At 45.3% G+C, this 72089-nt stretch overlaps 1 long non-coding RNA gene and 2 pseudogenes across 3 annotated transcripts; 2 read left to right on the top strand and 1 right to left on the bottom strand.

Moving 5' to 3' along the window:
* The first annotated feature begins 22295 nt into the window (after nucleotides 1-22295).
* LOC310823995 (SID1 transmembrane family member 2-like) lies at nucleotides 22296-50633 on the top strand (annotated as a pseudogene). The gene is made up of 15 exons: nucleotides 22296-22535; nucleotides 22638-22759; nucleotides 27510-27656; nucleotides 28062-28107; nucleotides 28410-28511; nucleotides 28838-28921; nucleotides 30208-30373; nucleotides 30568-30661; nucleotides 47018-47073; nucleotides 47328-47405; nucleotides 47896-47940; nucleotides 49683-49798; nucleotides 50056-50129; nucleotides 50377-50443; nucleotides 50573-50633. The product of its transcript is annotated as an SID1 transmembrane family member 2-like (transcript).
* LOC310823866 lies at nucleotides 40792-42442 on the bottom strand. Its single transcript, XR_014554981.1, has 3 exons — nucleotides 41569-42442; nucleotides 41156-41458; nucleotides 40792-40927 (listed from the first exon to the last, which is right to left on the bottom strand). It is a non-coding gene; the product is annotated as an uncharacterized lncRNA (long non-coding RNA).
* Nucleotides 50634-59546: 8913 nt separating the features above from the next.
* Nucleotides 59547-61392, top strand: LOC310823994 (inositol polyphosphate 5-phosphatase K-like; annotated as a pseudogene). The gene is made up of 3 exons: nucleotides 59547-59552; nucleotides 59657-60467; nucleotides 60991-61392. The product of its transcript is annotated as an inositol polyphosphate 5-phosphatase K-like (transcript).
* Nucleotides 61393-72089: the final 10697 nt, after the last annotated feature.

The raw sequence follows: 72089 nt of genomic DNA, 5'->3' as shown, positions 1-72089 counted from the left end.
TGGTAGATATGCACACTCTGTTGGTGCATCAGGCGAGTCTGTAAAAGAACATTACACAACTCCACTGACATGTCAGGACACAGTTCAGGGTCACTTTAAACACTCATTTCTACTATCACACTGTTGTCCCATTAATCTTATGGGAAGAGAGCTGATGTGTAGATTAGGGATCACCCTCGTTTCCACACCTGAAGGGGTAGTTGTGACCAGAACAAACGGTAACCACACACCAGACTGCCACACTTTTGTACAACACAGCCACGACTCACTGCTGTATGTGTATGAATGGAAGCTGGGTAGGACAGGAAATGACACGCTAGTGCAGCAAGCAAAAACATTCACACAAGAGAAGGACACACAGTACATGCAACCAGAAGACTTACACTGCACAGCATATGTAAGCAGAGGACAAGACACAGCATATGAGAAACAATGGTATCGAACAGGTTATGAGCATGAAAAGCTAATGTTAACTTGTATGCAGCTCTTGGTGACCTGTCTGCACCATGGCGCCCCCCGTGGCAGACGTGTTTGTTTGTCCCGCTCTCGAATGCCGGCGTTTTCTTTTGTTTTGTGTGTTTTTTGTTTTATCTACAGTGCACACATGCCATGCACTTCTGACATACAACAGACAGGCATTGCTGGACATCGACAACTAACACAGTCTTCCTGTTTTTACTGGTTTTATACCACCGGAGCTACAACTCATTGTACGTTCCCGCAGCAACCACCACCACCCCCGGGAAGGCCCCGGAGCACCGAGCTGGAGTGAGCTAGCTGACCCCAGGAGAGCGCTTCGGAGACGGCGACGCAAGCGGGGCAAGAGAGGAGGCCTCCATGCTAGGCTAAAGGCTCGCGCTAGCCGACCACCGCTACCCAGCCTCTTGCTAGCTAACGTGCGGTCTCTGGAAAACAAGCTGGACGAACTAAGAGCCAGGACTACAACACAGCGGGAAATAAGAGAGTGCAGTGCTCTAATTTTCACCGAGACCTGGCTTTCAGACAAAGTCCCAGAATGCGCCGTTCAGCTACAGACTCACCAACTCGTGGTGTGGCGACATACAGACCGTTCACAAGCACTGTTCGCCAGATGTGGAGTTTTTGCTGCTGAAATGCCGTCCCTACTATCTACCGAGGGAATTTACTGCTGTGTTTTTGGCCGCTGTTTACATCCCCCCGCGAGCTAACTCCACGGCAGCGCTCAGCAAACTCCACGAAGCTATCAGCGCGTTAGAAACTGCTCATCCTGATGCTGTTTTTATCGCCGCCGGCGACTTTAACCAGTGCAATTTACGGACTGTATTTCCCAAATACTACCAACATGTGGATATTCCCACCCGTGAGAAGAATACACTGGATCATGTTTACAGCAGTATACGCAGTGCATACAAGGCTGCACCCCGCCCCCACTTTGGACACTCTGACCACATCTCGTTGTTCCTGTATCCAGCCTACAGACAAAGACTGAAACAGACAAACCCTGTCACTAAACAAATCAAACTCTGGACCCCAGAGACTGAGAGCACCCTGCAGGACTGTTTTGCTCAGACAGACTGGGATGTGTTTAAAGCTGCAGCCACGCTGGAGGACTCTTCTGTCAGCATACAGGACTATGCTGAGTATGTGACTGGGTACATTAGCACTTGTGTTGACAACATCGTGCCCACCATACAAGTCAAGAAGTTTCCCAACCAGAAGCCCTGGATAAACAGTCAGGTACGCCACATGCTGCGTGCTCGCTCTCTTGCATTTAGATCAGGCAATGAGACGGAGTACAAAGCTGCGAAGTATGGACTGAAAAAAGCCATTACAGCGGCCAAGAGGCAGTACAGAGAGAAGCTGGACGGCTTCTACTCCACTGCTGACTCCGGGCGGATGTGGCAAGGCCTGCAGCACATCACAGACTACAGGACCACCACCAACACCATCAGCTCCACAGACAGCCTGCCGGACGACCTTAACATCTTCTACACCCGCTTTGAGACCTCCAGCCACAGCACAGAGAGGAGGCACACACACCGGGACCACCCGACCCCCCTCCCCTCCACTAACCATCTCATCAGGCCAGGTAAACAAAGCCCTGAGGAAGATCAACCCCCGCAAGGCAGCAGGACCAGACAACATCCCTGGGCGGGCTCTCAGAGCATGTGCTAACGAGCTGGCTGATGTTCTCACCTCCATCTTCAACCTTTCCCTCAGTCACAGCACTGTTCCCTCCTGCTTCAAGACCACAACCATCGTCCCCCTTCCCAAGAAGAGCCAACCTGCCTGCCTGAATGATTACAGGCCAGTAGCACTCACTCCAATCATTATGAAGTGTTTTGAGAGAGTGGTACTGGCACACATTAAGAGCAGCATGCCGGACACCCTAGACCCCCTGCAGTATGCCTACCGGCCCAACAGGTCCACCTCAGACGCTATCGCTGCTGTCCTCCACTATTCCCTCTCCCACCTGGAAAACAAAGACTCCTACATCAGGACGCTCTTTGTAGACTACAGCTCCGCTTTTAATACAGTCATCCCCCACAGACTCATCCACAAAATGTCCACACTTGGCCTGCACCCCACCCTCTGTGACTGGCTCCTAGACTTTTTGACTGGCAGGCCCCAGTCTGTCAGGATTGGCAATAGGACTTCAGCCAGCATTATTACAAATGTTGGCACCCCACAGGGATGCGTCCTCAGCCCCATTCTCTACACCCTGTTCACCCACGACTGTGTCGCCTCCCACAAGGACAACATCATCCTAAAGTTTGCAGACGACACCGCAGTGATAGGATGCATCACTGGCGGGGACGAAGCAGCTTACAGGAGGGAGGTGGCCAGTCTGGTAACATGGTGCGAGGACAACAACCTCACCCTCAATACGGACAAGACGAAGGAGATGATAGTGGACATGAGGAAGAAGAGGGGACCTCATCGGCCACTGTACATCCGGGAACTTGAAGTAGAGAGGGTGAGCAGTTTCAAATACCTGGGCGTCCACATCAGCGAGGACCTCACCTGGACACTTAACACCACTCAGCTGGTTAAGAAGGCCCAACAGCGGCTGTACTTTCTGAGGAGGCTGAGGAAGTTTGGCATGTCGCCCAAGATCCTCAGCAACTTCTACAGCTGCATTGTTGAGAGCATCCTAACTAGCTGTATCACTGTGTGGTATGGCAGCACTACTGCTATGGACCGCAGACGCCTGCAGAGAGTGGTGAAGACTGCTGAGAAAATCACCAGGACTCCACTGCCCTCTCTGCAGAGCATCTACCACCGCAGAGTCCACAGGAGAGCCGCCTCCATCCTCAAGGACCCCACCCACCCCCAGCTCGGACTGTTCACACTTCTACCCTCAGGCCGGAGGTACAGAAGTGTTAAATGCAGGACCACCCGACTGAAGAACTCCTTCTTTCCCACTGCCATCAGACTCCTAAACAACCCATAGGAGATTAATATAACCGTACTACCTCAATAACTGAACTTTCCAGTTTGCATAATTGCACTGCTACATTTGCACTGTTTTATTATTATTATTGCTGCTATTTTATTTTATGCCTTAAATTTTGCTGTCTTGTACATTTGTTTAGTATATATTGTATATTCTTTAGTATTGTATATTTTACATTGGTTGGCATTCTGCGGACAGCAAAGCAAGAATTTCGTTGTACAGTGAAACATGTTTTCTACTGTGCATATGATAATAAACACTTTGAATCTTGAATCTTGAATGTAACCATAGATGTGCAATTTCTGTCAAGCTCCCAGAAAAGAAACAGGGTAATGTGAATTCAACATCACCATCTATCTCTCATGCACACTGTCCGGAGTATCCTGCACCGTTCCATGTACCTGGCTCTCACCCACATGTGTCACTTGCCAAACACAAAAAGGATGACTGGGAGGATCTGGGTCCATGGGTAAGACGATGTGTTCAGGACTCTTGTAAGTGGGAAAATACAGCAAGTGCAAAAATCAAATGGAACCATGACTTGAAGGTTTTCAAACAAAGTGTTTGTTCTATAGTGCATGCAAGTAGAACTGTAGAACTGGTACCAGAGAGCTCAGATATGTTTCAACAGGTAAAAAGTGACGTCACAACCAAACCAGATCTAAACCCATCAGACTTGCCAGCCCTCAAGGAAGTTCCAAATTCCCTATGGGCACAGGGCAAACATGATGTGGGTCTAATAAAAAATGCAGAACCAGTAGTGATTATTCCCAAATCAGACTACAGACCATGTCAGAAACAGTATCCACTTAGGAAAGATGCAATTGATGGAATTACACCTGTCTTCAACTCTTTGTTGACGGCTGGGGTAATTGTTCCCTGCAAAGCCTCACCAGTCAGAACTCCAATCTTTCCTGTAAAGAAAATTAGAGACAAGGGTCAACCTGATGAATGGAGATTTGTACAAGACCTACAAGCAGTAAATGAAGCTGTCCAGCAGAGAGCACCAAATGTGCCAAACCCTTATACCATCCTCTCACAGGTACCTCCTAAGAGTAAATGGTTCTCCGTGGTAGATTTGGCAAATGCATTTTTCAGCATACCCGTCCATCCAGACAGCCAGTTTTGGTTTGCTTTTACATTTAATGAACAAACTTACACATTCACACGTTTGTGTCAAGGCTATTGTGAGTCTCCAACAATCTACAATGAATGTTTAAAAGACAGCTTGTCAACACTCACTCTATCGCCAGGAAGTGCACTCCTACAATACGTTGATGACCTGATGATTTGTAGTCCAACACAGGAACAATGCGAGGCTGACACTGTTAAACTATTAAAACACTTAGCAGCGGAAGGTCATAAGGCTAGCATATCAAAATTACAGTTTGTCAAAGAAAAGGTTGTTTTCCTAGGGCATGTCATCACAGCAGAGGGCAAATCCCTCTCCCCTAAAAGAGTTCAAGCAATCCAAGACATTCCGAAACCACAAACTAAGAAACAGGTTATGTCGTTCTTAGGTATGTGCTCTGATTGCAGAGCATTCATTCCCCACTATTCTGTTATGGAAGCACCACTCAATGCTATGATCCACGGTAAAGGCCTAACAGCTAGCAGCAGAATTGTTTGGACTTCTGAAGCTGAGCAATCATTTAACGACTTGAAACTGACCTTACAGACGACTCCCACACTGGGACTACCTAATTCTGACAGACCATTCACACAGACTGTGGACGAAAGGAGAGGTTGTATGACATCTGTGCTCCTACAGGAACATGGTGGGAGACTTAGGCCAGTGGCTTATTTCTCAGCCAAACTTGACCCCGTGGCAGCTGGACTCCCTGCATGCTTAAGAGCAGTGGCAGCTGCAGAAAAAGCTGTGATGGCTTCAAGGGACATTGTAGGATATTCTGATCTAACCCTTTTTGTCCCACATGCTGTGTCTATGATCTTGCTTGAACAGAAAACATCCCATCTCTCAGCAGCACGTTGGCTGAGATACACGACAACCTTACTAGACATGCCTAACATTTCAGTAAAAAGGTGTACTGTTCTTAACCCTGCTACCCTTCTCCCAACAGAAGACGACGGCGAACCACATAACTGTGTTGCTTCCATTTCACAGATCTGTTCCCCAAGGACGGACCTTAGGGAAACGCCCATCCCTAACGCCGATCTAGACCTGTTTGTGGACGGATCTGCATCACGTGACCCAGACACAGGCATCAATAGAGTTGGGTATGCTGTGGTAACATCACATGACACATTAAAATCTGACTCCTTACCATCAAACCTCTCAGCGCAAGCTGCAGAACTAATTGCGCTCACAGAAGCATGTAAATTGGCTGAAAACAAAACTGTCAACATCTATACAGACAGTAGATACGCATTTGGCGTAGTACACGATTTTGGCGCCCTGTGGAAACATAGACAGTTCTTAACCTCCACAGGGAAACCCATAGCTCATCACAAACTTGTGTCTGCTCTCCTTGATGCTGTTCTGCTTCCCTTATCAATTGCTGTGGTCAAATGCGAAGCTCACACACGGAACACTGATGAAGTGTCATTGGGTAACGCTCATGCTGACAAACAAGCAAAGGCTGCAGCCAAAAAACCATATGATGACTCTTCTTTCTCTCTCCTAAATGACAGCACACCTGCCACACCCTTCCTTGACTTACAGGAAATCCAGAGGAAGGCTCTACCAGACGAAATGTCCACCTGGAGGAAGAATGGCTGTGTGGTAACAGAGGGTGTCTGGTATGGTCCTGACAACAAACCATGTCTGCCTAAGTATATGTTTCCCCATTTTGCTAAATTGACACATGGTCAAGACCACGTGTCAAAAGGGGGGATGTTAGCATCCATTAACCAACACTGGTACACAAAAGGGTTCGCAATATTCTCACAAAGATTCTGTGAAGCATGTATAATTTGTGCAGCTCACAATCCTGGCAGAGGGGTTTCCACCCCACAAGCAGCACACCCACCTCCAGACAGACCATTTGACCATCTCCAAATGGACTTCATTGAACTCACCCCAAGCGAAGGTAAAAAGTATTGTCTGGTAATGTGTGACATGTTCTCAAAATGGACAGAGGCCTTCCCAACAAGTAAAGCTGATGCAGCAGCAGTTGCCAAGGCTCTGGTAAGAGAGGTCATACCAAGATGGGGTATTCCAACAAAAATTTCTAGTGATAATGGCTCACATTTCGTGAATACAACATTAAGGGAGGTGGGAACATACTTTGGCATTGATATGAGACAACACTGTGCGTATCACCCTGCCAGTGGTGGAGCAGTTGAAAGACAGAACGGAATCTTGAAAAACAAATTGGCAAAATGTTGTGCTGAGACAGGGTTAACCTGGATTAAGGCACTCCCAATTGTGCTCTTCCAAATGAGAGCACGAGTCAGACCAAAATATGGGCTCAGCCCATTTGAAATTCTATTTGGGAGACCAATAGAAACAGGCATTGGACCACGCCAGAGACAGCTCCCATCCACAGACCAATGTGAAGATGAAATGTTAAGATACTGTGCTAACCTCTCTTCTACCCTTAGAGACATTCACAAGCAGGTAGGAGACAGCCTGCCCAGATCAGCTGAGGGTCCACTCCATGACCTCAAGCCAGGTGATCACGTGATGGTGAAAGACTTCAGACGAAAGAATTGGGCTACACGTCGTTGGCAAGGACCATTCCAAGTGCTCCTGACCACCCACACCGCAGTAAAAGTTGCAGAGAGAGCTACGTGGATCCATTGCAACCACTGCAGACGAATCAAGACAACATCAGAGGACCAGACCAGACCAGAATAACGACGCTCTCAAGCCAACAAGTGGAGTGCCAATCCACCAACTGCAGAGAAAACTACACCCTCAAACCAACAGGACAGGGAGACAATCGGTCGTGCCCTGGTCCCAACAAGTGGAGTGCCAATCCACCAACTGTAGGGAACTCCCTGCAGCAACAAAGGACAGTCTAGATCATCAATAACCCTGACTACCAACATGAAGCGACAACAACAAAGACCATGGCATCCATTCAGACACCCAGGTTTTTGTGGTGCCGGGGGCACCATTCTTTTCCTACTAATAATGACATGTGTGACAGTGTGACCTACATTGTGGCTCCTAGAGCATAGAACTGACATAAATGGTAGTGATGCTAATGATAAACAAAACCGCTCAACACTCTCCTCCACGGTCAGCCCAACAGCAGGTCCAGAAGCCCGTAAAACAACCAGATCTCGGCGAAGTGTTTTAAATACATCTATATCCGATCAGACTCAGAATCTGTGGTATCAAACCATATACATATCAACGAGACGACTAACCAACACAAGTTGTTACGTTTGTACCCAACTACCACATAGCACTGCCTCTTCAATGCCCCTTTTGCCATATCCATTAAATGCCTCAGAGGTAATGGGAGCAATGATAGCCCTGACGTTTACCCAGAACCACACGGTAAAACATTTGATCAACAAATTGAACAGGCTTAATGTGTCCGTACCTAATTTTTCCCACAGCACTGCTAGACTAGTCAATGTGTCCGAGGATGTAACCAATGAGGACGTATACAGGCCGGTGTTTACCACACCACCAGGCAGAATGCCTCCAGGCATATGTTTTGAACGAAGTTGTGATAAGACCAGCAAGCCTTTGGGACAGTCAAAGTGTAATTTAACAATACAGGCAACATGTGGGATAAAAGCAGACAACGGTTCCACCACCAATTGTAAGAATAGCGTAGGAGTCCCATATCTTGGAAAATTAAATCTAACTAATCATTTGATTCTCCTTAACAGCAGGACAGGTAACGTCAGCAATAACCCTCTCGTGAGTATGCCCCACGGCGACGGGTTTGGTTGCCTCACCCAGCATGTTTGGGTATGTGGTAAAAACGTATATCAGGCCCTGAGGCCTGGCTGGTGTGGAAAATGTTTCCTATCCCGCTTACTCCCCGCGATAGGAATGCTCGGAAAAATGCCTAGGTATCATGTAAATTATCCACATTATTATGTGCCCCATCAGCCACTACGTGTTCAGAAACGTGATCGAGTGAGGATTTCAACAGGACAGAAGTTCTTTGGAGGTCTCATACCCTTTTATGGAACAGTTAACAATGCACATAATATAGACGCACTTACTCTAGATTTAGAAAACCTCACGGCATTGGTAGAAAAGGGTTTTGAGACCCTGACTCCCGAAATCAGAGCTCTTAGAAACTTGGCATTACAGAATAGAATGGCATTGGACATGACGTTGGCAGCACAGGGAGGGGTCTGTCATATAGTGGGCACCAGTTGTTGTACTTACGTCCCCGATGTCACTGATAACATGACCCATGTTGTTGACCACCTAAATGACCTTCTTCACGAGGAGCGCAGTAGAGATACCGAAGAGACCCAAGGAGGGAACTTATGGGCATGGCTAACAGGGGGAGGGTGGGAAGCCGCTCTCTGGAAAATATGTACTCCCATATTATCTGTGTTATGCATAGTGTTCCTGGTGTTCTGTTGTGTTGTTCCCTGTTTAAAGGTGATGATGAGCTCGATGATAAAATCCATGATGGGACAATACGTCCAGATACCCCAACAATATGAACAAATGACCGCATCACCTGACCTTTATCCAGACCTGGATCCCACCCCTGAGTGGATTCCTCCCTATCATGACAGTGATGATGACTATGATGACACTGATACAGTATAAATGAACAGTATAAAATGTGATCCCTTTTGCCAACCCCAGTATAAAATGCTTGCTACAACATAGAGTTTCTTCAACTCACAAAAACAGCTAACGCTGAGATAAGTTTTTCTGTTTGTTCGACTATGAAGTGATTGCCGAAAACTGTTTTCCAGAAAGGTAATTATGGATGCAAATGAATAAATTTTGTAATATACTTTGAGATCCTTAAAGGATCTAAGGGGGGATTGTAATGGCAAAAAATATATTTGTACTATTTTGTTTTAGTTTTATACTGATGTATTGACCTTTCTGTGACCCAATGTACTTTGTTATTTTTAATTATGTGACTGAGGAAGAACCAAAACCGACTGCTCCTTCTTCTTGCATCAAAGATGTTATGTGACCTTGGAACACTCCTAACTGCAGGCTGAGGTTAGAGATAGTGGCTCACAACGCCTACGCTTCTTTCCCAGCTTCTTTATCAGCAAATAGGTGCAAGATATGTTTACTCCTAGACCTATGACGTATGAGCATTGGAGTTAAGGATGGTCTTCTCCTCATTCACAGCATCAGTATCTGAATCCACACTGTTGGTGAAGGAATGCTGATCCAGCTGACCAACGTTGTATAATACTTTCTATATGCATTAAAACTCTCAACTGAGACCAAACATCGTTTATTGTTGTTCACTGAAAGATTTCCATAACACAACACGACACAGCAATTTGTACACTAAAACAACAGGCGGAAGTTTTCTTTCATAACACAGCGCTCTCGAGCCCTTCTGCTATCTACTTCCGCATACGTCACAATACTAATATGATGCTTCACTACACATCAGCGATACTATATTCAAATTACTTTGCTGACTCTTTAGCTTAACCATTCAGCCCCAAATCAATCAATTTCAATTTCAGCGGTAACCATGCAGCAACCTGCCTGTTCAGCCCTATAATATTTATTTAATACTATAGCGGTACCCACAGATTAGTACTCATCCGTACAGACCTGAAATATCGATCTAATTCAGCGGTATTTTAAGCCTCCTGCCCGTCTGTCCTGCCCAGAATATTTCTGCGTTTATCCACGGGACTTGCACATGTGACCCAACATTGGGCTTTTCTAATCTTTAATGTTATGTTAGTGCATGCAGATTTTTCTGAAATCGTTGACAGCTGTAGTTTAAATTCTGAATTTGGTTTCTTTATTGATAAGACTCATGCATTTTCCTACCGTTGAGTCGGGAGACTCAGAACGGACTACACAAATTTCCTATTATAAGGCAGTAACGCTGCTCACCTCGTAAATATGGCCATTTAATTTATGCAATCCGTCCAGGTCCTTTTCTCAATGGCCGGTCTTGATGCGAGTCTTTGACATCAATCCTGTTCGTGACGCCAAGTATGTCGTAGAATTTAAGCTATAATACTTTGAAATAAAATACCGTTAACCAGAGCTGTTGATTCATTCAAAGACTTTATTCACACAGAATATGTAGCCATTCAGGTTTGCAAAGCTGACCCCGTTATCTCCTCAGTCACCTGTCTTTATAGATTTCACACAGGTTAACGCCTTCTATTCAACGTATTTCTGATTCCTGTCTACATACACCAATAACATTCAAGATCTACATTTCGTCATCAAGGTGTGCGCCGCCCACCGGGCTGTCACCCGTTTATCCGATCAGGCCTTGCTGACACCCAGGCTGTTTTCAAAAGCCTTTTGCTTCAGCTGTTTACAACTTTGTTTATTACTTAATTACCCTACCCTAACCCTAAACACTCTATCCTGTTTTCTCCTGTTTTGATCCTTTGTTTTCTTCACCTATAGCAAACCCCTCAATCTGACCTTACCCCTCTTTACTGCCTTCTCCAAATGTTCTAGGACCATCTGTTTTCCTGTGACCTCTTCCCTAGGTGTGGGATTACAAACCCTTATATTGTCTTTAAATTTACCATAGTACCACCTGAACCACTGCACCAGGGTCCCGAGGCAAGCACTCAGGCAGACCAGGGACGAGGACGAAGGGACGGGTGAGATCGCACAGGAGGACCAGGAAAATGAAGAAGCAGATACAGACGCTGTTCCGGGACCGGAAATCCAGCCCTCAGACCCAGCGCAGGAAGGATACTTCCCTACTATCGACTTTAGGGCCCTACGTAGGGAACCAGACACAGATCATCCCTAGTCAGGAAATACTACGACTAGAAAACATCCCTGTAAGAAAGAAAAATAGGGGAGTGTTTGTCCCCCGGGAAAGTGCCTTTATTTGAAGCAGAAAAAACACCAGAAAGGGTAGAAGTGCTGAATCTGACACAGCAAAAATCAGAACAACGGCCAACACACAGGTTAATACAGCAATAGATGACGACAGAGCAGGCAAGGAAAATCCATTATTGGGAGCAGGCTAGGCAAAATGATTGGTACAAATGGGTAGAGTTTACAGCCCAGTCAGTAACAGAAGGAGATTGCCTCATGTGTAGTCCATCACCACTCAAAAGGCTACGGGTTGTATCTAACCCACACACATACCTCTTAATCAAAAGATCTGTCACCTGGAAGAATCAGAACGACCCTATTGTCCAGCCGAATGTTTGGGTATCTTAAGCAACGCCAGATATCATCGATTCTACGATCAGACTTTTAGAGACCAATGCAGAAAGATAGATGTGAGGATAGATGGGAAAAAGAGGGAGATTCCGGGACACTATTCAATAGAATGGAAGCAAGAGTTTGAATGCTTCAACAGGCCATTCAACACAACAAATGGCACCAAAAACCTGGAGATTTAAAGGGAACTGTCACGTCACGTGGCGTATTGTACCATGGAATATGGAGCAACCTCTGCCAGAAACACCCCCACGGGATTGCCAAAAATGGGTTGCAATGCCAAAAGGTATTGCAGGCCCTTGAAATCGTCAAAACAGTGGAGAGGGTCCCTAACAAGGGACATATATTTTCACTTATATGATTCATATATAAATATATATATAGTGAGGGAAATAATTATTTGATCCCCTGCTGATTTTGTAAATTTGCCCGATTACAAAGGAATGAGCGGTCTATAATTTTTATGGTACTTTTATTTTAACAAATAGAGACAGAATATTAAAAAAAAAACTCCAGAAAAACACATTATATAAAGTTATAAATTAATTTGCATTTGATCGAACGAAATAAGTATTTGATCCCCAAGCAAAACATGACTTAGTACTTGGTGGAGAAACCCTTGTTGGCAAGCACAGAAGTCAGACGTTTCTTGTAGTTGGTCACCAGGTATGCACACATCTCAGGAGGGATTTTGGTCCAGTCCTCTTTACAGATCCTCTCCAAATCCTGAAGGTTTCAAGGCTTTTGCTTGGCAACTCGAAGCTTCAGCTCCCTCCACAAATTTTCGATAGGATTAAGGTCTGGAGACTGGCTAGGCCACTCCATGACCTTAATGTGCTTCTTCTTGAGCCACTCCTTTGTTGCCTTGGCCGTATGTTTTGGGTCGTTGTCATGCTGGAAGACCCATCCACAACCCATCCTCAGTGCTCTGGCTGAGGGAAGGAGGTTCTCGTCCAAGATTTTATGGTACATGGCCCCGTCCATCGGCCCCTCAATGCGGTGAAGTCGTCCTGTACCCTTAGCAGAGAAACAGCCCCAAAGCATAATGTTTCCACCTCCGTGCTTGACGGTGGGGATGGTGTTCTTGGGATTGTAGCATTCAGCATTTCTCTCCCTCCAAACACGACGAGTCGAGTTTATGCCAAAGACTCATCTGACCACATCACCTTCTCCCAAGCCTTCTCTGAATCATTTAGGTGTTCATTGGCAAACTTCAGATGGGCCTGTACATGTACCTTCTTGAGCAGGGGGACCTTGCGGGCCCTGCAGAACTTCAATCTGTTACGGCGTAGTGTGTTACCAATGGTTTTCTTGGTGACTGTGGTCTCAGCTGCCTTGAGATCATTACCAAGCTCCTCCCATGTAATTCTGGGCTGATCCCTCACCCTTCTCATGATCATCCTTACCCCATGAGGCGAGATCTTGCATGGAGCTCCAGGCCGAGGGCGATTGATCATTGTCTCCTTCTCACCAAGCTTCTTGCTGATGGTCTTGTAGCCCATTCCAGCCTTGTGCAGGTCTACAATCTTGTCCCTGATGTCCTTTGAAAGTTCTTTGGTCTTGCCCATGGTGGTGGAGAGGTTGGAATGGAAGAGATTGATTCTGTTGACAGGTGTCTTTTATACCCATAACGAGCAGAGATTAGGAGTACTTTCTTAAAGTGACAGGACTAATCTGTGTGCCTCATGGGCATATAACCGGTCTGTGGGAGCCAGAATTCTTGCTGGTTTGTAGGGGATCAAATACTTATTTTGTTCTATCAAATGCAAATGAATTTATAACTTTATATTATGTGTTTTTTTCTGGACTTCTTTGTTGATATTCTGTCTCTATTTGTTAAAATAAAAGTAGCATAAAAATTATACCCAGATGTTGATTGATGGAGGGAGTGGTATCAAGAGGTACCTAGAAGTTGGTGCATGAAAGGAGCAGAGCCAGGGGGTACCAGGTACCCAGAAGGATAAGAACAGGAACAATACTTATCAGTACTGGGGGTGATAGAATATTCTTTTTGATAATTACAATGGGCTCGCCACCAATATTGTAACAACCCGATAACTGTCTTTAGAAATGTGAGGGGAAACCAAACTGTAACGTGGTATAAGAACCGACGAAATGATATTGGTGGCGAACAGCCAGGAAGTGTAAATGATTTGCATATGAGGGATGGAACCTAAATTTGAGACTGGAAATTGTATAAACATGGTGTGCTGAGGGACAAACAACAGGATGCTTCGCGGACCACCTCGGCTTTGTTACTTGTAATAAAAGACTTCAACCTGATGGCGGCGCGTGCACACGCAGCGACCACTCGCGCTCCAGAGAATGCGGTGTTTTGTTTGTTTAATAAGTGTTTGCCCGAAAGTTTGTCGTGTTCGTCTCGTCTGTCTGCGTCGAAATACAAGTACAGTCGACAGGCTCTGCTAGACATCTGCGAGAGCAAGATTTACAACGTTTTGGACACCACAACAGAGACACTCGAAGAGCTCGGATTACTTCGCCGGCCCGCGACTACTCGACCCGACCCGACTCGACTCGACTCGACTGCCACCACTCCCCCGGAAAGGAGAGGTCGGAAGCGGTGTGCGAGGAAGCAGAAGAGGGGCAAGCGCGGAGGTATCCGGGCTAGGCTAGCGGCTAGTCCAACTCGCCCAGCCATACCATCCATCATCCTGGCTAACGTACGATCCTTGGACAACAAAATGGATCATATACGACTGCTGAGGTCAGCTAATCGGACAGTGAGTAACTGCTGTGTACTTGTTTTCACTGAAACATGGCTTAACGACAACATCCCCGACTCCGCTGTACAACTTGAGCAGCTGACATGCTATCGAGCGGACAGAGCCCTCGTCAACGGAGGTAAACAGCGTGGCGGCGGAGTTTGTGTTTACATTCGTGATGCGTGGTGCCGGGACGCTGTGGTAGTATGCAGACACTGTTCACCACTGGCGGAGTTTATGATCATAAAGTGCCGTCCTTTCTATCTGCCGAGGGAGTTTACTGCGGTCTTGCTAGCCGCAGTGTACATCCCTCCAACCTCCAGCAACAGTGACAAGAATGCGGCACTTTGTGAACTGTACCAGGCCATCAGTGAACAACAGACAGCACACCCAGATGGATTTACCATCCTCGCTGGAGATTTTAATCATGCTGACCTTAAGACTGTCCTACCAAAACTCCATCAGCATGTCAATTTCCCAACAAGAGGGGAAAACACCTTGGACTTGGTCTACACTTCCCACAAAGGAGCATACAAGGCCTCCCCCCTCCCCCACATCGGACTCTCTGATCACATCACTGTCATGCTAATGCCAGCATATAGGCCCAGAGTGAAAGTCGGAAAACCGGTCCGGAAAGAGATAACTGTGTGGCCGGAGGGGTCCAGGTCTGCTCTCAAGGACTGTCTTGCAACAACAGACTGGGACATGTTCAAGCAAGCAGCCACACAGAACAACCATACGGACAATGAGGAGCTTACAGACACTGTCCTCTCCTACATCCGTAAGTGCTCTGATGATGTGACCCACAAAAAGACCATCATCACTCGGGCTAACCAGAAGCCATGGCTGACAGGGGCTGTCCATCGGCTGCTGAGGGCCAGAGACAAAGCCTTCAGAGCCGGGGATGAAAATGGCCTAAGAACAGCGAGAGCCAGCCTGTCCCGTGGCATCAAGAAAGCAAAACTGGACTACACAAATAAGATTACCTGCCACTTCAAGGACAGCAGAGACACGCGGAGCCTGTGGCAGGGCATTCAGACCATAACGGACTACAAGCCCGCGCCACAGACCTGCGACAACAACATCTCTCTGCTCAACAACCTCAACAGCTTCTTTGCACGGTTTGAAGCAACAAACACTACAAGCCCACAGAAAACTCCACCCCCCCCCCACGATCAGGTCCTGTGCCTGTCTGCTGCCAGTGTGAAGAGGACACTCTCTACCATCAACCCCCGCAAAGCAACAGGCCCAGACAACATCCCAGGCCGTGTGCTGAGGGACTGCGCAGAGGAGCTTAAGGATGTCTTCACGGACATCTTTAACACTTCTTTGCGTCAAGCTGCTGTCCCATCACATTTCAAGACCTCCATCATCATACCTGTGCCAAAGAAATCCGCTCCATCCTGCTTCAATGACTATCGCCCGGTAGCACTGACCCCCATCATCATGAAGTGCTTTGAACGGCTAGTCATGTCTCACATTAAGTCCATCCTCCCCCCCACCCTGGACCCCTTTCAGTTTGCATACCGAGCAAAACGTTCCACAGAGGACGCAATCTGCTCTGCTCTCCACCCAGCCCTCACCCACCTGGAAAAAGCAGACTCATATGTGAGAATGCTTTTCATAGACTTTAGCTCAGCATTTAACACCATAATCCCGCAACAACTGATCTGCAAACTGGACCAGCTGGGGCTCAACACCTCCCTCTGCAACTGGCTGCTGGACTTCCTCAGCGAGAGACCACAGGCAGTACGAGTCGGCAACAACACCTCGAGCAGCATCACACTCAGCACAGGGGCCCCCCAAGGCTGTGTGCTCAGTCCCCTGCTCTTCACCCTGCTGACTCACGACTGCACATCAACCCACAGCACCAATCACATGGTGAAGTTTGCGGACGACACAACTCTGGTGGGTCTCATCTCCAAGAACGACGAGACCCACTATAGAAAGGAGGTCAACCTTCTGACCACGTGGTGCAGAGACAACAACCTCCTGCTGAATGTCAGCAAAACGAAGGAGATTGTGGTCGACTTCCGGAGAGGGCACACCGAACACCCACCACTGACCATCGATGGTGCTGCTGTGGAGAGAGTGAGCAGCACCAAATTCCTGGGGGTGCACATCAGTGAGGACCTCTCCTGGACCACCAACACCGCATCACTGGCGAAGACAGCCCAGCGGCGCCTCTACTTCCTCCGCAAGCTGAAGCGAGCGAAAGCTCCCACACCGATCCTGACAACATTCTACCGAGGCACCATTGAAAGCATCCTGTCCAGCTGCATCACTGTGTGGGGCGGTAGCTGCACCGAACACAGTAGGAAAGCACTGCAACGCATTGTGAACACAGCTGCTAAGATCATTGGTGCCCCACTCCCTTCCCTGCAAGAGACTTACTCCACCCGCCTCACCCGAAAAGCTACCTCGATTGTGAGCGACGCAAGCCACCCCGCACACAGTCTGTTCAGCCTCCTGCCTTCTGGAAGAAGGTATAGGAGCCTCCGTGCCCACACCACCAGACTCACGAAAAGCTTCATACCCCAAGCTGTCAGGAAGCTAAATTCTCTCCCCTCACTTCCCCCAGCCACATCCTCCTAGCTGTCAGGAAGCTGAAACCACCCCCCCCCTCCCAACCCTTCAGCCCCCCCCCCCCCCAAAACACACGGACTCTGGACAATCCACTATTCTATTGCTACAATGCACTATTGCACTATTATTTTTTTATACATAATACACAGTATTTGGCTGATATTTTACTGACTTTACTGTCTTTACTGACTGCTCTTTTTGCACTGTTTAAATTATTTTTATTGAATGTTTTACTTTTAGTATGTGTTATCTGTTGTGCCTGGGCACTTTATCTGTCTCACCGTGGGAGAGTGAGAAACGTCCTCTCGATTCCTTTGTATGTCTTGACATGTGAAGAATTGACAATAAAGCCACTTTGACTTTGACTTGACTTTGAAGTCTCTGAAGAAACCATCAGCTCTAGTCTTTGGCATCTTATTTCAAAGTATTTCAACTTTGAATTCCACGACAGCAACACGTGCCTCTGCGTGTCTTGCAGACATTTATGCTTGGATGTCAGCCCACCACCTCAAGCTCAACCTTAACAAGACTGAGCTGCTCTTCCTCCCAGGGAAAGCCTGCCCTCTCCATGACTTCTCCATCACAGTAGAGAACTCTACTGTGACCTACTCCCATACAGCCAAGAGCCTTGGGGTGATCCTTGACAACCACTTATCCTGTGGGGCGAACATCACAGCGACAACACACTCCTGTTGATTCTTCCTCTACAACATCAGAAGGATACGTCCATTCCTCACCAGAGAAGCAGCACAACTTTTGGTCCAAACACTTGTGATCTCTCGCCTTGACTACTGCAACGCACTCTTGGCCAGTCTCCCCGCCTCCACCATCAGGCCTCTGCAGCTCATCCAGAACGCTGCCGCCCGTCTGGTGTTCAATCTCCCCAAATTCTCCCATGTTACTCCCCTCCTCCGCACCTTTCACTGGTTCCCGGGAGCAGCTTGCATCAGATTCAAGACCCTGGTGCTCGCCTACCGGGCGGCAAAGGGAACAGCCCCTCCCTACTTGCAAGCAATGGTCAGCCCCCAAACCCCTGCCCGATCACTCCACTCTTCCACCTCGGCTGGCCGCTTGGCACCGCCGCCTCTACGTGGATGCAGCAGCTGGACTACTCGGTCACAGCTTTTCACTGTCCTGGCGCCCCGCTGGTGGAATGAGCTTCCAACTGCTGTCATGACTGCAGAGTCACTACCAATCTTCCACCGTAGATTGACGACCCATCTATTCAGGCTACATCTTAACGGTCCCTCCTTAAGACCTCTTCACCCCCACTATCCCCCTGAACAAGTTTCTCTCCTGTTAAAAAAACTTGTTTTCCTTCTTCTAGCATTGTTACTGCCCATGGCCCCTGGTCCAGGCATTGATTACTTTATCTTATGATGACTGATGGATAGATGATTCACTTACTTAAACAAATGTATTTGTTGTAAGTTGCTTTGGATAAAGGCGTCTGCTAAATGCCATAAATGAAATGTAAAAATGTAATGTAATGCTTTATCTGTGTCTGGAAACTGTCACTTTAGTTCTGGGTTCTGGAAATAATTTAGACGTTATAACATGGTGAGTACAGTATTGAGAAGGAATTTTCTATGAATACATGGCTATAGAGGTAGATAGCAGGATCTGATGTAACATATGTGAAGCTGTTGTTGAATGACTTCCACTGTTCATTATTAATAATAATAATAATAATAATAATAAGAAGAAGAATGTAGCGCACTTATAAAGTGCTTTTCATTATACAAGAATAATCTCAAAGTGCATAAAATAAAAGCTAAAATAGAACATATTGTATATACAGTGGGGGAAATAATTATTTGATCCCCTGCTGATTTTGTTAGTTTGCCCGATTACAAAGAAATGAGCGGTCTATAATTGTTATGGTACTTTTATTTTAACAAATAGACACAGAATATTAAAAAAAAAAGTCCAGAAAAACATATTATATAAAGTTATAAATTAATTTGCATTTGATCGAAGGAAATAAGTATTTGATCCCCAAGCAAAACATGACTTAGTACTTGGTGGAGAAACCCTTGTTGGCAAGCACAGAAGTCAGACGTTTCTTGGAGTTGGTCACCAGGTTTGCACACATCTCAGGAGGGATTTTGGTCCACTCCTCTTTACAGATCCTCTCCAAATCCTGAAGGTTTCAAGGCTTTTGCTTGGCAACTCGAAGCTTCAGCTCCCTCCACAAATTTTCGATAGGATTAAGGTCTGGAGACTAGTTAGGCCACTCCATGACCTTAGGGTGCTTCTTCTTGAGCCTTCTTCTTGAATTTATGCCAAAAAGTTCAATTTTGGTCTCATCTGACCACATCACCTTCTCCCAAGCCTTCTCTGAATCATTTAAGTGTTCATTGGCAAACTTCAGATGGGCCTGTACATGTGCCTTCTTGAGCAGGGGGACCATGCGGGCACTGCAGGATTTCAATCCGTTACGGTGTAGTGTGTTACCAATGGTTTTCTTGGTGACTGTGGTCCCAGCTGCCTTGAGATCATTACCAAGCTCCTCCCGTGTAGTTCTGGGCTGATCCCTCACCCTTCTCATGATCATCCTTACCCCACGAGGCGAGATCTTGCATGGATCTCCAGGCCGAGGGCGATTGATGGTTATTTTGTATTTCTTCCATTTTCTAATAATTGAAACAGTTGTCTCCTTCTCACCAAGCTTCTTGCTGATGGTCTTGTAGCCCATTCCAGCCTTGTGCAGGTCTACAACTCTTACCCTGATGTCCTTTGAATGTTCTTTGGTCTTGCCCATGATGGTGGAGAGGTTGGAATGGAAGAGATTGATTCTATGGACAGGTGTCTTTTATACCCATAACAAGCAGAGATTAGGAGTACTTTCTTAAAGTGACAGGAGTAATCTGTGTGCCTCATGGGCATATAACCGGTCTGTATGAGCCAGAATTCTTGCTGGTTTGTAGGGGATCAAATACTTATTTCCTTCGATCAAATGCAAATTAATTTATAACTTTATATAATGTGTTTTTTCTGGACTTCTTTGTTGATATTCTGTCTCTATTTGTTAAAATAAAAGTACCATAAAAATTATAGACCGCTCATTTCTTTGTAATCGGGCAAACTAACAAAATCAGCAGGGGATCAAATAATTATTTCCCCCACTGTATACACTCACTGGCCACTTTATTACTATACCTATTAGTACACCTTGCTAGTATCGGGTTGGACCCCCTTTTGCCTTCAGAACTGCCTTAATTCTTTGTGGCATAGATTCAACAAGGTGCTGGAAACATTCCTCAGAGATTTTGGTCCATATTGACATGATAGCATCACGCAGTTGCTGCAGATTTGTCGACTGCACATCCATGATGCGAATCTCCTGTTCCACCACATCCCAAAGGTGCTCTATTGGATTGAGATCTGGTGACTGTGGAGGCCATTGGAGTACAGTGAACTCATTGTCATGTTCAAGAAACAGTTGAGATGATGTGAGCTTTGTGACATGGCACGTTATCCTACTGTGGTCATAAAGGGATGGACATGGTCAGCAACAATACTCAGGTAGGCTGTGGCGTTTAAACGATGCTCAATTGGTACTAAGGGGCCCAAAGTGTGCCAAGAAAATACCCCCCACACCATTACACCACCACCACCAACCTTTGAGTTACTGTTGCCTTTCTATCATCTCGAACCAGTCTGGCCATTCTCCTCTGACCTCTGGCATCAACAAGGCATTTTCGCCCAGAGAACTGCCGCTCACTGGATATTTCCTTTTTTTCTGACCATTCTCTGTAAACCCTAGAGATGGTTGTGCTTGAAAATCCCAGTAAATCAGCAGTTTCTGAAATACTCAGACCAGCCCGTCTGGCACCAACAATCATTCCACGTTCAAAGTCACTTAAATCACCTTTCTACCCTATTCTGATGCTCGGTTTGAACTTCAGCAGGTCGTCTTGACCATGTCTACATGCCTAAATGCATTGAGTTGCTGCCATGTGATTGGCTGATTAGATATTTGCGTTAACGAGCAGTTGAATAGGTGTACCTAATAAAGTGGCCGGTGAATGTATATACATCTCTCTCTCTTTCTCTCTCTCTCTCTCTCTCTCTCTCTATATATATATATATATATATATATATGTACAGTCTACAGTCCACCATACAGTGAACAATAGTAAGTGGGTGAACAGTCACAGTAACTGTAATACAGGTATATTCTGGGACATGATGTCAATGGGAAAAGAGCGGGGCGACGCTACCAGAGATAATTTTCAAAATGGAGATGATCAAGAAACGAGAGGAGACAGTCAACTCCAACGTCTAACAAGTGCCTATAACGTTCACATCTTTACTTACTCCAAATATATTTGGTAAAATTAGCTGTGACTTCCTGGAATGACGTCATATGCCAGAGTGTACCTTTGACGAGGTATCCTTTGTCCTTTTCAGACATGTTCGAATTCCCTGCTTTTGTTGAGAGTGTATCCTGTCATTAATTTTCATTAAATTCATACTAATGAATTGATCTATTTTGAATTACAGAATATCGTTGGTGCATTTGATTTCAACAGTCTGACACTGATCGTTCCATGCTCGTCCTCCTAACGCGCCTCTAGTTCTATCTATTCTATTTCTGTCGGGAATTACGTCATTACGCTGCTTGTTCACTGTGTCCGACGACTGTGCGTGGCGTGGGGAGGGTGCTTGTGAGTGACACAGATTTAACCCTAAACGCTTCTCTCCACCCAGGCTCCAGTCTATTAAAGGACAGATGACAACATAACGTTGATCTTCCACGGCACTTGGAATGATTGGTACTTTAATACAGGAACATGACAAGCTAGCTAAAATATAGCATGTAGATGCTATTATCATTAGCTCTAGAAACTACAGATGCTAAACCATCATCAGATGAGTCTTTAGCTTCGTCTTTGCTCAACGAGGAAGGGGTTTAGCTAGCTGATGTTGAAAGAACAGGAGGAGCGGTGGTTTGAACTTATTACAATTATCCATGTTAGCAAGCTATGTGGATTTTTTTGTTTGGAGTTTGTCAAGGGAGTGAGGTATAGCAAAACCAGGACCATATTGTTAGACTGTCCTACAAGTAAATATTGCTAGCTAGCTGTTCAGTTAGTAACTGTTGTTGTTGTCACTCACTCAGAGTCAGACTAGCTAGTGTTTTTTTTGTGGGTTTGTTGAACTGAACCACTGTAGTTTTGGTAGTTAGCTAGACGTACGGTACTGCTCAAAGCTTCTTTGAACGAATCGTAGGGAAATGGGTTTGAGGAGTTGTTGGAAATCTCGACACAAGCCAGATTCTGGCCCAGTTTCAGTCTGGTTCTCACCTGGATTTGTGGCGCTCTTGTGGTTATTCATGACCCACTTGGCAGAGGGCGTCGGCGAAACCAAAACGGTAGTTCAGAAGGACGCAGAGTTTGATGTTACCTACAACGACACGGTTAGGAGCGACAACCAAACCATCTACGCCTTCAATCACACCATCTCGCGGAACAAGGTGAGTCGAGGAGAACACAACAGTCCCACATCCTCCACCTCTGGATGTGAAACTATGATTACAGCCCCCCTCCCTCCCTCCCTCCCTCTCTCCCTGTCTCAGACGGAGGGTGTCCGTGTGATTGTGGATGTGCTGTCGGAGGGTCTAGAGAGCCCTATTCTGTTTGTGGTGAGACAGAAGCAGGCGGTGCTGTCCTTCCAGGTCCCCCTCATTCTGCGTGGATTGTGAGTATCTTTGTATCCTAGTCTTTCCTGGTCTTTTACATCCTGGGCTGTGTTCCTCTGGTGAACACTAAGGCCTAGCTCACAGACAGACGATAGGTTAGGCCTACTGTACAATACCTACCTATAGGATTGAGGTCTGTCTTTTTTTTTATAGGTTTGAAGTTCACTTGTTTATCAGACACTCTAGTAGCCAGCTGTTGGGTCCTGAAGCCTCCTATCTGTATGCTGTGTTCCTGCTATTTATAATAAGGTCAGTTTCCACACAAAGGTTTGGCTGACACTTTTGGCTATATTATGTCAATAGCAAAACATATCTAATATTGATAATCTGACTCCAATGTAATTATCACTATTTGCAAATAATTGTTGAGTTTGTGCGGATTTAGTGCAATAATGGTCAAATAGAATGAATCAGATGAGGCTTTAATAATACTATATACTTCCTAGAAAAATGTAACATTTTAATAGAGAGAAAGAGAGACAGAGGTAGAGAGATGACCACAGGTCAGTCAAACAATGCTACTCACAACTCATTTACATTTATGGCATTTAGCAGACGCCTTTATCCAAAGCGACTTACAACAAATACATTTGTTTCAGATAGATTCAATCATCTATCCATCAGTCATCATAAGATAAAGTAATCAATGCTCAGACCAGGGGCCTTAGGCAGTCACAATGCTAGAAGAAGGATTTTTTTAAATTTTTTAAAATTATTATTATTATTAATTATTATTATTTTTTATTAACAGGAGAGAAACTTGTAGTGGGGGTGAGGAGGTCTTTAGGAGGGACCGTTAAGATGTAGCCTGAAGAGATGGGTCTTCAATCTACTGCGGAAGATTGGTAGTCACTATGCAGTCATGACAGCAGTGGGAAGCTTGTTCCACCAGCAGCGCGCCAGGACAGTGAAAAGCTGTGACCGAGTAGTGCGGCTGATGCATCCACATAGAGGCGGCAGTACCAGGCGGCCAGCCGAGGTGGAAGAGCGGAGTGATCGGGCAGGGGTTTGGGGGCTGACTCATGACGAGAACCACACGACAGGACAAAGAAAGAGAACAAGATATTCCCTAACCTCTGCTTTTATATCGTTTACAACCACATTATTTAATTTAGGAGCTGTTGTCACGGAGACCCAACCACCATTCATCTTATCACTCCTATACTGATGACATCACAGCTCTGACACTCCTCAAGACATTCCACAGAGCTCACAGCCATTTGTCTTCTCTGGGGATGGGCTCTCAATGTGGGGGACAGAATAGCTCCGTCTTCAATGCTGGAGTGAGTCATCGCTGGACCTTGATCTTTCACTTCCTCATACAGGGTCCATACATCGACAGTCGATTGTATTGTATGGTTTATGTTGTAATGTTGTTTTGACTGCTGCTACTTTCTTGGCCAGGTCTCCCTTGCAAAAGAGATGTTGTGTCTCAATGGGCTTTTCCTGGTTAAATGGAGGGTTTTCAGACACATTATGACCTAACCAGGAAACACAGGGCCCTAGTGCTAAGTCAACTCCTAGCCTGTTGCTATACACTGTGGCAGACAGCAGGGAGTGGTGAGGGGAGTGATAATTGAAGGGAGGTATCTTGCAGCCCGCTGGCTCCATCCCCGAGCCTTATATGGAGTTCCTGCCCCAATGAGGCAAACGCTATATGGACTTCCTGTCCCAACGAGGCAAACCTGTGGATCGTTAAGCCACCAGGGCTTGGGGATAAAAGAGGGAGCGGGCTGCCCAAAGTGAGGCAAGTACCGGGAGGAAGTATCTGTGTGATTACCCGTTGTGACCTGGACTGTCGGATTACCCCTACTGTGTATCTGTATTTGAGTAAGGATTGTGGACTTTGAATGGATAGCTGAACCCCCCCCCTGATGTAAATACCCTCTGATAAATTTCCCAATTGCATTCAAATTGTGCTTTGTGTGTCATTTTGTTATCAAACTTGGTGGTGTGGAAACCCCACACCCTTGAGCCTGCTACATTGGTGGAGAATGCAGGCATAAGTTTCACCAAGTTAAACAACTAAACAGACACGGAGCACAATGGAAGCATTGGTGAAACAGCTGGTGGTGGCGAACATAGCGCGGCAGGCTAGGCATCAGGAGCTGCTGGAGGCGCTGACAGTTGCACATACTGGTGTGGCTGCAGGCACAGCAGTCTCCCGTCCCACCCTCAGTATGTTTATACTGAAGCAGACAGAGATTGATGACATTCGAGGCTTACCTCTAAACCTTCGAGAGGATGGCGGTTAGGGAAAAATGGCCCCCGGAGCAATGGGCCAGCCTGGTAGCACCCTTCCTGTCAGGCACGGCACAGGAGGCCTATCAGGGTCTGATGGTCGACCAGGCTACGCACTACGAGGGGGTTAAAAAGGAGATCCTGCACTGGTACACCCTGATTAGTAGGTCGCAAAGATTTCGTGATTGGACGTATGATGCGACAGCGCTCCCCCGATCACAAATGCACAATCTGATTAGGCTGGCCAAGAGCTGGCTAACTGCTGCACCACTGACGGTTAGCAAGCCAACCTGCAGAGCGCGGATCAGCTGGTAGAACTGGTGGAAGGTCAACAGGCGGCTTTGGATGTCCTGCGTAGCAGACGACCACTGAAGGCGGAACCCATCACTCGCCCGAAGGAGCGGAAAAGGAAGGAGGACCACGCCCGGACCCCGACCAAGGATGGAGGGATACCAAAAGCCCCGAGACGACGCCTCTTCGTGAACACGGACAGCAGGAAGTGCTACGAGTGTGGCAAGCCGGGACACATCGCCTGGACTTGTCCAAACCGTGATGTCCTGATGCCTTCGGCCTCAGCCAGTGAGGTAGCCACCGGGCATCCCTGCTGGTTGCTGATGTCATGCTGGGCTGAGGAGAGTGGTCCTTCCCGTCACCTCGGTAAGAGCCAACGGAAAAGACACCACAGCACTTTTGGACCAGTGCCTGCAGAACCTGGGAACAGCAACCGTCGCCCCGTCGAACACATGAGGGACCGGATGGCAACTCTGTGGCCCCTGGTACGGGAACACATGCTGGAGGCCCAGGATGCCCAAGCGCGGGTCTACAACATAGGGACGCAGCCCGGAGACAAAGTGTTGGTGCTGGTCCCCACAACAGAATATAAGTTTCTGGCCCGATGGAACGGGCCATACAAAGTGCTTGAGAAGGTGGGTGAAGTGGGTCCGACAGCCGGGACGTAGGCGCCCGACCCAGATTTACCATGTGAACTTATTAAAGAAATGCAATACACATGATGTACTCAGCTCTATTCCTCCGAAGAAGGCTACCACCGAGACCAGGCCTGCGGAGGTGCCACTGGGGGGAGCAGCTGAGCCCAGCACAGAAGCAGGTGTTCTCCAGTGAACCGGCACACACCGATCTGGTACGGTACAGCACAGCTCCGGAAAAAAGGTGAAGTTGAGACCCTACCGCATACCAGAAGCAAGGAGAGACACCATCAGGACTGAGGTAAAAACGGTGTTGGAAGCGGGAATCATCGAGGAGTCGAGTAGTGAGTGGTGCCGAAAACAGATGGCACCATACGCTTCTGTAATGATTTTAGGAAGTTAAATGAGATATCAAAGTTCGACACCTACCCCATGCCCCGAATTGAAGAACTGATAGAACGGCTAGGGACCGCCCAGTTTATCAGCACGCTCGACCTGACGAAGGGTTATTGGCAGGTGCCCTTAGCTCCCGAGGCGCGGGAGAAAACCGTTTTCGCCACTCCTGATGGGCTGTTCCACTAGTGGGAGACCCATCTGAACCAGGTGAGTGCAGTATTGCAGGCCTTACGGGGGGCGGGGCTAACAGCTATCCCAAGGAAATGTCGACCTTGGCCTGCAGGAGGCTGAGTACCTGGGGTACACCATCGGGAGGGGATGTGTAAAACCCCAGGTGAAGAAAGTGGAGGCGATACAGGACTGGCCTCGCCCCGTCACCAAGAAGCAGGTACGCACGTTTGTGGGGTTAATAAGTTACTACCGGAGGTTTATTCCCCACTTTGCCTCCCTAGCCAGCCCCCTGACGGATCTGACGAGGAGCCGTCTGCCCGCCCAGATGACATGAACCGAGGAGACGGAGAAAGCCTTCCAGGACCTAAAGGGAGCACTGTGTTCTGCACCTGTGCTGGTGACCCCAGACTTCTCCAAACCACTGATGGTGCAGGCCGATGCGTCCGAAACAGGGGTGGGTGCCGTCCAATCACAGCTATAAGGAGGTGAGGAACACCCAGTCATGTACATTAGCCGGAAGCTGTTGCTGTTGGTGCTCCATGGTGGAGAAGGAATGTCTAGGGATCAAGTGGCTGCTGGAGACGCTGAGATATTACCTATTGAGACGGCACCTCACCCTTGTAACGGATCATGCACCACTGGTTTGGATGTTGCGGAATAAGGACTGTAACGCCCGGTCTGCCCAGAATGAGGCAAGTACCGGGAGGAAGTATCTGTGTGATTACCCGTTGTGACCTGGACCGTCAGATTACCCCCACTGTGTATCGAACTGTTTTGGCTGAGGACTCGCTTTTAAACTACCTCTGGATAACGCACAAAGCATTTGAATTGTGCTTTGTGTGTGTGTGTGTTTGTTATCGAACTTGGTGGCGTGGTAACCCTTGAGCTTGCTACAACACATTGTATTTACCATTATAGCTTGTGTGTTGCCTTCAATAGTCAATTGTGGAATTCCAAACTCTGTATTTCCTTTTGTTTGTTTGTGTGGATTGAATGTACCCGTTCTCCCCCTCAGATATCAGAGGAAGTACCCTTATACCCATGTGGGCAGAACCCTGTGCCAGCCTCCTACCCGTGTCGCCACAGAGACCCAGTACTTCTTTGTGGATGTGTCGACCTTGTCCAGCCTGGGGATCAGCCGAGTGGACAGCTTCACCCTGCTGTGAGTGGCACTGTCATTTTCATCATCTTCATCTTCATCGTTATCCGTCATCCACACTGTTCTCATTACCTTTGAGAACCTCTCACACACCTATTATGCGACATGAGCATTACAAGCATTAGCATTTAGCTAATCATTCAATCCTTCATCTCACCCGCATCAAGAGTTCAGTTTACCCACCTTTTGGTTTTATCACTACTGTACATCCATCCTGCTAAGACATAACACCCTGATATCTGGCTGTGTGAAACAGCAGCCACTGACAATATCGCCACGGTGGTAGTAGCACACATTTAGGTTAAATACCTATACAGCAGAGCTGGATTTGTGTGTGTGTGTGGCTGCTTTTATTGTGGTGTGTTAGTGCTGTGTTCTTAGTGTCTCTGATGGATCTCGATATTACAGGACAGACAAGAAATTCACCTTCACTGCTTCGCCATCCCAACCACAGGTGAGCAGTGTGTGAGAGAGGAGGGGAGACATAGGGTACTGATTGCTTCCTTATTATTTGCTGGTCTAAAGGTCAGGGTCATGAATGGGTTTGAGATTTGAAGAGGTGTGTGTTTTTAGGTGTTACATAAGATATTATAATATAATAACATATAATGGAGAAAAAGAATGCAAAGTGGAACATTTACAGTACATTATTTCATCATACATTTTGTGTGTATACAATGCAGATATGGATTTAAAAAAAAAAAATCAATGCACCCGCCTCATTCCTTCCCTACAACCCATCTCTATGTCCCTCAGTACTTCAAGTATGTGTTTCCTGACGGGATGGACACAGTCATCGTCAAGGTCAACTCTGAGACCACCTTTCCCTGCTCCGTCATGTCCATCCAGGACATCCAGGTACGGTAATACCTCAATCTACCCTACAGTAGAAGGGGAGGCTGGTGGAGGTAGAAAAATCGGAGGACGGGCTCATTGTAAGGCATGGAACAGAGTGAGGAAAGGTACGTGTGCATGTTTGATACCATTCCTCGTTCTGTTCCATGCATTACAATGAGCCTGTCCTCTGATTTCTACCTCCACCAGCCTCCCCTGGTATGTAGGTAGGGTAGCCGTCAAATATCCTGTCAGGCAGAAAGACCTTGTGGTCTAAGTGATGCCATTGTTACGTGGATTTTAACTCTCTCTCTCTCACTCTCTCTCTCCCCCCCTCCCTCCCCCTTCAGTGCCCTGTGTATGACCTGGACAACAATGTAGCCTTCATTGGGATTTATCAGACCATGACCAAGACTGCTGCCATCACCGTCCAGGTAACACACGCACAGGTACAGGCACGCGTGCTCACACACACACACCAGCGATACAAACTAGTCACCTTTCGCCGAAATTCGCCGTTTTGAATCCAAAATAGGTCACCTACGTGATAGGTCACCTACAAGTGGGGGGGTCAAATGGAGCCCGCCTGCCTTGTCTATTATGCATGTTTGGATCACTACTGGCTGTAAGCAAACAAGTGATGCGTGTTTGGATCAATACTGTCTGTATCCAAAGCTTGAGTCTGGGCTCAGCCAATCATTCACATAACAACAAACAGACAGAGAGGGAGGTGAGAAGGTGATGAAGCATACTTCATGAGCTGTAACTGAAAAACAACTGGCATTTGGAAAGTTTGAGGTGAGGGAGCAAGTGTGGTGGAACAAGAATTGTTAGCATTGTTAAGTATCTTGCTAGCTGGATCGAATCCGTTAGCTAGCCAGAGAAATGTTGAGCAGCATTAGCTAACTTAGCTGATCAAATAATTGCGTTTGAGGTGTGAATTAGCTGGCTAACAAAGTCAAAACATCAAATGAGCTGACGCTAGTAAGTGGAGGAACCAATTAGTCGTAGTCGTATTAACTGGTATACAACTCCTTGCCGTTCCTCAAGCTATAACGTTAGTTGCTCTCTGGACCCTGGTGATCTGTGTGAAGTGTTAACTTGTTAGCTAGCTAACAAACTAACTACTATCTATGAACTAATGTTTTCCCTCTTTATGGTTAATTTTCAGAATGAGAGAATGAGGTGAAAGTGAGGCGTTGCTCGTTAAACAAGTGGATTCAGGGACCAAGTGCCTGAATCCACCAGTGCCTCCAGTCCTCTCTCTTTTGTTCCTGTAATGTAAATGATACAGCATTTGATTACATGTTTTGTACCTTATTTTGCTCATTCTTTTAATTGTTTTAGCCTGTGAATTGGACCAGAGGAATTGCCCCTCTGCAAAGTCCTCTTTAGTTTTGCAGCTACTTTGCCTTCATTCTAGGGTAAGAACTCCCTCTACCCTAATCCTGAAAGTCACCAGAAACTAGCATTTAAAAGCTTAAAAATGCCCCCGGACCCCCCTAGCAGGTTTGTGTTTCCCCTGCTCACGGATTCTTCACACCTTTTTCACCCCTAACCAGTTTGCATCCCTGACACGCACACACACACACACACACACACACCACTATGAATGCAATGCCAGCAAATACTGTACAAACTCACTTGCCATCCCCCTCTTCCTCTCCTCTCCTCAATTGCTCCCCTTCTTCTCCTTCTCCCCCTTTTCCCCCTCCCTCAGAGGAAGGACTTCCCCAGCAAAAGTTTCTATGTGGTCGTGGAGGTGAAGACAGAGGACGCGGCGTGCGGGGGTCTGCTGCGTTTCTACCCCCTCCGCCCTGACGAGCTCATCGACGCAGGGAACCGCAGCAAGGTCCTGGACGTGGTCGTCTCTCCCGCCATCAACTGTGAGTCACTCACTCAGCCAATCAGAGCACAGGGCCTTCAAAGCGTATACACTACAGCATTCAACTGTCAGAGACATAGTATCTCAACTTCTCCCTCCCTCTCTCTCCCCCCCATCCCCTCCCCCCACCTCTCCCTTTCCCACCATTTCACCTGCCCCCCTTCCTCCCTCCATCTCTCTCTCTCCGTCTCTCAGCGGAGGTGTATGTGATGGGGATGTTGTTCTGCCTGGGCATCTTCCTGTCCTTCTACCTGCTCACCTTCCTGATGGCCTGTGTGGAGAACAAGAGGTCCGCCCCTTAACCTCACTTCCTGGTCAAACGTTTAATGTTCAGGGTCTACACCGGTGGAGGCTGGTGGAGGTAGAAATCGGAGGACGAAGGATGCATGGAACGGAATGAGGAATGGTATTAAACATGCTGTGTTTCCATTCCATGCATTACAATGAGCCCGTCCTCCAATTTCTTCCTCCACCAGCCTCCCCTGGCCTGCCTCATTCATACAGTTCACACTGCTCAAAAAAATTAAGGGAACACTTAAGGGACACATCAGATCTTGATGAACGAATTATTCAAGTTGAAAATCTTTACTGATGTACATTGTATAATTTGTTGAGAACAAAATGACGTAACAACGGTCAATGGAAACCAAAATCATCAACCCATTGAGGGCTGGATTCAAAATCACACCGAAAATCTAAGTAAAAAATTCGAATCACAGGCTGATCCAACTTGTGTGAATTTTATCACGGCAACTCATGATGTGATTCAGTAGTGTGTATGGCCCCCGCGTGCCTGTACGCACAATGTCTGGGCATGCTCCTGATGAGTCGGCGGATGGTGTCCTGGGGGATCTCCTCCCAGACCTGGATCAGGGCATCAGTGAGCTCCTGGACAGTCTGTGGCAGTACTTGGTGGCGTCGGATGCACCGATACATAACGTCCCATAGGTGCTCAATTGGATTTAGGTCAGGGGAACGAGAGGGCCATTCAATGGTATCAATGCCTTCTTCATCCAGGAACTGCCTACACACTCTGGCCACATGAGGCCGGGCATTGTCCTGCACTAGGAGGAATCCAGGGCCCACTGCACCAGTGTAAGGTCTGACAATGGGTCTGAGGATCTCATCCCGGTACCTAACAGCAGTCAGGGTACCGTTGGCTATGACATGGAGGTCTGTGCGACCCTCCAAGGATATGCCTCCCCAGACCATCACTGACCCACCGCCAAACCGGTCATGCTGGATGATGTTACAGGCAGCATTACGTTCACCACGGCGTCTCCAGACTCTTTCACGCCTGTCACATGTGCTCAGTGTGAACCTGCTCTCATCTGTGAAGAGAACAGGACGCCAATGGCGGACCTGCCAATTCTGGTGTTCTCTCGCGAATGCCAATCGAGCTGCACGGTGCTGGGCAGTGAGCACAGGTCCCACTAGAGGACGTCGGGCCCTCATGCCACCCTCATGGAGTCTGTTTCTGACAGTTTGGTCAGACACATGCACACCAGTAGCTTGCTGGAGGTCATTTTGTAGGGCTCTGGCAGTGCCCCTCCTGTTCCTTCTCGCACAAAGGAGCAGATACCGGTCCTGCTGTTGTGTTGATGCCCTTCTACGACCCTGTCCAGCTCTCCTCGTATAACGGCCGGTCCCCTGGTATCTCCTCCATGCTCTTGAGACTGTGCTGGGAGACACAGCAAACCTTCTTGCGACCTCACGTATGGATGTGCCATCCTGGAGGAGCTGGACTACCTGTGCAACCTGAGTGGGCTGCAGGTACCGCCTCATGCTACCAGTAGTGACAAGGACACTAGCAGAACACAAAACTAGAGAAGAATCAGTCAGGAAGGATAAGGAGAGAGCAATTGTCTGTGGCCACCACATGCAAAACCATTACCTTTTTGGGGGTTGTCTTGCTTTTGCCTCTCCAGTGCACCTGTTGTCACTTTCATTTGCACCAAAGCAGGTGAAATTGATTCACAATCACTTGTGCTTCCTAAATGGGCAGATTGATATCCCTGAACTTTTAACTGACTTGGTGTTACACTGTGACGATTAAGTGTTCCCTTAATTTTTTTGAGCAGTGTACATTACATGTTGATGTGTTCCTAGTGTAAGTGCTTTGGTAGTTATCTCTTATTTCTATATATTCTATTTACAGTGCCCTCCAGAAGTATTGGAAAGAGGAAGCATTTTGTCTTCTTTTAGCTCTATTTGAAATCAAACAGTTACTATGGGGTCAAAGTACAGATTCTCAGCTTTAATTCAATGTTGTTGTTTTTTCAGATTGATCTCACCATTTAGAAATGACAACCCTTTTATACATAGTCCCCCTATGTCAGGGCTCCAAAAGTATTGGAAAACATCATATAATGTCCAAATAAAGTATTAATTTTTAGTATTTGGTTGACAATCCTTTGCATGCAATAACTGCCTGAAGTCTGCGACCCATTGACCCCACCAGACGCTGGGTATCTTCTCTGGTGATGCTCTGCCAGGCCTGTACTGCAGCTATCTTCAGTTGTTCAATTGGATTTAAATCTGAAGATTGACTTGGTCAGTCCAGAATTTTCCACTTTTTGGCACTGAAAAACTCCCTAGTTGCTATGGCAGTATGTTTTGGATTAAGTTTTGTTTATTTGTCATTACATTGAATACAAGTATACAATGCAACAAAGTGCCTGAGGCAGAGCAGCTCTAAAACATCAATCATCATCAACAATAGAATGTAACAAGGATAATAGATACAATATTAAAACAGAAAAAATAATTTAATGAAATATACAGGATTATTATAGTTGCAGGAGAGGGAGTAAAGTGTAGAGTGCAGAATGGAATGACAATGGAGAGTGTCACTGAGCAGGAGGGGGGGTGGAGAATGGTAGAACCTATTCCAGAACCTGTTGGTCCGGGTTTGAATGCTTCAGTACCGTCTGCCCGATGGAAGCAGAGAGAACAGGGTGTGACTGGGATGGCTGTTGTCCTTGATGATCTTCCCAGCCTTCCTCTTACATCTCTGAATTGATGGCGTGGACGGCGGGGAGCTCACGGCCCGTGATGGACTGGGCCGTTTTCAGCACTCTCTCCAGGGCTTTACGGTCGTGGGCAGTGCAGCTGCCATACCAGATAGGATGCTCTCAATGGTGCACCTATAGGAGTTTGTGAAGATCTGGGGGGACATGCCAAATTTCCTCAGCCGCCTGAGGAAAAACAGACGCTGGCGTGCTGACTTGATGACTATGTGTGTGTGGTGTGACCATGTTAGATCCTTAGTGATGTGGACACCAAGAAACCTGAAGCTGTTAACTCTCTCCACTTCAGACCGCCCGCCCCTTGTTTCTTCCTGAGGTCCACGATCAGCTCCTTGGTTTTGCTGACATTGAGAGATTATTTTCCCTGCACCAGTCTGCCAGGACATTTATCTCATCCCTGTAGGCTGACACATCATAGTGATCAGGCCAACCACGGTGGTGTCATCAGCAAACTTGATTATGGAGTTGGAGCTGTGCATGGCCACACAGTTGTGGGTGAACAGGGAGTACAGCAGGGGACTGAGCACACAACCTCGGGAGGCCCCTGTGTTGAGAGTCAGAGTGGAGCAGGTGGTGCACCCAACCCTCACCACCTCGGGTCTACTCTTCAGGAAGTCGAGGGTCCAGTTACATAAGGAGGTGTTGAGACCCAGGTCCCTGAGCTTCGTGACGAGCTTGGAGGGGACAATGGTGTTGAATGTTGAGCTGTAGTCAATGAACAGCATTCTCACATAGGTGCCGCCCTTGTCTAGGTGAGAGAGCAGTGTGTAGGGTGAGGGCAATGGCGTCATCAGTGGATCTGTTGGGACGATATGCAAATTGGAGTGGGTCTAGTGTTAAACACTGAAGAGAAAACAGTGTTAATCTTTATTAAGGCGTACGAAGTTCGTGTTAGCATAATCGCTAATAGTTGCAAGCTACCTGGATTACTTAAACTATTGAGTCAGGCTTGTCCAGAACATGCCTCCTCACACAGTGGTCTCTACGGGTACGAAATGCAGGTGCTGTCATCAACTATTACAGAAGATAGCCCCACTTGAAACCAGGATTTTCACACTGGAGGATAAAAGAGATGCTATGGATGACACGGTACCCTGGATGCCCACCGGTGAGTCTGTTAGACTGAGCCCAGCACATCCACAGCCAGCACAGTAACAGCTAGCTAAACATGGGGAAGGAACACTGGCTTTGGATGACTCTATAACTTTTCCAAGACTTCGTACTTCACAAGCTAAACAACTCGAGCAAGAGGGCACAACATGCTGGCATAAGTTTGGTGCAAGACCAAAGAGAAAACCACACACGAGCTCAACAAGAGGGACTGATGCTAATGCTAATAGCCGTCCAACTAGCCGGCCTGCAAATAGCCGGCCGAACAGAGCTACTTCAACACCAGCCCCCCACGCCATTGCTAATGATACTATCCCACAGAAGTCATCTCTGATAGTTAGGCTGGACAACAAATATGAACCGCTAATGAGCATATGTGAGTCAGATCAGCTACAGACTAGAACACGCAAAGACAGACTAAAGACCAGGGCCCGTATCCTTAAAGATTCTGAGAATCCTCTCAGAGAGCTCCTAACTTAACCTAAAAATTCCTTGCCAGGAGTTTTAGCTTAGAAGTGATTCCAGAACATTTTCAGTGAACTCTGAGCCAGGAATGGATGAAAAATCCTATCTTAGTGAGGGGGTGTGGTTGACCCCGTTGCTAGGTATGAGTCATCATTTCAAAAGCCGTGATTGGTTGATCCTACAAGTTTGATGAAAATGAACTTTTGGTGATAATGAGCAAAGGATGTACCCTCAAATCAACAGGGGTGGTAAAAGTACTCAAAAGTTATACTTGAGTAAAAGTATAGATACTTAATTAAAAAATTACTCCAGTAAAAGTAGAAAGTCCCCCATTCAAACACCACTTGAGTAAAAGTACAAAAGTATTACATTTAAAATGTACTTAAGTACCAGAAGTAAAAAGTAAATATTCAAATTAATTGTAAATAGTCATAAATCAGCAGACCAATTGTTGTGGGAGTGATATGCAATGTTTTAATTGAATATGAATGACAATTGACAACAAACAGAGACAGATCTACAGTAAATCCCCCACCCCCTTATTTAAGTGTGTGTGCGTGTGTGCCAAGAGGACAGGAATGCATTGACTTGCATGCTCTGTGAAATCCTACAGTAGTACAATCCTGCAGATCAGAAAACTGCAAATAAAATAAGTGATAAGATTACAACACTGCCAATAAGATTTGTAATCATAAGGGACAATAAGACAACTACTAGAGACTTGTGCAATGAGGGTGAACCATCCCTCCCTTTAAGTTGAAATATCTTCAAAAGAAACGCTCAGGCTAGGCTACACAGAATCTGACTGGCACCTTAACGCAGTATAGGGGTTGAACTCACAGTAGCAGCAGACACAAATCACATTGTTTAGTTTTGCATAATTCTTTAATAACTGTCTTTCCTACTAGGCCCTAAAGTGTGTGACCCTGAAATTACATTATGAAACTAACATCTGCATGAAAGCAGCAGAAGTTAAGAGGTAAAAGATACAAGTTAAGACAACTATTAGAGAATTGTGCAATGAGCGTGAACCATCCCTTTAAGTTGAAATATCTTCAAAATAAACTCTTAGGCTCTCTCTCTTTACACATAATCTGACTGGCTAGCTCATTTGTAAGACAGGTTACTATTTAAGGCTGTAAAAGCTTCCGTTCAGCAGAAGCAGAAGCTGATTTTCAAAATTGCTGGAGTCCATCCTTGCTCTCCTAGGGCTAAATAGAAGCCCTGCAATACTAAACAGCCTTTCACACGCAGCTGAGGCAGGAAGAGGCGTGTTTAACTTGATGGACACCTTACAGACGGAGGGGAAGGTCTTCAGCAGACTGGTGTGGTCAGCACAGCATGCCAGATATCCCTCAAGTTCTTTTGAGGTTTCTTGTGCAGTTGTCTTGATGGACGAGAAGAAGTCGTCATCATCAGAAGCGATGGGGCTACCGAGGGGCGTCAAGGGCTCCATGTCCAGATTGATGTAGTCCAGTCCTGAAAAACAATGCATGTCCCATACACATGCAGAAATTTAACAGAATTGCATTCAGAACATTAGTCAGTGACAGCCAACGTACATATTTTTCATAGGTCTAATCTTTACTGTAAAGCTCATTTGGCAAATAGCCATGGTATCATTCTAGACAGTTAACATAGGCCTAAACCTTCCACCTCAGGGATGCATGCAACACAAGCTGTATTTTCATAGAATGCATAGCCTACCCTGGTATATTATTTTATTTTGTTATTATTAAATACAAAAGAAGCAGGCTTTTCCTTACCGTTTTTGAGGATGGCTTCGTCTTTGGTCCACGACGTCTTGAATTTTGGCAGCAAGATGGCGGCTGCAATCAGTTCTGGGTCTTCCAAGATTTCGCTGAAGCGGTTCTTCAAACCTAGTTGAATGGCATCAACAAGTGGCTTGGAAAACTTTAAGGATGGCTTGATCCGATCCAGTTTTGTCTTCAGCTGAGTCAGAGTGGGAAGAAGCCATCCCATCTGTATGTTGGTTTCAGCCTGCAGAATATCGATAGCCTTGGCCACTGGACTCATGGTTGCTGAGTATTCTGCTAAGAAGGCCAATTCTGATGGATTGAGTCTGTGACACACAAAACGTTTCAATTCAGTCTGGGGTAGTCATAGTGAGATAGTTGAATCCAATATTAGGTAGTAGCTTTAGAATGGAATACAATGTTCAGTTAGGGCTTTAGGATGTTTAGAGTGGGGCAGTTGTATTGGGTTGATTAGTGTGGGGTAGTTTCAGTGAGTGGGTGGGGTTACTGTACTGGGGTAGTTAAGTTTTAAGTAGTTATGAGTGGGGAAGTTAGAAGAATTAGTGAGTGTGTAGTAAAAAATATCAGTAAACAGTACTCACATTGGAATTTTGAATGATGCGCAGACATCTCGGATGGCTCCCTCTCCTTGTTCTTTGACGATCCTCACTATTCTCTCCACTGCGAAGAACATCGAGTTCCATCTAGTTGCATTGGGCCGTATTAGCTGAAGTTTGCATGCATCTTCGATGGTTTCTGCAGCAGTAGCGGATCGCGCACTCTTGTTCCATAGTGCCTGGCACTTTGAAAATGATGATCTGGACACTTTTTTGTAGGTCTCATTTGAGTTTGCCTTTAAAGCATCTACTGTTGACACCAGATTAAGAAGGTGGCATGCGCAACGCTGATGCTTGGGTAGATGATACTCAATGCCATCGCCTTCATCAAGCACACTTGTCACTTCTTGGAAGTTAACTTCACCCTCTTCCTCCTCTTGAATCTCCTCCTCATCTTCCTCACCTGAGCAGCTTGCTTCTTCAGTGTCAGTCACATTGTTGTTTTCGTCTTGTTGGGCTCCATAGACGTGGAATGCTTTTATAAAATTAGACCCATTGTCAGTCGTTGTTCTAACGATCTTGTCACGAATCTGGTATTCTGCATGGATGTCATTTAATGCACCAGCTAAAACGTCAAATGTGTGAGAGCCTTTTAACTGCCTGCATGCTAGGGCTGCTGAGCGCCTGTCCAAACTGTCAGGATCAAGCCAGTGAGCTGTTACGCCAATGAAGCTGCGCCTCCTGGCGGTCCAGCAGTCTGTGGTGGTTGCGATGTATTCCACCTCCCTCATTGCCGCAATCACTTTCTTCTTCATAGTTTTGGTAGCTTCGGCTATACTTGACCGTAGAGTGGGACGTGACATGATGGTGGCATTGGGCTGGAGGTCCTGGATCAGGTCTTTGAATGCTTGTAGGTTCACCACACTGAATGGTTGAAGGCCTTCAATGACATACTTAATTACTGCTTTGTTTATGGTCACTTGTGACACTCGCTTGCTAGACATATCCAGCTTGAGCTGCTTGGTAGCACTGCCAGGAGGTGTTTCGTGAAGCTTTCTCTTCTGTGAGCTGCTGTGACTCTGAGTCAATTTAGAGTAACTCTCTAACTGATGGGGATGCTTTCTCTGCAAGAAAGAGAAATATAATTTATAATATTTATATATTTTCCTAAATATAAAACTGTTAAACATAATTTCTCAATAACAATCTTATACACGTGGCTTCCCTTACAAAAAATAGAACTGCAGTGAAAACGTTTTTTCGTGTCCAAAACATTGCATAATACTAACCAATACTAATCAATCATTAGTATTACAACAACTACGGTAATATTTAAGTGCAGTTATACTGTAATCATTACAACTGCAGTTGAACTGCAGTATTTTTTTGTAAGGCTTGCACTGCAAAAAATGAAATATTAACAAGTGAAAATATCTTGTATTTGGTACAATAAGTCCAATACTGAGTAGAATTATCTTGAATTATTCCACTGGCAGATAAGTTTGCTTATTTCAAGTTTTTTTTTCCTGATATTGGTCAATTTAATCTTGTTTTAAGAAAACAAGATTAACATATTTATTTACAAAAATAAGCAAAATTATCTGCCAGTGGAATAAGATGATACAAGATAATTCTGCTCAATATTGGACTAATTGTACCAAATACAAGATATTTTCACTTGATAAGATTTATTTCATTTTTTGCAGTGTGCCAGCAATTTGACATGGCGAGGAGGTCCAAGTTAGCAATGATAGCCAAGTTAGCTAACGTTTGCTCACTCTCAGTCCAAAATTATCCATCCCACCCTGACGATACCGCTAACGTTGCATTTAATTTCGTTATCATATTCATATCATATCATATCCGACCGACTGTTTCTTTATAACGTTACGTTATCGATAGCTAACGTTAACGTTGCCAGACTTAAGTGGAGTGGTGGTGGAGACGTGATTAACGTTAGCTTAGCTAGCTCTGTCGTTAGCTAACTTTAGCTAAACGAATGCACATAGTAACATTAAAGTTAGCTCAACCTCTATGTTTTCTCAAATTTGAGGGTGAATTTTTGAATGCCGAAATGTCGTTCACCCGTGGCAGGCAAAGAAGACATTTCAGCCCGATAAGAATCTCCCTTGACTTCGGTGAATTCGAACATATCCTTAAGATATGGCCATGGGTGATCCCTGTCCGTTTCATCATTTCTGGCGGCAGCGAGAGGGCCGTATCGTGGCAAATTTCCATCGGATTGGAAATGTAACGAATACTTGGGAGGGGGCATGGGGAAATGTATCGGAGTAAAAAGTAAACATTTTCGTAAAAATTGTAGTGGAGTAAGAGTGAAAGTAGGAGCAAATAAAAAATACTCAAGTAAAGTACAGATCCCCGAAAAAAATACTTAAGTAATGTAACGAAGTATTTTTACTTCGTTACTTACCACCCCTGCAAATCAATAAACATAATTATACACTCTAATCTTATGCAGACTATAATTGTAAATAATATTTCACATTCAAGAAAATATCTGGAAAATGAATAGTAAGCTGTAGGGGTTATAGCCTAACATTAGAATCTAAAATATGTGAAAACTTAAGCTCATTACACCCTGTTCAAATAATGATTTGTGTCTCATTTGCTCATATTAATATCCTAGCTGGCATATTTTGTACTTTCACTTCCATATGGACCCCATTGAAAACAAGATGGCCTATCTCAAGGGGCTGTCCTTAATGAAGTAGAAATTGCAACGTTACAACTCAGTGTGAACTTAACGAGGGTAACACAGCTCAGCTTTTAACAATGTCTGTGATTGCTGGCTGGTCTATTTATGAAGGCTTGTTAACAAATATCCTACAAACACAGAAAATGGAGAAAAAAAGGAATCGCAAGCCGAACTGGACTGAGGAGCAAGGTTTGTTGCTGGCCCAGTTGGTGAACGAACATAAAGGTATGTTACGAGGAAAATTTGGCCCAACTGTCACTAGCCAAGGCAAGAGGCGCGCCTGGGACACAATATCCCAAACAATCAATGCCTCTTTTCCACTGGTGGTGCGGACAGGCGACGATTGTGAGAAAAGGTGGTATGTGCTGCAGTCCAAGGCAAAATATGAGATTGCAGCACACAAGCGGGAATCCTCACTCACAGGTGAGCAAAATACTATGGCCTACCACATAATCTGGCAACTTGCTCCTGCTGGCAAAGTTAATTTACATGCCTAAGTACTGTGTTCATTGACTGTTTCTTTCTAGGGGGTGGACCACCTGCAAAGCGGCTGTCCCAGGTGGCCGACACTGTCTTTCAAGTCCTGGGACACTCTGAGGTCAGTGTCACCGGGCTGCCAACAGGCATTGACACGTCAATGATGCAGGCCCTTGAAATGCAGCAAAGGTAGGACACAGGGTTATTCATATCAACAGTGTTTATTCATTGCAGAAGCCATTTCATGTGTTATCCATGCTCATTGTATTAAATTAATTTAATCAAAACAATAATTAAACTAGGCCTATGTATTTCTGTAGCATGGAGCCATCACAAGAACCGGGCCCATCAAGTTTGCCGCCTGAACCATCTGCAGCTGCTACTCAGGATAGCCCGGCGGATCAAACACCATTCCCATCCGCAGCACCTGCTCCGTCAGCATCCCTGCTGGAGAGAAGATTGCAACTCACAATTGATGTGTTTGAACAACAAAAAAAAGTCCTTTCCCTTCAGGAGGAGTACTACCGCCTTAAAATTGAACACCTAAAAAATAAACCATTTCGAGATTGTGTTCTGTGTCTTGCATTTAACAATTGCAGGTGATGTGCAGTAAAACTGTGGTAGTTCTTAATACCATCACAAGTTCTCAAATGACATGGGGCTACAGCTTGCCTGAAATGTAAATTTGTGAAGTTTGCCCTGTAAGGCAGTCCACTCTGGGCTAGGTTCCCCTGTGGAATGTGAATATCTTCTTCACCACCATCCTCATCGTTGTCTCCATCCTCATCCTCATCGCCATCCTCCAGAGGTTCTGCAATCTGTCTAACCTTGCAAATATTGTGTAATATTGCACAGGCTATGATGACTTTGCTGACTTTTTCAGGCCTCAGCCGCACCTCTCCGTGGAGAACATGAAAGCGCCTCTTAAGCTGGCCTATGCCACGCTCCACCACCGCTCTTGTTGTCTTGTGGGCCCTACAATAGAATACAGACCTTTAATTATTTGATGGAAATATTGCACTACTTGGATGCTCTAACATATTGCTTGCATTTCATTTCCATGATTTTTGTATTGTTTGGCTTACCTGTTATAGTTTAGTTGGGGCCCTTGGCGTGGCTGGAGGTAAGGTGTAAGGAGCCATGGTTTGCATGGATAGCCACTGTCCCCTAACAAGTGGCAATTAGCTGGCACATAGCGTCTCTCAAAAAGCTGTCTGATGCCACTCTCGGAGAGCATTCTCGCATCATGTGTGGAGCCTGGCCATTTAGCCACAATGTCCAAAATCTTCCAGGCCGCATTGAACACTATTTGCACATTGATGCTGTGGAAATTCTTCCTGTTAACAAAGACAGCCTCGTCCTCTGATGGCGCAATTATTCTCACATGTGTTCCATCAATTACACCCACAACGCCAGGGAATCCTGCAATGTCCATAAATGCCCTTTTATGTGTGTGTAAAGTGCGGGCATCCAGCGGGAATGAAACAAATTGTGTCACAATATTAGGTTGTGACAAAGCTGTCAGTGTTTGGGTGATGACTCTGCTGACGGAGGATTGGGACAGACCGAAGTCATCACTGCTGCATTGTTGCATTTTCCCTGTTGCCAAATACCTCAGGGTTGTGATTACTTTCTTCTCCGGTGTAATAGCGTTGTGGCGTCGAGTTGGTGAAGTAATTGCATCTCTAAGGAGATCCACCACAAACATGATTCCTGCACGATCCAATCTGTAGCGTCTCAATAATTCCCTGTCATCCAGTGTTTGCAGGACATCTCTCCTGACTCCTCTGTTGGCCATTTTGTGCAGCTGCTTAGGGTAACTCCTAAGCCACTAAAAGTCCTCTTCCCTGCTCTTAGCAGATCTCGCCTTAGGAGCCCTTTTAAGCGCTAGGACTCTTGAGGAATAGCTTTTATATTAACTGGGATTTTCGTGTCACTTTTAGGGGAAATTCTAAGAAAACGTCATGCCTCTGAGAATTTTCTTAGAATTTGGCCGCTAGGAGCCACTTTTTGCACAAAAATTCTTTAGAGATACGGGCCCAGAACTAATGCTAATGCTAGCTTGACCAAGGCTAATGCAAAGCCCACACAGGCCAACCCAGCCCAGCCATCAAGCCTGCTCCTAGTGGGTGATCTCACAATAAAAGACATCAAAAGTAGGATGATGAAAACCCTCTGCATTCCCAGTGCTACGATACGTGAAACAATTGATAAACTGCCTGAAACACTACAGAGCCACCAGAGTGCTAAAACTGTCATCTTACATGTTGGAACAAATGACATATCTGCTAGAAAAGAATATGGCTCTGAGCTATGAAAGGAGCATTTCACCAAACTGCTAAATTCAGCAAGCAAACTGCCCCAAAAAAGTGTTTATCTCTGGCCCAATACCAACTCTGGGAAAAGGAGGTGAATGTTTCTCTAGGCTCTTGAGCCTAAACTCCTGGCTGTCGTCAGCATGCACTACTAATTTATTTCATGTTTCTATGTGCTACAGAGGCTTAGATATTAAGGTTTTGGTAGACGTTGACAATTCTTAGTATTTTTTCGGAAAACCCTCAGGAGATAAGGACATTTATCCTAGAATACCATAGGTTTTGAGAGCCGTTTTTAGCAGGCGTTTTAGGAGTAAATGGGTTAAATCCATGACCCCCCCCCCGGCAGCTAGTCACCAAGGCAAGGCTAATCACTGCCCAACTCCTTATGTCCCCACCACGGCGTACCCCCCCCCCCTTCCCCCAGTCAGACGTGAAGATCTTAAAATCCAGCCAGTGCAGGCCAGAAATCAGAACAATGTTATCACTATAGAGACAGTTAACACTCACCTGACATCAAGCAAAATCACTGAATCTGACACAATCAATATGGCTTTGCTAAATGTCAGATCTCTAACAAATAAGAGTTTTTTTTTATTAATGATTTCATATCTGAGAAAAAGCATTTTATGTTTTTAACTGAGACCTGTTATGGAAAATACATTCATAGAACTATTTTCAGGTTATACACTTTCATATGACTGATGAACTTGTGTAATTACTGTGATTACATTTTCTCTTGCCACACCTCTAGGGTTCTATAGCCATTGTTCTGAGAAGCACTGTATGATTTACCATATGAACAGCGGTGATCTCTGAGGGAGTGGTCAGAGAGAGCAATAATGGGGTGACAGGCGCATCCTGCCGATAGGTGTGAAATGTTGAACAGCGATTAAGCAGTAAGAAAGCGCTGATTGATCAGTAAGAGAGTCTCACCATTGTTCATTCTCTCCCGCCCTTTCTCACGTAAGCACAAGCCCATCAGCCGATAGCCTTGGCGGCGCCTGTATTATGTTTAAACTGTATAAAAGATGAACCTGATCATTGTCTCTTTAGACTTGTGCTGAACGGACCCCCGGTTCTACGCTGGGCTGCTGTTACACTCTTGTCTCTTGTTTGCAAGCAATAAATACCGGACTCAGATATTGTGGCTACTCAGGACTTGTTTCTTGATTCTTACCTCCGAAGAGCTAAAGTACAGAGTGGTAAATCCTAGACTTCCACAGACCTGGCTTACCATCGATGGTGTAGCAACTTTAGTTGAGACATGCCCTCCAAATTACAATTTCTTTCAGTCAGTTAGACATGACAAAAGAGGTACTTATCATTACTCTATATAGGCCACCAAAGCAACTACCACTATTTTTATTGGTTTTCACTGAACTAGTATCTATTGCTATCACTAGATATGACAGGATCATTTTAAATGGAGATTTTAACATTCATATAAACAAAAAAAAGTCATACCAAAACTATTGAATTCTCAGGCTTACTTGACAGCTTTGAGCGAAATCAACATGTCACTCACTAGGTTTGATGCTGTCACGAGGGCTGCACATCGTAAATCTTTTAGTATCTAACATCCCTATCTCTGACCATTTCTGCGTGTTTTTTTATACTACTTTGACTCAAGGAAAACAAAGGAAGTTATAGTGCGAAAGCGATTTCTAGATGATTCGGCGGAACATAAATTCACAGATACATACTGTACATACATACATACAAGTTATTTTAATCCATGTATTCAAACCTATTCGCTTCATGAAATGGTAGACGCCTTTAACAATATCATGTCTAGTGCTCTAAACAGTGTGGCTCCACTAAAGGTTAAAAAGAGGTCACGTGAGAAAGCATCTCCATGGTTAAACTCTGTTAAAGAGCTTAACTGAAGGTGCAGGTTGGCGGAAAGGCAGTGGAGAAAAAGCAAATTACAGGTTCACTGTGGCATTTATAAGGAATAGCTGACTATAATAAGGCAGTACGCGCAGCAAGAAAAACACATTCCTCTAAGATGATTAGTGACAATGCTGGCAACTGTAGAATATTGTTGTTATTAACCAGCTGCTAAATCCTGCCCCTTCTACTGACTTTCTCTCACAAGCCTCTGCTTCGAAATGTGAGGAGTTTGCCAAATTCTTCAACGATAAAATCATAACCATTAGGGGTGGGATTATTGACACTCCGTGACCCTTATAATAAAACGTGTAATAAGCATGTGACAATGGATAAATTCACGAGCATTTCTGCAGCAGAACTTTACAAGACTGTAGCCGAGAGCAACTCATCCACGTCTTGTCTTGACCACCCTGTCCCCACTGCATTCTTTAAGGGAAAACAAGATTCTGGAAAAGTTTCAGTCAGGTCTAATCATAGCACAGAGACTGCTCTCACTAAAATTCTCAGTGATCTCAGACTAAACACTGATGCTAATAAGGTCTCTGTTCTTGTTCTCTTGGATTTAAGTGCAGCATTCGACACGATTGATCACGAGAATCCTCATCAGTCGTCTTCAAAACTGGGTTGGTCTCTCTGATCGCATCCTAAGCTGGTTCCGTACATATATTACAGGGAGAAAATTCTATGTCAGTCTTGGAGATCATGTATCGGATGAGTATGATATACGTTTTGGTGCACAAGGAAGTTGCCTTGGTCCCTTAATATTCTCACTGTATATGCTACCACTTGGCGATATTATCAGAGCACACAATGTAAACTTCCATAGCTATGCGGATGATACTCAATTATACATCTCTGTTGAACCAAATCATACTAATGCTATTTGCCCCCTCACTAACTGTCTGTCAATAAATGGATGAACAATAACTTTTTATAGCTAAATGAGGACAACTGAAATCCTCTTACTTGGCCCCAAAGACAAACTGGCTATGCTTTTAAACAGCCTTGGGAATCTAACTCCCTTGATTAAATCAGAGGTTACAAGTCTTGGCGTTATCTTAGACTCTGATCTGAGTTTTAATTCCCACATTAGCAAGGTGACCAAGACGGCCTTCTTTCATCTGAGAAACATTGCCAAGGTGCGGCCGTTTTTTAACTCAGCGGGATGCTGAAAAATTGATTCATGCTTTTATTTCATGTCAACTTGACTACTGTAATGCACTTTTTACTGGCCTCCCCAAGAAGTCTCTAGACAGGCTCCAACTAATTCAAAACTCTGCTGCTAGGCGACTGACAAAAACTGACAAAGTCCTTCTACTCGTATTTAAAGCACTAAATGGGCTGCGACCATCCTACCTTACTGATTCGCTGACAACCTATACGCCCTCGAGCACTCAGGTCTTCTGCTGCTGGCTTATTGAAGGTTACTATCAAAACCCAAAAGAAAGTTGGTGATGCGGCATTTATTAACTATGCCCCTAAATTGTGGAATATGGTACCTCTAGAAATCAGGGAAGCACGCTCAGAAAACATCTTTAAGCGCCAGTTAAAAACCTACAGTATCTCTTCAATTTAGCTTTCAATTAGCATTTATCTATGCTGTTATCTCTGCTGATTTTATTGTTTTGATCAACTATCTATGCAACTAGATTGAGTGATGCTGCTTTTATTGTTTTGGTTAATTATGTTATATTTGTTTTTGTTTTTAATCTGCTGTATTGTACAGCACTTTGCTGATGTTTTGGTTGTTCTCGTTTTTTAATCTGTTCCTTTTTCTTTTGCGCAGTATTGTACAGCACTTTGAGCTGCATTCTTATGTATGAAAGGTGCTATATAAATAAAAGCTTATTATTAAAAAAAAAAAAAAAAAAGCTTATGCCAGCCTCATAATGGCTTCCTTGACTTTCATTGACGTCTCTTTGGTCAGACACCAATCGCTCCAAAAGCAAACGCAAAGCCGAGAATCAATACTAGACATTGACAGATCTCTTATGCCTGCACAAATTATGTGATGGAACACACTTGACTAACCAGAAACACCTGTCAGTTTTCCAATACTCTTGGAACCCTAAAATAGGGGACTATGTATAAAAGGCTTGTCATTTCTAAATGGTGAGGCCAATCTGAAAAAATAAAACATTGAATAAAAGCTGAGAATCTGTACTTTGACCCCATAGTAATTGTTTGATTTGAGGGCACTGTAGTTCTTCTGTTTAGGCCATAGATTCCTTCAAGGACATTGCTTTGCATCTCAAGTCTCGCCCTCTCTCTCTCCCCCCTCTCACTCACGCTCTCTCTCTCTCTCTCTCCCTCTTTTCTTCAGAATGTGTAGGAGGGATGAGTTTCTGAACCCTGCTGCCATGTCACCCGCAGAAACAGGTATCCAAGCAACCAACTACAATTGCTCACTCCATTGTCAACAATGAGGATTTTTAGAGGGGTGTTTTCAAGGGAGACCATTATCTCTGTAACCCCTGTAGATTTAAAGATAAGATTTCAAATCAGATCGATGAAGCTTATTCAAAATTCTGAGTTATGGTTCTATTTTCAATATCAATATTTGTTTGTATTCCTCGTCTTTCTGTATTGAATCTCTCTTTCGCTCTCTTCCGCCATGCTGTCGTCTCTGTCAGCCTCTCTCCTGGGTAAGAATGGAGTTGGAATCGTGACTGTTCTCACAGTCTCACTTCACCATTCATCTATCACACCAGGCTCAAAATAGTATTGCTTTTCCTCCAATCACTTTTGAAATGTGCTGGGTTAAACTTGTTCAGCAAGGGTGTGCCCTTCTCTGGTTTGCCCTTCCATTGGGTCTGTATCGTCCCAGTTAGCTAAATCAATTGCACCTCAAGTGTTTGAAATGGGCGGGGAAAAAATACTATTTTGACTCTGGACCTTCATAGCATGTGTTGTTACGTTATTGTATCTTGGTAAGCATACTGAGTATGGAAACAACAACTAGCACTTTTCACATGATGAGGGATATAGAGGGGAGGCTGGTGGAGGTAGACATCGGAGGACAGGCTCATTGTAATGCATGGAATGGAATGAGGAATGGTATCAAACGTGCGTGTCCCTGCGTCTACTTGTGGAAGGGTGTAGACTACCAACTGGTGTTGCAGGTGCATGTATACATGTTGTTCTGTGTGTGTGTGTGTGTGTGTATGTGTTTGTGTGACATCTGTTCCTTTGTTACCACAGGAAAGGGCCTGACACCAACCTCCCCCTATGAATATGGCTCCTTCAGTGAGTGAGTGAGTGTGTGTGTGTGTATACACGTGTACATTTGCCTTACGAGAGTGAACAACAATGTTTTGATCTGTGTGCATGAGTGTGCGAGTGACCTAGTGTTTTAGTGTCTGGTCTGTCTTGTGTGTAGGAGGCTGGTGGAGGTAGAAATCGGAGGACGGGCTCATTGTAATACATTACATGTAATACATTCCAATGCGTTCCATTACAATAAGTCCGTCCTCCGATTTCTATCTCCACTGATCTCACCAAAGTGTGTGTGTAAACGCACCACATTGACATTGACCAGTGTAATTAAGTATTGTATTGTGTCTCTGGTTCTATCTCTCTCTCCTCCCATCACAGACAGCATAGCATCAGCAGACGCCAACTACGGATATATGGGTATGAAACACCTAGACCACATCATACAGATGTAGCCAGCACACTGGAGTCACAATGCATCACGCACGCACATACAGCGTCACACACGCACACAGACAGGCAGACGCACACGCTGGTACAAAATAATTATTGCAGCATATGTGTGATCATGGGGTTGTACCACAGCGTTTCACCACACTGGCCCCTGATTGGTGGGCCATGCAATGCCCTTGTCTCTCATTGGTTCGTCTGTTTTTGTTCATCAGTACAGGAAGTTATCAAATGCAGATGTAGGCCTTATTTAAGATGGCAGTTCCATGTGAAAGTTTGGCAAGGAAATTTGGCTTTATTTTAATAGCAAAGCATATCTAATATTAATAATCTGACTCCAAGTAATGTAATTATCACTATGTGCAAATAATTGTTGAGTTTGTCCTGAATTAGTGCAAGAATTGTCAAATAGAATGAATCAAATGAGGCTTTAATAATACTGTATACTTATACAATTATTACAAGGCAAATACTTCATAGGAAAATGTTACATTCTACCCTCTATGGTAAAGGTAAATGATAGATAGAGGGAGGGAGGGAGAGAGATGACCACAGGTCACTCTTACAATACTACTCGCAGCTCATGACGAGAACCAAACACCAGAACAAAGACCATGAATCTGTCCTTTTACCTCTGTTTTATAGACTGAAGTATTTAAATAAGGAACTGTTTGCAAGGAGACCAAACATAATTCATCCTATCACTTCTATACTGATGACATCACAGCTTTGACACCTTTCATAAAACATCCCAAAGAGCTCACAGCCATTTGTCCCATCGGGTGAAGGGATCTCAAGGAAGGGGGGCAGAATAGCTCCCCCTTCACAGACCAATCATCTCACACCACCTGGCCATCCACATTGGTGACACACTTCCCACGATCGATCAGTCAACCAATCAGATCCATTCAGAATATCTTCTTGATGGTATCCTTATTCCATTGCATGCATTACAATGAGCCGGTCCTCCGATTTCTACCTCCATCAGCCTCCCTTGAAACTGTAAGGAAACAGTGCATTGATCATTGTGCCCAAAATCACATTTTTACTGTTTATGGGGAGAGACATGAAGGGAATGTGAGTGAAAATGTTGATGACAAATTGTATGATCATTACTAGACATCATTGGCCAAAATCAACGCAAGAACAATCTGAACAATATTTCCCTCAAAATGTTCTGAATTCCATCCAAAAAATTTAATAAAACCATCACAATGAGAAATGTAATCCTCAGTCACATGTTTACAGTCAAGCCAAAGTATTAACGTACTGTTTTCCCTCTCCCTCCCTTCCCCCTCTCTCTCTCTCCCCCTCTCCTCTGTCAGAGCGTTCTTTAGAGACCGTCGGGCGTAGTCACCATGAGTCTCTGAGCTCCGTGGAGGAAGATGACAACGACACGCTGGCGGACATCTACTCAGACAAGAACATCATCCGCACCAAGGTCTGCTGCCCCATTCCCCTTATGTCAAGCCTCTATTTTAAGGTCATTATCACCAGTGGAGGCTGGTGGAGGTAAATGGATGGGCTCATTGTAATGCATGGAATGGAATTAAACACGTGTTCGTTTGATACCATTCCTTATTCCGTTTTATGCATTACAATGAGCCCATCCTCCGATTTCTACCTCCATCAGCCTCCTCTGATGATCACCCTGGTCTGTATCATCTGGTTCTGACACCCGTCTCCTGCCCAATGCAGAAGTACCTGTGTGTGTCGGACCTGTCACGGAAGGACAAAAGGGTTCTGAGTAAAAAGTACCAGATCGACTTCTGGTGAGTGACTTTGTTTCTCTCTGTTTTTTCTTTTCATTCATCAGCCACAATAAGCCTTAGTGCTAGAAATTAAGCTTTTGGGGAAACATTTCAAAGTAGTGATCAATTGTTTCTCATGTAGTGGAGCTACTTGTTGATATCCTTGTTGTGCGTGTGTGCATGTTTGGAATATCCAGTGAAACATATGAGTGTTGAGGTCTGGGTTGATGGAGGTCTGCATTGATGGAGGTCTTTTCTCTCTCCTCAGGAACATCGCCACCATCGCTGTGTTCTACGCCCTTCTTGTGGTCCAGCTGGTCATCACCTATCAGACGGTACGCTAGTCCACTAGCCATTCCCTATGCACACTGAGGAACATCACACTAGTTTTACTGCAAGAGCATTTAGAATGGGCAAATGTGTGTGTCTGTGTGTTATTGATAGGCTCCTCTCTCCTCCTCCAGGTTGTCAATGTGACAGGAAACCAGGATCTGTTATTACAACTTCCTGTGTGTGTACTTCTGAAGAATTGTGATAAAAACACTGAAGAATAGAGAAAGGACTGGATGGGTTAAGAATAAAAACACATATTTATTCCCCAGTACATCTTCAGTGATGGACATGATACAGCGGACTCTCCACTAGTGGTCACGTGACCAACTAACACAAGTTAACATTACGTTGTATCTGACTCCAACAGATGTTTCATGGTTAATGATGATTTACAATGCTTTGCTCATCCCTGTGTGACAGACAATCGATCATATCAGATCCTAGATTCCATTAAGAATACCCAAAATGTTATTTTACCATGCCCTCAAGTTAAGATAAATCGGATTGGAGGAGTTTACGCTCAGGCCAATAGCTGAACCCTTACTCACTCTACGTCTCTTTAACGATGCATGTGAACATTAGACATTAAATGGGAGAACCTGGTCACGATTATGTTGTGCTGTATTAACAGAACCTTTATCTAGCGCACAACCTCACATTAATGCACATTGGAAGAATGAGAATAGAGTGTCAACAAAATAACCAAACAGTTTCAAAGTAACATATACAGTGGGGAAAATAATTATTTGATCCCCTGCTGATTTTGTTAGTTTGCCCGATTACAAAGAAATGAGCGGTCTATAATTTTTATGGTACTTTTAGTTTAACAAATAGAGACAGAATATCAACAAAGAAGTCCAGAAAAAACACATTATATAAAGTTATAAATTCATTTGCATTTGATCGAAGGAAATAAGTATTTGATCCCCAAGCAAAACATGACTTAGTACTTGGTGGAGAAACCCTTGCTGGCAAGCACAGAAGTCAGACGTTTCTTATAGTTGGTCACCAGGTTTGCACACATCTCAGGAGGGATTTTGGTCCACTCCTCTTTACAGATCCTTTCCAAATCCTAAAGATTTCAAGGCTTTTGCTTGGCAACTCGAAGCTTCAGCTCCCTCCACAAATTTTCGATAGGATTAAGGTCTGGAGACTAGCTAGGTCACTCCATGACCTTAGTGTGCTTCTTCTTGAGCCACTCCTTTGTTGCCTTGGCTGTATGTTTTGGGTCATTGTCATGCTGGAAGACCCATCCACGACCCATCCTCAGTGCTCTGGCTGAGGGAAGGAGGTTCTCGTCCAAGATCTTACGGTACATGGCCCCGTCCATTGGCCCCTCAATGCAGTGAAGTCGTCCTGTACCCTTAGCAGAGAAACAACCCCAAAGCATAATGTTTCCACCTCCGTGTTTGACGGTGGGGATGGTGTTCTTGGGATTGTAGCATTCAGCATTTCTCTCCCTCCAAACACGAAGAGTCGAATTTATGCCAAAGAGTTCAATTTTGGTCTCATCTGACCACATCACCTTCTCCCAAGCCTTCTCTGAATCATTTAGGTGTTCATTGGCAAACTTCAGATGGGCCTGTACATGTGCCTTCTTGAGCAGGGGGACCTTGCGGGCACTGCAGAATTTCAATCCGTTACGGTGTAGTGTGTTACCAATGGTTTTCTTGGTGACTGTGGTCCCAGCTGCCTTGAGATCATTACCGAGCTCCTCCCGTGTAGTTCTGGGCTGATCCCTCACCCTTCTCATGATCATCTTTACCCCACGAGGCAAGATCTTGCATGGAGCTCCAGGCCGAGGGCGATTGATGGTTATTTTGTATTTCTTCCATTTTCTAATAATTGCACCAACAGTTGTCTCCTTCTCACCAAGCTTCTTGCTGATGGTCTTGTAGCCCATTCCAGCCTTGTGCAGGTCTACAACTCTTACCCTGATGTCCTTTGAATGTTCTTTGGCCTTGCCCATGGTGGTGGAGAGGTTGGAATGGAAGAGATTGATTCTATTGACAGGTGTCTTTTATACCCATAACAAGCAGAGATTAGGAGTACTTTTCCTAAAGTGACAGGACTAATCTGTGTGCCTCATGGGCATATAACCGGTCTGTATGAGCCAGAATTCTTGCTGGTTTGTAGGGGATCAAATACTTATTTCCTTCGATCAAATGCAAATGAATTTATAACTTTATATAATGTGTTTTTTCTGGACTTCTTTGTTGATATTCTGTCTCTATTTGTTAAAATAAAAGTACCCTAAAAATTATAGACCGCCCATTTCTTTGTAATCGGGCAAAATAACAAAATCAGCAGGGGATCAAATAATTATTTCCCCCACTGTAGGTGAGGGTGAGGGTGACTTACGTAGGTCAGGGTGAGGGTGACTTATGTAGGTGAGGGTGACTTACATAGTTGAGTGTGACTTCCGTAGGTGAGTGTGACGATGACTTACGTCGGTGAGGGTGATTTACGTAGGTGAGGGTGGAAGCCATCTGTTTGAAGTCAATTGCTGTGAAGTGCTATCAATCTCCAGTGGGAGGGCCTAAACACTATCCTGCCAGGTATTTAACTCCTGCTCACCCTGGACCAGGACTAATACACTTGGGATTGAGTGAGTGGTCTAGTCGTTAACTGATCGTCAAGTGGGAGGGGCTGCTACCCTGCTTGTCATCAGCAATCACAGAATCTACATTTATATCGTGACGATCGCAGAGCGACAGCCTCCTGACACGAAGACGAAGGAGTCTATCTGTGGACTCCATCGAGGAAGGCCTGAGAGGAAGGCCATACTACTAAGTATTTTTATTGTATTTTGATAATTCTTTCATTACCCTGAGTGTATTGAGCCTGCCTATATCCTATATTTCCCACTAACCCTCTCCCTCTATACCGGCAAAAAATCACAATGTGCTTTCTCCCCATTCCTGTTATTTCATCCATCAGGAGGACACATCGACGCTACACCTCCACTCACAACCCTTCCAATCTAATCTACCCACCATGCTCAACTGACCACGACCTCACTGTCACGGGAGGACTTTGGAACTGCCAATCAGCGGTTCGGAAAGCAGAGGCTATCTCAGCCTATGCCTGCTTCATGTCCCTCCACTTCCTTGCTCTCACAGAGACATGGATTACACCAGAAAACACAGCTACTCCGGCAGCCCTCTCTGATGCCTACTCCTTTTCTCATTCCCCCAGACTCTCTGGTCGAGGAGGAGGAACAGGACTCCTCATCTCGCCTAAGTGGTCACATAATGTCCTTCCCCTGTCACACCTGTCCATATCCACCTTCGAATTCCATGCTGTTTCTGTCACCTCCCTTGTCAAACTTCACATTGTTGTTATCTATCGTCCACCAGGTTAGCTTGGCCACTTCTTAGATGAGATGGATGTCCTTCTCAGCTTCTTCCTTGAGGACGGCACACCGCTCACAATACTGGGTGACTTCAACATCCAGTCGGAGAAGCTTCACTCGTCTGGAGCACTTGACCTTCTCTCCTCCTTCGGCCTTACCCTGTCCCACTCTCCTCCCACTCATAAGGCGGGCAATCAGCTCGACCTTGTCTTCACAAGATCCTCCCATACCTCAAACCTCACTGTTACCCCTCTTCCGGTTTCTGATCATCATTTTGTATCCTTCTCCCTCCCTCTCAAAGGCTCACCCTCCCAGCCAGTCTCTACCCACACTGTATCCTCTCGTCGCAACCTGCGCACCCTCTCACTCACCGCTCTCTCTTCCTCTGTCTTATCCACCCTACCCTCTGTTGAATCCTTCTCTCTTCTATCCACTGATGCAGCTTCCTCCACCTTCCTGTCCTCTCTTTCCTCATCCTTCGACTCTCTCTGTCCACAGATCTCAAGGCCGGCACCATCCACTCCACGCGTTCCCTGGCTGTCTGAAACCCTGCAAGCTTGTAGAATAGGGCTCCGGGCAGCTGAGAGGAAATGGAGAAAATCTAGCCTTCCTGATGATCTAGACCAGGGGTGGGCAAACTACGGCCCACGGGCCACATCCGGCCCGTTTGTCTTTTTAATCCGGCCCGCCGAAGATTGGTACAGATTTGAGGGTTGAATATTAATTAAATTACTAAACTGCATTCATTTGACCTTGTCCTGTAATGCCTGGCGTTCCACCAGGTGGCGCACTAAGGGGCAGTGATACATTGACTTGATTTTGCGGAGCCCGGGCTACTCTCTGTTATTACTCTGCTACTGTTCTGAACCCATCTGCAACAATGAGTGGGCCAAAGAAAAGAAAAGTCGACAGTGAGTGCCGAGTGTTTAATAAGGAATGGGCAACTAAATACTTTTTTACTGAAGTCCGGTCAAAGGCTGTATGTCTTATTTGCCAAGAAACCATTGCGGTTTTAAAGGAATACAACATCAGCCGTCACTTTTCCACCAAACATGCTAATTACGCTAACAACCAGTCAACGCAAGAACGGACAGCTACCGCTTTGAGGTTGGCAGCTAGTTTGCAGGCTCAGCAAAACACCTTTATCCGACAAACTGTCATCCAAGAATCAAGCACGAAGGCAAGTCATTTGCTGGCATTCAAATTAGCAAAGACCAGCAAGCCTTTCTCAGAAGGGGAGTTTCTCAAAGAGTGCATGGTAGAGACAGCAGGTATCTTGTGTCCTGAGAGCAAGAACAAATTTAAAAAAATTAGCTTGTCACGCAAGACAGTGACTCGCCGTGTTGAGCTAATTGACGAAGACTTAGCTAGCAAGCTAAACAAAAAAGCGGAGTCATTTACATTATATTCCTTGGCACTGGACGAAAGTAATGACATAAAGGACACCGCTCAGCTTGTAATTTTTATCAGAGGGATTAATGACAAATTTGAGATAACGGAGGAGTTTTTGGCCATGGAATCCCTGAGGGGGAAAACGCGGGGAGAGGACTTGTATGACAGCGTGTTGGGGGTCATCAAGAGGCACAAGCTACCTTGGAGTACACTCGCCAACGTTACCACAGATGGATCGCCAAATCTGACTGGAAAAAACGTCGGGCTGCTCAAAAGAATCCAGGAGAGGGTGAAAGAGGACAACCCTGAGCAGGAGGTAATTTTCCTACACTGCATAATCCACCAGGAAGCACTGTGTAAATCCGTATTGCAGCTTGACCACGTAGTGAAGCCAGTTGTAAAACTCGTTAACTTTATTCAAGCGAGGGGACTTCAGCATCGTCAGTTTATTATGTTTCTTGAAGAAACTGACGCTGATCACCAGGACTTGCTTTACCACTCTAATGTCCGCTGGTTAAGTTTGGGGAAAGTATGAGTGTGGGAGCTCAAACAGGAGATTATCTCATTTTTGGAGCTACTTGAGAAAGCTGACGATTTTCCTGAGCTGAGTGACACAGATTGGCTTTGTGATTTAGCTTTTGCTGTGGATATACTGACACACATGAATGAGCTGATCGTGAAGCTACAAGGGAAAGACTAGTTTGTGCATGAAATGTACACAAACGTCAGAGCCTTCAAAACCAAGCTAGCTTTATTCTCAAAGCAAATGTCAAACAAGTCATTCGCTCATTTCCCCACACTGGCTACACTGAAAGAGGCCCCTCGACATGTGAAAAAATACAGGAAGTCACTTCAGCTGGTGTCATGTCCCTTCACACAAGACCCTGAAACGGCGCCACAGGAGTTGCAGTTGGAACTGATTGATCTCCAATGTGACACCGTCTTAAAGGAGAAGTTCAACTCTCTTAAACTGGATGAGTTTTATGCTTCATTAAGCGCAGCCAAATTTCCAAACATCCAGAAGATGGCACAGAGGATGTTGTTTGGCTCTACGTATGTGTGTGAACAGACTTTTAGCGTGATGAACACCAACAAAGCACCCCACAGATCCCAGTTGAGTGATGAACACCTCAGATCTGTTCTGAGAATTGCCACAACAAAACTAACACCAGACTTCGATGCACTGGTCAAAAAGGGTGATCAACAACACTGTTCCCACTAAAAGTAAATGTAAGTATTAACACTGTAATGCCTTTTTTATGTTTATGTTTGATATGTATGCATCTGGTGCTGGCCCGGCCCGTCTGTCAAATTTTAAAAGTCAATGTGGCCCCTGAGCCAAAAAGTTTGCCCACCCCTGATCTAGACCCTTATCTCTCTGTCCTCCTCAACTACACCTCATCTACATCAGCTGCTAAAGCTTTATACTACCATTCCAAAATTCAATCCTCTGTCTCTGACCCAAGGAAACTGTTCTCCACATTTTCCTCACTCCTCAACCCTCCTCCCTCCTCTCTGTCTGCCGATGACTTTGTCACTTTCTTTGAAAAGAAGGTTGATGACATTAGCAGCTCCTTCCCTCTACCTCTCACCAACAATGCTACCTTTCCTCCCAAAACCACTGTGCAACACCCAGTCTCTGGTTTATCAGATTTCTCCCCCCTCTCCCCTAATGATGTTCTAAAACTAGTCACATCCAAGCGGGCAACCACCTGCAACCACCACCTTCCGTTCCTTACCACCTTAATCAATTTCCACAAGATCTGTCCCTGCTGCCTTCAAGACAGCCAGAGTCAAGCCTCTTCTCAAGAAACCAACTCTTGACCCGTCTGCTGTCCATAACTACAGACCAGTATCCCTTCTCTCCTTCTTATCTAAAACCCTTGAACGTGCTGTCTCTAACCAACTGTCTCACTACCTCCTTCAGAACAACTTCCTTGACCCTCACCAATCCGGCTTTAAAGCTGGGCACTCTACTGAAACTGCTCTCCTCACTGTCACAGAGGCTCTCCACTCTGCTCGAGCTTCCTCCCTGTCCTCTGTTCTCATTCTTCTGGACCTGTCCGCTACATTCGACACAGTAAACCACCCGATCCTTCTCTCCACCCTCTCAGAATTGGGCATATCTGGCTCTGCACTCTCCTGGTTTGCATCCTACCTGGCCGGTCGCTCCTACCAGGTGTATAGAGAGAGAACAGTAAAGGCCCAAGGACAGAGCCCTGGGGGACCCCAGTGGTGAGGGCTCGTGGAGAGGACAGCGATCCTCTCCACGAGCCCTCACCACTGGGGTCCCCCAGGGCTCTGTCCTTGGGCCTTTACTGTTCTCTCTCTATACAAAATCTCTCGCCTCTGTAATTTCTTGAACCACGCATACGCAGATGACACTCAACTTTTTCTCTCTTTCCCCCCTTCTGACTCACAGGTGGCAACACGTGTCTCGGCATGTCTTGCAGACATTTCTGCTTGGATGTCAGCCCACCACCTCAAGCTCAACCTCGACAAGACTGAGCTGCTCTTCCTCCCAGGGAAAGCCTGCCCTCTCCAAGACTTCTCCATCACAGTAGAGAACTCTACTATGACCTCCTCCCATACAGCCAAGAACCTTGGGGTGATCCTTGACAACCACTTATCCTGTGTGGCGAACATCACAGCGACAGCACGCTCCTGTAGATTCTTCCTCTACAACATCAGAAGGATACGTCCATTCCTCACCAGAGAAGCAGCACAACTTTTGGTCCAAACACTTGTAATCTCTCTCCTTGACTACTGCAACGCACTCTTGGCCGGACTCCCTGCCTCCGCCATCAGACCTCTGCAGCTCATCCAGAACGCTGCCGCTCGTCTGGTGTTCAATCTCCCCAAATTCTCCCATGTCACGCCCTCCTCCGCACCCTCCACTGGCTCCCGGTAGCAGCTCACATCAGATTCAAGACCCTGGTGCTCGCCTACCGGGCGGCAAAGGGAACAGCCCCTCTCTACTTGCAAGCAATGGTTAGCCCCCAAACCCCTGCACGATCACTCCGCTCTTCCACCTCGGCTGCCCGCCTGGCACCGCCGCCTCTATGTAGATGCAGCAGCCACGCCACTCGGTCACGGCTTTTCACTGTCCTGGCGCCCCGCTGGTGGAATGAGCTTCCCACTACTGTCAGTACTGCAGAGTCACTACCGATCTTCCGCCGTAGATTGAAAACCCATCTCATCAGGCTACATCTTAACAGTCCCTCCTAAAGACCTCTTCACCCCCACTACCTCCCCTGTACTAACCCTACCCCATACCCTAGAAACCTCTTCACCCCCACTACCCCCTGTCCAAGTTCTCTCCTGTTAATAAAAATAAATAAATTAATAATAATAATTAACAGCACGGCCCAGGACAGGCGAGCTCTGCAAAGGGTGGTACGCCTGGCAGAAAAGACCATGGGAGCTCCAACCCCCCCTCTCCATGTCCTGTACACCAGGAGGTGTAGGACCAGAGCCTACAGGATAATGAAGGACCCTCACCACCCAAAAAACGGACTGTTCCAGCTGCTGCGGTCAGGCAAACGCCTTCGCTGTCATGCAGCAAGAATGGAGAGACTAAGACTGAGTTTCTTTCCCCATGTCATCAGGATCATCAACGATGACCCCACCAGTGCCCCCCTCAAGTCACTCACAGACTCATTGACATCGTAACACATATGCACACACATAATCATCCATTGCAGACTCATCCTCCACTGTAATTATCTGTACTGTCAACCTGTCATTGCCATTGTATATTGCCATTCCATTGCGTACATTGCTTCACCGCTGTTTATACTGCTTATACTGTTTATACTGTTCATACTGTTTATATTTTTTAGTACTTCTATTTTATTTTATTCTATTTTAAAACTTATTGTTGCACTACTCTGTTGCACTATTCTGTGGCACTGTCACTTTTGCATTTCACTGTATACTTGTATGCACGTGACAAATAAAGAATCTTGAATCTTGAATCTAGGTGAGGGTGCTTTACATAGGTGAGTGTATGGGTGACTTGCGTAGGTGAGGGTGACTTTCATCGATGAGGGTGACTTACGTAGGTGAGTGTGAGAGTGACTTGCGTAGGTGAGAGTGACTTACGTAGGCGAGAGTGACTTAAGTAGGTGAGGGTGAGGGTGACTTTCGTCGTTGAGTGTGAGGTTGACTTATGTAGATGAGGGTGACTTACGTAGGCGAGTGTGACTTATGTAGGCGAGTGTGACTTACGTAGGTGAGGGTGACTTACGTAGGCAAGGGTGACTTACGTAGGTGAGTGTGACTTACGGGGGTGAGTGTGATGGTGACTTACGTAGGTGAGGGTGACTTTCGTAGGTAGGCGAGGGTGAGGGTGACTTATGGAGGTAAGTGTGACTTACGTAGGTGAGGATGACTTATGTAGGCGAGTGTGACTTACGTCGGTGAGGGTGACTTATGTAGTTGAGGGTGACTTACATGGGTGAGAGAGGTCCAGAGGTGGAGGAGCAGGGAAGGAGAACTGCAGGCTGCATATGGTCACATGGAACGTAGCGACAGCTGAGCCTCCTTGTGATGTCACTTCCCTGCTGCATCTGGACAACCAGCCCCCCACAGACCTCTACGTGATTGGTCTGCAGGAGGTCAATGCCACTCCTGTGAGGTTCATCTCTAACCTGATAGTGGAGAACTCCTGGAGCCATCTGCTCACGGACACCCTGGCACCCCGGGGCTACGTCAAGGTCTCCTCTGTGAGGATGCAGGACTTGTTGCTCCTGGTGTTTGCCAAGCAAGTGCATGTTCCCTTCATCAGAGACATCCAGAACACCTATACCCACACCGGCATCTTTGGCTACTGGGGGAATAAAGGAGGTGTGTCTGTGCGCTTCTCCATTTATGGTCACATGGTGTGTTTTCTGAACTGTCACCTCGCGGCACATATGAACTACGCCCTGCAGCGCGTTGATGAGTTTGAGCATATCCTGGACATGCAAGACTTTGACATGTACAACACACCACATGTCCTGGACCACAAGGTGGTCTTCTGGTTTGGTGATCTGAACTTCTGTATGCACGGTATGCACTTCCTCCGTTCATCCATCAACAGCGGACGCTTCAACCTGCCAAGAGACCAGTTGCTGATGATGAGGAAGAAGGAACCTTTTCTTCAGGAGTTTGAGGAGGGGCCGCTTATGTTCAAACCCACCTACAAGTTTGACCGCAACTCCGAGACCTATAATACCAGCGGTAAGAAGAGGAGGCCTGCATGGACAGACCGTATCCTATGGCGTATTGTGGTGGATGTCTAGGATTTACCACTCTGTACTTCAGCTCTTCGGAGGTGAGATTCAAGAAACAAAGTCCTGAGTAGCCACAATATTTGAGTCCGGTATTTATTATTGCTTGCAAACAAGAGACAAGAGCCTAACAGCAGCCCAGCGTAAATCCGGGGGTCTGTTTAGCGCAAGTCTGAAGAGGCGATTCTTAGGGTTGTGTTTTATAGAGATGAAACCACAAATGGTAGGCGCCACAAAGGCTTGTGCCACCTGCGAGCTTGTGCTTACATGAGAGGTGGCGAGAGAGAAAGAATAATGGGGAGACTTTCTTATTGATCAATCGGCGTTCAATATTTCACACTTATCCACCTTCCTGTCGGCAAGATGTGTCTGTACCTTTGTTCTCGCTCTCCCCCACCACTCCCTCCGAAACCACCGTTATCCATATGGTAATCATACGGCGTTTCACAAACCTGTCATATGAACTTTCAACCTGGAGCTGAGGAAGCAGTGTGACAGTCCGTTGGTGCGTTTGTGTCCTGAGGGCCAGTGGAGTGCTGATCAGGATGCAATTCTCTCCGACACCATCCTGGAGGACTTCCACTCCTCCACCTGGGACTGGATAGGATTCTACAAGGTTGGCTTTAAGTGCCAGTCAGACTATGCCACCTTTGTCTGGGTAAAAGATGACGAGCTGTCAGAGAACGATGAGGTTGTACAGGTGTTTGTGAATAAGGATGAGATCCCTCTCCTGGGAGGGGAGTATGTTCTTGGTTACTACAGCGCTAACATACAGAGCATCGGGGGCCTCAGCGCTAACTTCGAGACTCTGGAGTCGAAACGAGCTGTTATGGAGGCCTTAGTTACTGAAAACATCCAAGCCAAACACAGCCCCCACCCTCAACCTCAACCTCCTCGTACTATCCCCTATCTTGGACACTCCCCCAGCTGACCAGGACAATCACTGGAAACCTTACTTTGTGGCCTCCGTACACACACTGGAGATGACAACTATAATCTGTCCCTGTCTCCTCCCTGTCTCTCCATTTTTATAAATCAACATTGGTCCTGTATGCTGTATCTCTCTCTCTGGGTTCTCTCTAGAAGTGCGCTTTTCCTCTTGCTTCGTCTTACACAAGCGCACATGATCGTTGCTGAAAAGAGTGCCTGTGCACCCCAGGTCTCTCCTGTCTGTTTGGGCAGTGAGTCCTCTGTGGCTCAAATGGTAAGTCCTCTGTGGCTCAGTTGGTAGAGCATGGCGCTAACAACGCTTAGGTTGTGGGTTTGATTCCTGCTGGGACCATATATACTGAAATGTATGCACTCACTGCAATGTAAGTCTTGTGACTTACGTAGGTGAGGGTGACTTACGTAGGTGAGGGTGACTTACCTATATAAGTCACACTCACCTGCGTAAGTCACCCTAATATACATAAGTCACCCTCACCCTCAACTACATAAATCATCCTACGTGAGGGTGACTTACGTAAGGTGAGTGTGAGCGTGACTTACGTAGTTGAGTGTGACTTACGTAGGTGAGGGTGAGGGTGACTTACGTAGGTCAGGGTGAGGGTGACTTATGTAGGTGAGGGTGACTTACGTAGGTGAGTGTGACTTCCGTAGGTGAGGGTGAGGGTGACTTACGTAGTTGAGTGTGACTTCCGTGGGTGAGGGTGACTTACGTAGTTGAGTGTGACTTACGTAGGTGAGGGTGATTTATGTAGGTGAGGGTGACTTACGTCATGTAGTTGAGGGTGAGGGTGACTTACGTAGGTGAGGGTGAGGGTGACTTACGTTGGCGAGTTTGACTTACGTAGGTGAGGGTGACTTATGTAGGCGATGGTGACTTACGTAGGTGAATGTGAGCGTGACTTACGTAGGTTTGGGTGACTTTCATAGGTTAGGGTGACTTACCTAGGTGAGGGTGACTTACGTAGTTTAGGGTGACTTACGTTGGTGAGGATGACTTACGTAGGTGAGTTTGAAGGTGATTTACAGTACCAGTCAAAAGTTTGGACACACCTTCTCATTCAATGGTTTTTCTTTATTTTTATTCTTTTCTACATTGTAGATTAATATTGAAGACATCAAAACTATGAAGGAACACATATGGAATTATGTAGTAAACAAAAAAGTGTTAAACAAACCAGAATATGTTTTATATTTTAGATTCTTCAAAGTAGCCACCTTTTGCTTTGATGACAGCTTTGCACACTCTTGGCAAGGTGTGTCCAAACTTTTGACTGGTACTGTAGGTGAGGGTGACTTACATTGGTGAGGGGTATTTACATAGGTGAGTGTGAGGGTGACTTACGTAGGTGAGGGTTAGGGTGACTTACGTAGGTGAGGGTGAATTACACATGGAACCTGGAGGAAGGGGTCTACTGCAGCTGTGATCGTGCCCACGGAGCATGTAGATTTCCCATAATTTCACCATTACTAAAAATTGCAAGACAGGGAGCTTCCGGTGTCTCACCCTGCCACCCGCCCCGTGCCCCCGTCGCATCCCCCTAAACCTCCTCGTCAATCTGCTCCCCCCAGACCCCCCACCCAATCCGCACCCCCTCAACCCCCCATCCAGCCTTTTTCTCCTTAGCCCCCTGCCTCTCGTCCTTGCCCCTCCACACAGTCTGTGCCCCTTCGCCCCCTTCTCCCCCCTGACTCAACCATCTCCACCCTTGTCTTTGGCAGCTCTATGGTCAGAGACATCTACAGTATATTCCCCCTTCATCTGGCGGCCCCTCCAACGTTCACTGTCTCCTTGGTACCAGGGTCTGTGACCTCCACCACAAACTCTCAAGCGTCCTGGCCTGCTATACCAAGGTTAACAACATCATCATACACGTGGGCACCAACGACATCAAAGCAAGACAGTCAGAACCTTTAAAAGCAGATTTTAAAGCTCTTTTAACCATCCTGCTGAACACTGGAAAACAGATCATCATCTCTAGGCCCCTCCCTACTCACCAGAGGGGTGCTGAGAGATGGTCCAGACTGGTGGTCCATACTAAATTCGAACATATCAGAGATGTCTATTCAGACAGCTGAACTGTCACGCCTGAGGTTGCTGTCTGGTGACTCTGGTGCCCTCCTCTGGCGGTACGGGGCCAGTGCCCTCCCAATCTATCATTATTCGTTTCACCTGTGTATTCTGTCTCGTGTTTGTTATATATAGCCTCTGTGTTCCCCATGTCTTTGTCAGAGATTCTCCCTGTATGTCTGTGAGTACCCTGTCTGCCCGGCGGTTCTGTGATTCCAGTTATTTACCCTGTTGCCCTAGTTCGAGACTAGTATTTCTTAAGTTCAAGTTATTCCACTTGTTAAGTGCGTACTTTTGTTAACGGAGCTTGGTTTTCTCCACCTTTATTTTACCCTTTTTCCACAGTGTTTGTTTGTGTGCCGTGCCCAGTTATCTTATTAAAACATTCTTTGATTTGACTTTACACTGTCCGTCTGAGTATCTCAACGCACTTTGGTCCTCTGCACTATCATTGCTAACACTGAACCAACAAAGTGTCAGCAATAAATATCCAAAACTAACATCATTAGATCCGCCTGCGTATAGCGTAGATGTTAATGATGATGATATCTATGATTGGCTATTTGTAGAAACAGAGACATCGCATGGAAATAGGAATAAGATACCAACGTCAAAGATCTGTGCTACTAACATATTTCCCAAAAGTAAAACAGATCATTTTGAACTTAGAAAGTGGCGTAAGGAATGTAGTGAACTGTGGCTATACAATTGCAACAAATACTTTCAGACTGTAGAAAGAAAATACAGTGGGGATAGAACACACATAAACAATGAACAATTGAAATACATTCGAGAAAGCACGGAGAGTGAATATAGAAAGATATTTGCTTTGTTAAAAAAAAAAAGAGGAAGTTGATGTTAATCATAATGACATTACAAGTGAGATGACAACTATTTTTTTTCAACAGTAATAGAAAGATAAAAAACACCGTATTAGATCCTGTGTTACTAAATGCTAAAGACATAAATGGCGTGTTATCTAATATTTCTGACGAGGAAGTGTGGGACATTTACAAGGTAATAATGTCCATACTGGATGAACAAGCAGATGAACAGATAGATAAAATGAGAAGTGCTTAGAAAGCGTAGTGGTGGTATATTGATGGCACCTCGACTTGTTTTAGAGGATCGTGTATTAGACAAACCTTTGACATTGAGTGAATTATCACAAATTATAAAAGATGCACCGAAACCATTGTTCAACCCACGAGGTTTCATTAATTGGTGGCGCACAGCATTATTACATGGGAGTATGAGTGGAAAAGATGTGAGGTACATTCTGAGTACTGTTAGAAATTATTTTTATATTTATTGTTACTGTTAGAAATTATTTTTATAATTATTATTGCTATAATAAAAATACATTACTGCAGTGTGTTAAATTGACTAATGTGATGGCCTGTTGATAAATGATAGATAGATAGATAGATAGAAACTTTATTTATCCCTAGGGGAAATTCAGGTTCCAAGTAGCTTACAGACATAGAGACATCACACATAACATACACATACAACATACAACATAAGCAGGATTGTAAACAGGAAGTCTATATGAACGCTATAGACAGATAAGAATAAAGATACTGAGAAAAATATACTAAATACTAAGTAACAGACAAGTCCACATTGATGTGCTGAGGCTGTATGATAAGGGTGACAGGAAAGGGACTGACCCTGTGGTACAAGATAGTTCAAGTATGATTGGTGAGGTGCAAAAAGGTAAGGCAAGACAGTGCAATTATAGGACAGTGCAATTATAGCATTAAATACTAAAAACTAAATACTAAATATGGCTAAATAAATATGGACTATTTTTAAAGTGCATTTAGTCCAGGCTGGTGGAGGGAGGTAGGGGTTGTGTATAAGGCCTAGCATAGCCAGTAAACATTGTAATTAATGAGGTGAAACAGTAAGGTACAGGACAGTGATGTGATACAGAGGGTGGAGGTTATGCAGAGAAGTCCATCTCTTTGCCCTTGATTGACATATTGTAAAGTTGTATGGCTCTGGGGACAAATGATTTACTCAGTCTGTCAGTTTTGCATGTCAGTGCTCGTAGTCTCCAGCTGATCAAGCTCTTCTGTTGGATGATGGTGTGGTACAGTGGATGACCTTCATTGTCCATTCTTTTTTCCGTTACTGAAGTGATGCTCTCCAGTTCAGCTCCCACAACAGAGCCAGCTTTCCTTACCAGCCTGTCCAGTCGCCCGGCATCCCTCTTCTTAGTGCTTCCTCCCCAGCACACCACTGCATAGAAGATGATGGATGAGAGAAATGAGATGGAAAAATGAGAGATGAATCAAGCATTAGTTCCATGGTACGTTGGATTAATACATGAAGAGGTAAGGGTCAGGTCATCAAGATAGATGTTGCAACACACACATAACACAAGAATGATGTAATGGAAAAATACTAGTCTAGGAAAGGACAAATCAGAGTAGGTATATGTTTTCTTCAGCAGGTCAACTCATTCTCCAGAGGGAACGGACCGGCGATATCTCTACCTGGAACGGATCGTGTGTCAGGGGCTGGGACCAGCCTAAAACACCAACGAGAGGAGAGCCAAGTCTAAACCGCGGCTCCTCCCCAACCAAATAGCCAATCACAATCATTTTGTTTAGTGTAAAATGCTTTGTTTGACATTTTGAATGTATCCATTTTTGGAGGGTTGGTTACAGATTAACAGCTTGCTGACTGTGATTTTCTTCTCCAAAAGTGGTCCTTGTACAAGTTTGGAATTCTGACATATAAATAAATAGCTAAAAGTAAGAAGTAGTTTGTCTTCTCCTTCAAATAAAGAACACGTTTTCTCACAGTACACTCATGCCTAATATTAAAATGGCAACTTTAATAGAATCTTGTGAAACACTAGATTATGATAACGATGGGCCAAAAGAGGGAAGAGACCCGGAAAATAAATATCCTTGGCTTAGCAAGGATCACAAGGACACGCATATTGAGCAGCTCACAGGGGCGGCAGGTAGCCTGGAGGTTAAAGAGGCCGGCCAGCAATCGGAAGGTTGCTGGTTCGATCCCCGCTCCAGGAGGGATCTGGATGTGAGTTGGTGACTGGAGGGTTGCTGGCAGCATATCCAGGTCCCTACCACTGCCGTTGTGCCCTTGAGCAAGGCACTTAACCCCGAATTGCTCCAGGGGCGCTGACTTGGCTGACCCTGTGCCCAGAGCCCAGCGCTCTGTTCTCCCTGGGGGGGTGTGCACGTGTGTTGTCTCGGAGGGGGGGTGTGCAGTGCGTGTGTGTTGTCTCGGGGGGGGTGTGTGCAAAAAGACCCATTCCAACAATTGATGTGAATTGATTGCATGGCAAATAAACAGACTTTGACTTTGACTTTGAGTTCTTACAGGAACACGCCAGCCAAGAATGCGATAGAGCGCAGGTTTTAAATTGCAAACGCAAATGAAATGAAGCAATGTCTGAATTTGCAACACGATTTCAAAAGACTTGGAAGGAAGACGCAAAGTTAGAAATAACTGACGCGGAAGACACGTTTTTTATTCGTATGTTTTTAAACGGGATGGATGCTGAATCCGCCGTATACTCATTGAAACCAGTGAAATTCCTGAAGAAAATAAGAGAATTAGAAGCCGTGGGGTTATTTGTGACTCAGAAACCTAAAACAGAAGTGGTACAATTGCCACAGTATACACCGTTTGTGAATCAAGCGCCGATACCTCAATATAGAAACACCTACTTCGTACCTAACATGGGAAATCAGCGTAGACGAGGACATTTTAATGGAAATGACCAAGGGAGGGGACTGACACCTAATGTGTGCCTCTATTGTAATAGAGAAGGGCATTGGGTCCGTGATTGCTCTGTAAAACTTCAAGATTTAGAGAGAAGGGGGTATTCTCAGCAGAGGGGAAATTGGAACGCGACACGGATGGGGAGAAATAACATGCCTCCTGCATTGAATTCAGCACAGCCAGCTTATGCACCTTGACAAAATATGAGAGAAACTCCTACAAATTTGTTGTGGAAACTATGACGGTTTGAATCGGACATGACAGAAACTAAATGTCTGAGACAGAAAGATTTAAATTGTCCTTTGAGTAACCAAAATGTACACAGTCTATGGGAATTGGGGGATCTGTGCGTACTGATCTTATGTCTATTCCGTTACAAATTGACTTAGATGATATTAAAATGCAACATTCATTCCTAGTTAGCTCAACGACACCATTGTCATTGTTAGGTAGGGATTTGTTGAGTAAATTGAATACGAGTATTTTCTGTTCACCGGAGGGTATAGAAATCCAAATACCATCGAGTAGAGCATATCAATTATTTTCAAATAGTAATCTGAATTCCTACAAGATTATAATGACACTAACAGAGACGGATTTTGTACAGAAAATTTGTACAATAGAGGGTATCAAGAGATTGGCTTCCTGCAGTGCAGCAGCAGCAACAAGGATGTTGAATTTAAAATTTGTAAATATGCCTTTTTCTGATAAAGTGATTGATCAGGAGAAGATGCAGGAAACTCCTCAGAATATGTTTATTAGATTAGATTAGATTAGATTAGATTAGATTCAACGTTATTGTCATTGTGCAGAGTACAAGTACAGAGACAACGAAATGCAGTTAGCGTCTAACCAGAAGTGCAAAATAGCAGAAAGTGCAATGAACAGTATATACAGGAAATAATGATCGAAGGAAATAAGTATTTGATCCCCTACAAACCAGCAAGAATTCTGGCTCATACAGACCGGTTATATGCCCATGAGGCACACAGATTAGCCCTGTCACTTTAGGAAAAGTACTCCTAATCTCTGCTTGTTATGGGTATAAAAGACACCTGTCAATAGAATCAATCTCTTCCATTCCAACCTCTCCACCACCATGGGCAAGACCAAAGAACATTCAAAGGACATCAGGGTAAGAGTTGTAGACCTGCACAAGGCTGGAATGGGCTACAAGACCATCAGCAAGAAGCTTGGTGAGAAGGAGACAACTGTTGGTGCAATTATTAGAAAATGGAAGAAATACAAAATAACCATCAATCGCCCTCGGCCTGGAGCTCCATGCAAGATCTTGCCTCGTGGGGTAAGGATGATCATGAGAAGAAAACCATTGGTAACACACTACACCGTAACGGATTGAAATCCTGCAGTGCCCGCAAGGTCCCCCTGCTCAAGAAGGCACATGTACAGGCCCATCTGAAGTTTGCCAATGAACACCTAAATGATTCAGAGAAGGCTTGAGAGAAGGTGATGTGGTCAGATGAGACCAAAATTGAACTCTTTGGCATAAATTCGACTCTTCGTGTTTGGAGGGAGAGAAATGCTGAATGCTACAATCCCAAGAACACCATCCCCACCGTCAAACACGGAGGTGGAAACATTATGCTTTGGGGTTGTTTCTCTGCTAAGGGTACAGGACGACTTCACTGCATTGAGGGGCCAATGGACGGGGCCATGTACCATAAGATCTTGGACGAGAACCTCCTTCCCTCAGCCAGAGCACTGAGGATGGGTTGTGGATGGGTCTTCCAGCATGACAATGACCCAAAACACACAGCCAAGGCAACAAAGGAGTGGCTCAAGAAGAAGCACACTAAGGTCATGGAGTGGCCTAGCTAGTCTCCAGACCTTAATCCTATCGACAATTTGTGGAGGGAGCTGAAGCTTCGAGTTGCCAAGCAAAAGCCTTGAAACCTTCAGGATTTGGAGAGGATCTGTAAAGAGGAGTGGACCAAAATCCCTCCTGAGATGTGTGCAAACCTGGTGACCAACTATAAGAAACATCTGACTTCTGTGCTTGCCAGCAAGGGTTTCTCCACCAAGTACTAAGTCATGTTTTGCTTGGGGATCAAATACTTATTTCCTTCGATCAAATGAATTTATAACTTTATATAATGTGTTTTTTCTGGACTTCTTTGTTGATATTCTGTCTCTATTTGTTAAAATAAAAGTACCATAAAAATTATAGACCGCTCATTTCTTTGTAATCGGGCAAACTAACAAAATCAGCAGGGGATCAAATAATTATTTCCCCCACTGTATGTATTAACAGTAACATTAAGGTAGATAGCAGAATAAATATAAATATGGAATGCCGTATGAACAGTATAAACAGGTATGTACAGATATGTGCAGTATATCACCATATGGATTGTTGTTAATTTGGAAGAGCATTTCAAATGATATTGAAACTTTTGTTTGTGCAGTTAGAAATGACTTTAGCGATATTAGCGCTCTGATTAATGATTTCAATCAATATGTGATTTTACCGCCAGAACAGGAAGAGAAAAATAAGAATTCTCTTGTACGGTCGTATGGTACTGAGCCAACACATTTCTTTATAAAGGATTTACAGAATAATCAGAAACCAAAGATAGAGACAGGGAAGGAGAGCAAGGTTGAACTACGCCCTCCCTGTGAGTTGAGCGAAGTGCCGTCAACATTATGGGCATTGCATGAGAATCATGTAGGGCTAATGAATGTGAAACCGTGTGAAGTGAAGATTGATCCAAATAAATACCCAGTCTATACTAAGCAATATCCTTTGTCAAAAGAGAAGGAAGAGGGAATTAAACTTATTAGGGACTTATTGAAAGTCTATTGCAGCAAGGCGTCATTGCAAGGAAGTCGTCACCGAATAACTCACCAATTAATCCTATTTTGAAAGCAGGAACTAACAAATATAGATTTACACAAGATTTGAGAAAGGTTAATGAAGCTGTGATTCCTCTTTCACCAATTGTACCAGACACCAATTCGATTTTAACAGCTTTGCCAGCTGATTTTAAGTTATATACAGTTGTTGATTTAAGCTCCGCCTACTTCTCAATCCCTGTCCACGAAAATACACAAGATTTATTCGCATTCACATTCCTTAAACAAAAGTACATATGGAAAAGAATGCCCATGGGCTTTGTGGACAGTAGTACAGTTTATGGTAAACATGTTAATGAACATCTATCAAAATTAAGAGTTCCATGCTCCTCGTGTCTGATCCAATATGTTGATGACATCTTGATTGCTTCTCAAACTCAGGATAAGTGCACAACCGACTCAATTGCACTGCTGAAGCATCTAGCGGATGGGGGACACCGTGCATCACTTTCTAAACTGCAATTTTGTAGAGAGAGCGTCAGCTATCTGGCATATATATTAAAAAATGGATGCCGTTTTTTTTTATCACCAGACAGAGTTCAAGCCATCAAGGACATTGAAAAGCCAAGGACTAAGACTGCTATGTTGTCTTTTCTAGGCTTGGTGAACTATTGCAGAAGTTGGCTAGCAGAATATGCTGTGTATGATGTTGTTTTAAGAAAGGCGACTCTGAAGGACGCGCCCGACATTGTGCTTTGGAAGGAAGAAATGAAACAGGCATTTCGACACATTAAGTACTTGTTGTGTTATAGTCCAGCATTGGGGCTGCGGCATTTCACATGTATGTCGCAGACAATGGAGATGTGACTTCTGCAGTATTGGCACAGACACATGGTGGAGGAATGAGACCAATTACTTATTATACTAAAGTTTTACCATTGATAATTCAAGGCATGGCGCCGTGTTTGCGCGCTGTTGCTGCTGCGGCCATAATGGTTGAAAAATACATACATACATAAAGATGGCAGCGAGCACGCATCGTGACGCTCGGTGTCTCTCCAGAGTTTGCGAATTAGTGGTTATTTGCTTGTTTATTTCAAGTATTCTCGCTAAAAACTGTTTAGCTTACATATCGTACAGCCGACGAGAACTTTTGGACATCGGTTCCTGCATTCCAGACATCTTTATCAACGTAATACCTGAGATTGCCAAAACAGCGGGACCAGCTAACTCCGCTACACCAACCGGAAGTAACCCCAGACCGGCTTGGAAACGTAAACACAGGCGTGGTAGCCGAGGTGGGCTGAGAGCTAGGCTCAAGCTAACTCCACATCGACTCTCACTACCAAGCCTTTTCCTCGCCAATGTTCGTTCCCTGGCGACCAAAATGGAAGAACTGAGGCTGCGGATCACCACACACAAATGGATTATGGACTGTAACATCATGGTTTTCACGGAAACCTGGCTCAACAGCGAGGTACCCGACCACGCTATCGAGCTAGCAGGGCGCTACGTCCTCCGAGCAGACAGAACAGCGGGTGACTCCGGTAAGACCAGAGGTGGAGGTTTGTGCATTTATGTGAACAAGACGTGGTGCACGGACACTACCATCACCGAGAGTCACTGCTCAGCTAACCTAGAGTTTCTCATGGTTAAGTGTAGAACTTTCTATCTGCCCAGAGAGTTCATATCCACTGTTATCACAGCAGCCTATATTCCCCCAGATGCTAATGCTAAGATTGCCATGAAAGGACTGCATACTGCCATTAGCGAACAACAGACTCTGCATCCCGAGGCAGCCTTCATTGTCGCGGGTGACTTCAACCACTCCAATTTAAAGACTGTACTGCCTAAATTCCATCAAAATGTCTTATGCCCCACCAGAGGAGACAGGACATTGGACCATGTCTATACCAGCGTGGCTGATGCATACAAAGCCGTTCCCCTCCCCCACATAGGACAATCTGATCACCTCTCATTATTCCTACTGCCCAAGTACTCAGCACTCATCAAACGGGTGAAACCTACAG

This window comes from Argentina silus (genome assembly GCF_951799395.1).
Source record: "Argentina silus genome assembly, chromosome: Y".
Lineage (NCBI taxonomy): Eukaryota > Metazoa > Chordata > Actinopteri > Argentiniformes > Argentinidae > Argentina > Argentina silus.
This window is presented reverse-complemented; position numbering and strand designations above follow the sequence as displayed.